The sequence below is a fragment of the Ambystoma mexicanum genome, chromosome 3p (assembly GCF_040938575.1).
Source record: "Ambystoma mexicanum isolate Mex_15411 chromosome 3p, UKY_AmexF1_1, whole genome shotgun sequence".
Classification (NCBI taxonomy): Eukaryota; Metazoa; Chordata; class Amphibia; order Caudata; family Ambystomatidae; genus Ambystoma; species Ambystoma mexicanum.
In genome coordinates, this window is record NC_090925.1 from 849,179,135 (window position 1) to 849,251,223 (window position 72,089).

Consider the following 72,089-nt stretch of genomic DNA (forward strand, 5'->3'; position numbering starts at 1 on the left):
AATATTATCAAGATAGGAGTCAGTTTGGCTGGTGGTTTCAAACAGTTTGGCTAGTACAGAGGGGCTGTCTGGATAGAGTTCCTGTCCTCCCTCCAAGCAGAATGAGACGGGCCCGCTTTTTCCTCCACCTGGCTGGGTTGCAGGAAAAATAGGAGCTGTTCCAACTTTTCCGCATGAATTGCTACTTCCGTACATAGTTGTGCATGCGAGAGAATATGACATGTAGTAGGCGGTCTTGGGGCAGCCAGGGTTTGTGCAAAGGATTGCGGGAATGCATAGGTGAGTGTAGGGGCATTCCTAGTAGAAGATTAATTAACTGTAATTTCTAACACATCTGTTTGGGTCGAGACCGAGCTGGTTAGCAGCTTGTCTTTTCTCTGTGGTGTATGTCCGTCACCACTCAGTCTGAGACTGTCTGCAAAAATGAAACCCTCTAGTTTATTTCTTTTTATTAGGATTTCTGTAAGTGCTGTTTTGCAATCCCACAATTCGTAGTGCGTGTACTCATGGCCGCGATCCAACAAGTTAAGTATTCTTGTTAGTACCGGATAAGATGCTTCCAGAGATTGCATGTCAGCTGTGGGTTCCAGCATGTCAAAGCCCAATGGATGATTCGATGCCTTTTTGGGGGGGAAAAACAGGGGATCCGTTACTGAGATATTAATACCAGGTACAGCCCGGGTGAGGGAAGGCGGCCGAGCAGGTGAAGACGGACACGAACTAGAGGCAGGAGAGGGGAAAGACTGGCGTACATTGGAAAGAGGTGTTGGCGAGCTATTTACGCCCTCCATATGTATGGGGTCTTTGCAGTGAATGTGAACATCAGCTCTTTTGGAACTTGGAAAGGTAACTGGTGTTGAAGGACCCACCGATAACCTCACTCGTTTCTCCAGGGCAGCAAGTACCACCGGCGCTAATATGGAGTTGTCAGAGGGGGAGGAAGGGGTAGCGTCAATGGAATGCACAGGCTCAGAGACTACAGTGTCCATGCGCATACTCAAGAAGCTTTTACGGTCAGGTTTGGGTAAGGGCTTCCTAGGCGGGAGTTTGAAATCAGCTGGGGGAGACCCATCTGGTGCTGCTGCGAATGCCTGTGCACGCGCATAAGAGAATGCCACCTCATGTTTTATTAGGTCCTGATCGGTAATTGGACCCCAAAGTGCCGCTAAAGCAGTGCACGCACTCGTTCCAGGAACATCACTTTTCACAACCTCTTTAGGCAGTGACATTTTTTTTTTTATTAATTCAACTTTTTTTCAACAACATCCTGTTGTGTGAGTGTCTGTTTTTTTAGCCGGAGACGATTTCATGGGGCGCCCACTGCGCAAACTTGATACCATTCAAACCAGACGTGCAAAATTGAGATACCAATTTCATAAAAGAAAGTAAGAACTCACTTTTCCCGCGCTCCCAGCCTCACTGCCTAACAGCCCAACAGAACACTTGGAGCCCACTTCGATGCACACGCGCGATGCGCTAGTGCACAAGCTAAGTAGGGAAGTTGGCAGCTGGCAGGGGGCCGGGCGCTGCGAGCGGGGGGCAGAGCTACCAGACTAGTAACTGGTGTCCTGTCGAGTTCGGCGTTTCGCACACACTGAGCTTCCTCTTGCACACGGCGTTTCAAGAGAAAGAGAAGGCCGATCCACACAGCAATTCCGGACAGCCCAACAGTCCACTTGGAGCCCACTTCAATGCGCCAATCACCTTTAAAGGAGTCAATGTAAGGTGATTGCAGAGAACCCCCAGTGCATGCATGCGTTTCTTGCTTTGCGTGAGTGACAGTTCTGAACAGATACATTCAGGAAGTTCAGGAGGCAGGGTCAGGATGTGACAATCAGAAAGAGGAGGGACTAGCAAACCCCAAGTCCCAGATCAGAACTGGAAGTCATCCTCAGGGGTGCTCTTGTCCAGCTTCTTCATCCATCTGGGAACATTCATCACCCCTTTAGGCACCACTCTCTTCCCTTTACTTTTCAGTTCAATGGTCTCTAGGTATATCCCATCTGCTCAATGAACCTGGGCAGATCTATGAGCATTCTTCTGATTTGTTTTCCAAATGGCAATTTCGACAAATTATTTTTGCCCGATTGTACTGCTTTTTCTAACGACAAAAAGTGGGGTTAAACACCACACACACCTTTTCGACAGGTTCCATTATTTCTCTGCATCCTGGATCTCTTCTTCCGTCACCTGGGAGTTCCTCAATCTCTTGCTCTCTCCTCCAACTTTCTCCAAACAAACTCCTGTCTCTACACTCTGGTCTGCAGCTCTTTCTCTGAACACCTCACTGCCATACTGAGATTGTGGTATTTTACAGTGCTTTGTCCCCACTCTCCAGCCTTTATGTGATAAAAGGGGGGATTAGCTGACAGGATCCGCCCATGGGGATGGATTATAGCCATGATGTGGGATTGGTTCATCCCTCCACCAGGTCAGTCCTCTATCTGTCTCATACATTCTGGCCCAACTGTCCAGCCTCTCTATGGGGCAAGAAAGCTCAAGTGCGTCTCTTCAATTAGCCGGTGTAGGAATTAACTTGTGGACCAGTTCCTCCACCTTCTGCTGTATTTTGACATTCTCATTGTCCTCCTCAATCCACAACAGAGATTTTGTTAATTCCTTTTTTCTTTTTCCAACCACTGCTTGGTGTTCTCTGATCTGCTGCTGATTTTCTCCTGCCACATCTATCTCCCACCCTTGTCTCCAACCTCCTCCCTAAACCCTCTTGACTGATACTAGCAAGGATGTCCACCTTCCACCTAATACATCTCCTCCATTTTCCTGATGTTTCCCCCCGCCCATTCTCTTATACACAACCTTGCTGGACAAGACTTAGAAATGTATGAGAGTGAATAAAGGAAGATGGGTAGGGATCAGCAGAGTGAATAGGAGGCCCATAGGGGTGAGGAAGAGGAGAGAGGGATGGAGACTATTAAGTCTGAAAATAGAAAGTGACAATATGGTGCTCAGATGACTGACAAAAGTACCAAAAGGGGGGGGAGAAGGTGGGAGAGAAAAGTAAGACTTACAGAATAGTGAAGGTAAAGCAAAGACTGGTTATCCTAAGGAGGAAGTAGTTGCCAGTACAGAGGAGGTTAGTAATTGTTAGAAGATTGGTGACAACAAGAAGGGGGTTGGTAACAGTATAGAGAAGAGTGATGATCGTAAGAAAGAAGTTGGTGACAGTACAGGGGAAATCATTAAAAGTGATCAAGAAGGTGGTTGAGAGGGTGAGGAGATACACAGATAGTATCAAGTGATCGGGATTTGATTTCGAAGGTGATCTGCATCCTGTTGTGTGAGTGTCTATGTTATGTCAGTGCCTCCTTTGAAGTTCTGATTCCCATGGGACCTCTTGGGGAGGGTTCAAGTGCTCTGGGAGGAAGGGTGTCAAATTCTCTGGTTGTATAATTGTGTTATCCTAGTAGCCACCATGTCATAACGATGGATGCCTTATATTTACAGTTTGAAGTGCCACTGGGCTGACTAGGATACACAATTGTTATCTTTGGAATCAGAGGAGCAGATGATTAATGAGACACCCTAGCCAGTTGGCCTTTGTATCCCAGCAACTGTTAGGAATGTAGATGTGTCCTTTAAACCTGCTCTGTTGCCACTACAGCGCTGGTTCTGGGGTTGACAGGAGACTGCAAAGATACGTGAGCCAACTATAATGTTGGCATGGGGCATGATGAAAGAACAGCCCGATTAATAGGCCTCCTTTAAAGAAACAGAATTGCCCACATAATTGTTTTAATAGGGAAAGGCTATTCTGCCCTCACCAGATGGCATTCTGTCACATCCCAAATATATCTTCTGAGAGTAGAAAAGAAACAAAGTGACTACAAGTTGTGTGGTCATGCAAAGATGATGCAGATGTCCACTGGCCAGTCTTGAGAGAATGCGGAATGCCACGGAGCTGCGATGATTGAGAATCCAAGATTATGAAACCTTTCACTGTGCCTATGAAGTATCTTAAACACCAGGTGAGATGAATACTGCAATCAACCATTGTGGAGATGCACATTAACACACATTTGAAGACCTCTTAAGAGAAACCAGATGAAAAACAGTCCCCCAAACCTCTGATACAAAACCCTAGCATCCCAAGCCAATCAAAATGGCTGACACAAATCAAATCTCTTTGGCACTATTCAGTGAGACTTAGAGAGCCCTGAAAAACAGCGGCAGACCAGGAGCAGAAGGACATGTCCCTTGACAATTCCTGCCGAGGCCACTTGGTACAAGGTGAGTATTCTGCTGGAGAAGTTACTTGCTACTGATACACTGATACAAGGCTGTAAAGCCGGCTAGAGGTCTCGGAATGTCCTATATGCTGAATTGTGAGAAGCAAGGTTGTGAAGAGGCCAGATAAAGTGAATACCATTGGCAGCCTGCCACTATGGTCGTTTGGGGATGTGCCCCCAGCCAGAGTGCCCCTTTCTGTTTGTTGCAGAGCCCTTTCGTCTCTGGAACAAACGTAGTGCATCATAATGAGATGCTGCAAGGTTTACAAAGACTGGCCTTGGTGCCTCCCACTATTACACTAATCTTGTAGGCAAGCTAACAGGTAGGGAGGAGTTCTCTTCTGTCGGTAAATGTGTTTATGTTGAGGAAAGCAGGGGAGGGCCATCCGATCCACCTTGCATGTGTAGGCTGCAAGCAAGTAAGGTAAGTGCCATTTGTATGTAATGTGTGTGTGTGTATTTATGTATATGCACATATTGGTGTGTTTGTTTTTATGTAGGTGCGCATATAAGGAGTTCTTTGTGTGTGTAAATGCGTGTTGTAAGTTAGTCCCACCCCGCAATGTAGCCCCCGCCTGGGCGCTAAACCTAAGGACATGTTAACATTTCGGCGGGCCACATATTTGGACATTGTTTTGTATATTAGGTTTTGTATGGAGGGACAAGAACTTGTAAGACCAGGTTTGAACTTAATAATTGGGTAAAATGTCAGTGTAAGTGCTGGATATCCAAGAAATGTACCACTTTGTGTCTGTCCATCTCAGATATTCTTTTTGTTAGGAACTTGCTTGTTATTTGTATAATTTGCCTTATTTCAGATAGGCAGGTGGTCCAATCCTTCCTCCTACCTTAAACTAAATAAAACCTCTTGTTTGAACAGCATTTATCTAGCGCGTCAGTGTGTCATTGCTCGGCCGCCCGACACAACATAAAATTCAATAACAATCTCAATGACATGAAGCCTATAACAATAGATTTGTGGGTGATATAGATATAACATTCTGTAAAAACTATAACACGATAAGACAACTATGCTGGAAGAAGTTTGAGTTAAACTTGTTGAATAGATCTAGAGCCGGACAGTGCCACGCATAATAAGATTAGAAGATAATAGAGAGACACTATCACAGATGGCACTGAAAGAACTCTGTGTAGACAGTTCAAATGTTTAATTTGTCTTTGTGGGGGCTAAGGCTGTCCCTCTCTCTCATCTTGTTATGCCTCTCCTACCTAAATGAGGCTTTTGTAACTCCCAGTTTGTGTCACCGAATGTTGACCCTTACTGTATACTGTCAATCAAAAACGGTAACATCCTGAGAACCCTGAGGAAGAGAATACATTCTTGTAACATGTGTCAGCTCAGCTAGTTCACTCTGATATTATGGCTCATAAAGCTGACTTGGATGTCATAATACATTTGGTATCATTATCTGAGTTATGGATATTTGATTACATGTAACTCATACACAACCACGACAACAGGGATGTGCTGCATTAGAGACTTGAATGATTCTGAATGACCTTACTGTAAACTCACTGTCTTATACTCTGGGCGGCTACCTAAGTGCCAGCTATCTAAACTCCCTCAGGAACTTCCTAACTGTCCGTACTCTATCCAGAGCATAGTGTTCTGATGAGGAATATGGATAGTACCTTGAAAGTACTCATTAGGATTCAGGCGGTTTCACACATGCCCACGCTCACCTTTTCTCTCCTAATGGCCTACACCTTACTCATCACACCAATCTTCTCTCCCCCGATGTTTCATTCCTTCTAGTCCTTGCCTCCACTCTATAATGTTCCTTTTCCTCCCACTTTAATACAACACTCACCTTCTCTGCTACCTCTCCCCTCCTCCACACGAGTACCCTACTCCACCTGCTACTACTCACCTCCTTTCACTACTATCCTCCTCCGCCTATTACTACTTCCACCCTTCCACCACTACTCCCCTCCTCTCATTACTAGTCTCCTCCTCTTACTACTCTACTCCTCCCACCTGCTACTCAAACACCCTCCTTTCATTCTGTACAAATCAATTCATATTCAATCCTTACACTCAACCTTTTGCTCACTCGCCTGACAGACGTGCACACTCATACTGAAGAACAACTTTCCACCCCTGACCCAAAACTCCACTTGCTCCAGGAATCTCCCCATCAGGTTGCAGCTCCCTCCTTCCTACTGCTGGCCCCTTGGTCGCCCTCCACCTCAATGCCTGAAAGATATGTTCGGACTGGCCTATAGGGCAATAGGCCCATGGGCGAACCAAAAACACAAAATGCTGGTGTGGTTTTGGTCAAACTGGGCCACTTTTTTGGCCAATGTGGGCCAGTTTGATGAGTTACTTCACTATGCGGCTGGTAGTTTTGACCAGTGTTTCTGAATAAATATTCTTTAAAATGCACAATTTGCATCATATTTTATCAAAACAATCCCCCCATGGTTACTATACAAATAGTGTCACAAAAGGAATGAATAGCCATTTGCAACTGTGGGCCACTTTTTCATTGGTGACAGAGATAATTTTATGGCGCAGTCCGACTCTGCTGACAGACTTAATTCTTCCTGTCCCCTGCTTAAATCCCTCTCCCCTTGTGAGGACTGGCATCCTCTCGCTTGCCAATCTGTCCATATCGTCCCTACCTGGGGCTTGAATGCACCAGGGAAAATCTTGAAAAGCGCTGAACCCTGTCCAATTGCTCTGGGTGGTGGTTTGCCACATACCAAAGATGGTGGCATAGATTATCCAGTGTTGCAGCTTGTGTTCTGGGTCCCCATTTGGTGGGGATACCCAGTAATGTTCCCTGGGCAGCGTAGGTTGTGTTTAGGGGTGTACTGAAATTTGGCTTCGAGTAAGTATTCGGCCGAATTCCGGCTGAACAAAAGCTATTCGGCTTTGGCCAAATAGTTTCTTGCTATTTGCCTCTTGCCGAATACTTTGTCATTCTCATTTGAATACAATGCAAAAGAATTCAGAAAGGCAAATATAGACTTCAGTTTGCAAAACTGAATAGAATTAGACCAGACACTTAGTCACAAGAACCAGACAAATTGCTATCACACAGCTGTAAAATATATTTTTTATAATTTATTTTATTTATTGTGCATTAGCCAAGACAAATCTTGACTTTTTACACACATATCAACAGTAAACCACTTCATGAATAGGCAATGTAACATTAAGTATTCAAATTATTTAAAAGGAAGTCAATTCATATTAAACATAATTAAACATGCACAGCATTCACATAAAATGAAACAACTGATCATTGCAATAGCAAGCAATCTACCTAAATGACCCAAAGGATTCAAATCAAAGGACTTTCTTCATCGCCTCTTGTCACGATCATTAAACTCTTGTTCGTCTAATGAGATTCCACTCTTATTAGTGAGTTTTTGGACCCTCAAGATGTTTACGACTTCTGCAGTTAGAAACACTTAATTCCCTGAAATGAGTCTTTCCCAGAACATGGGGGATGTCAAGGAGTTTATAGCATGAACATACCGATAGCATGAACAAATTTTCTCAGTCTGAGGACCCTTAGAGCCCAGGTCCCAGGGCTACCAATCACCACATGTTGGATTGAGTGCTTTAATTCCAGCTCACATTCCTGACAGGTATGATATGATATGATATGGCATTTATAACGTGCCTATACACAAGTGTTTCAAGGCGTGATGAGGCAAGGGAGGGGGAACAAAGGGAAGACAGACAACGATCCTACTAGGTCAGGTGTCAATCAGATCACGCAAGTGCATGGGAAGGTGAAAGGGAAAAGTGCATGGGGAAGGGAAAGGGGAAAGTGCAGTACATGGGAGAGTAGAATAGATAAGTAAAAACGGCCAGCTGGTGGCAAGTGCAAGGTAAGTGCAGACATAAGTGCTGGTAGGGGGACTGTAGGGATACAGAAACCAGTCCCCTGGTGCAGGGGTTGCCAGGGACGGCAGTGCAGGTGGGCAACTGGCGCGGCATGGGCCCAAGATGAGAAAGGGTGGTCAGGTATCCAGTGCAATTTTTGCCAGGAATTCTGCAGGGGAGAGGGGGAGAGAAAGCAGAAGCAAAGAGGAAGGTTTTGAAGTGCTTCCGGAACCTGAGATGGTTCTCCTCAAGTTTCAGGGAAGCAGGAAGGCTATTCCAGAGGGAGGCCCCTGCCGAAGAGAGATCTACCATCAACTCGTTGCTTGGAGAAGCGACTGACCCTGAGGGAGTTGGAGGCGGATGAGCGAAGAGATCGAGAAGGAAGATATTTAGGAAGAGAGAGTTGAAGGTATTGCGGCCCCAGAAGGCCTTGTGGACAATGCTCAGGGTTTTGAACTTAATCCTCGCAGCCACTGGGAGCCAGGAGAGGAACGAGCCCTGAGCTTGAAGCCAAGGACAAGTCTTGCAGTCCTGTTCTGGATAAGTTGCAGAGGGTGGAGAGTAACCTTGGGAAGAACTTCCCTATCTCTCGCGTGCTGGATTTCTAAACTTGGGAGGATGTTCAATCTCAATCTGAGGAAGTCAGCCCTCACACTAGGATCCAGGGATCTCCTCAGATAGGTAGCCATAAAGGATCTGGGTTTGTCAAACTCTGATAGGGAGGAAGAAAATGTTAATGCTCTCATTCGCTCTATCGTTCTGATCCAATCTCCTTTTTCAAACTCTCTTTAGATTTTAGCAGGTTATGCACCAAGGTATCTACATCAGAATCCACTTTAGATAGAATCTCAGTAGATCTATCCCTTAATGCATTTAAAAATCCATTATCTCCCTTCGGAAACTGGGTTACTATGTCTTCGTAAAGAGATTGAGGTGGGGGCTCAATGATTAGTCTGTATGTGGAGATCCATCTCCATTCCATCCAGGCCAAGAGGGAAGTCAAACCCAATTAATATCAGATGGAGACTATAGGGACCGAATTAGGGAGATTAAGTGTTCTCTTCCACAACTTGGATTCCAGTTTGTCCCAATTAATGGCAAAGCTCTGGGTACTGCATTCCAAACCAAATAAGAGTGAAGGGACTACTTTTCTTACATAATATTTTGTGGGTGGAATAATTGAGAACCTACAGAATTTGTTATAAATGTTGATCATCTGAGACCCTAGGTTCAGAATCTTAATGTCCAAATTGTGAAGCAAGGACCTTTTAGTGGGATACGCACTAATACTTGAGCCCAGATACATAATCTCATTTATTATCGGCACAGCTTGGTTGTCCAACTGCCAAGTAAATGGTTTAATCCTCTTCTGGGGTCTTTTACAGATTACAACACTGGATTTATGTGGATTTATCGTTAGTTTGTTTAATTTTGCAGGGTCTACAAGAGCCTTAAGGAGACGGTGTAGACCAATTTGCATATGATCCAGAATGGCAATATCATCTGCGTATGCTAGCCACGATATTTTTGTCATACCCAATTTAGGACTTGCCCGAAGTAAAGTTTGCAGCTAGTCAAAAGGTCCACCAGGAACAAGTTAAAGAGAAAAGGGGGGACAGGGCAGCCCTGATGAACACCTCTATTTATCTCGATTTTTTTTATAAATCCCCAGATTTAGATAATCTGATGCGAAGAGTAGAGTTATGGTGGAGTTCAATCAGGATTTCCAACAAATTGTCAGGCAAACCCCAGCTTTGCAACTTGCCCCAAAGCCAATCTCTGCTGATGGTGTCAAAAGCCTGGTATTAGTCCAACCCAGGCTCCGAACAATGGTTTCCCATCCTTCACAAAGCATTCTTCAGTGACACAGTTCAGAACCAAACCGTTGAGAGAGGTGGAAAGACCCTTCCTAAATCCCGTTTGAAATTTTGCGATAATCCCGTTTTCTTTAGCCCAGCTTTCTAGATCTCTCAAAACAAGACCTGCAAATATTTAATGTCCGCATCCAGTAAAGAAATTGGACGGTAATTAGATGCGGCTAAGCGATCAGTTCGCTTGTATATAGGTACGATGATCAAGCTTTTCCAAGAATCCGAGATTCTCCTAGTCTTAACTATTTGGTCGAAGAGGCCTTTCAGCATTCTCGACCAAATTGTGGGATTTGATTTTAATATGGCGTTCGTACGACCATTGGGTTGTGCAGCACGTGACGCAGAAGATTTCATAATTTAATGTATAATCTCCTCCATGGAAGAACTGAGAACCCATGGTATTACCAAATCATTCCTCGATTCTCTATATTTAGAATGAGGATACACTTTGGCGAAATGGTCAATCCAGGCCTGTTCTTGAATTATCGCGTCCTTCGGTTTATTGACCTTTGGGTTTATTAATGCCCAAAAATGTCATGAATTTTTTAGGCAAACTGCCTTTAGCATTTTCTCCCCATCTTTCTGTAACCTCATGGCCCTATGTGATCTCATCCAATTCCTATATGAGTTGTTGATCTCTCTGGCCTGATCCCTTTGTTGGATTTCATTGCTCTCCCAATTTCTTTTTACAATTCTCAACAGTTTGCTACTCTCTCTATTTTTTGTCAAGGTTTGTAGATCAAAATGATGTCTGTGGGGGGGCAACTTCTGAGAACAAGTACTGGGAGGATTAAAGTAATTCCACACAATTTTCAGGACCACATTGTAAGGACAACTCTGGGTCAGAAAGACTTTTGGCATAATTCACTAAGTTATTATTCAGAGTTTGTACCCCTTTACTGAATCTTACAAGTCTGTTACTTGCCGAGTTGAGGGATAACCTCTGGGGCGAGCCATGGGTCCCATACTTCAGTGCTACCCCAAAAGATGCCTCCAACATATCATGATCACTAAGACCACCATCTGTGATTTTGAAATTGTTACAGCTCTCAAACAAACCCCTAGAGACAAAAACGTAATCGATAACTGAGTGAAGGGTTCCCCTTCTCCAAGTTGGAGCCACGGGGATATCACTGCACACATTTCCATTGAGTGCCCTGAGATCTCATTCCTCCATGAACTCGCTCCAAACGTTACCATCCAGTATCTTTCGATTACACTTTCCTCTTATCATGGGAAGAGTTCCAAGACAGTGCGAATTAAAGTCACCCATGATAATTATGTCATCTATTTGTAAAACCAGCTGTAGCCAAGATTGCTAAATCCAGTACGTTCTGAATAAATGCAATAAGAGACACTAGGGCAGGATTCCAGTAAATATTTACTAGGAGCCATCCCTCAGTGCTAAGTACGCGCTTCAACCTGGCTCTAACAATCATAATACCCAGAACCTCCTCAGAAATTAGGACTGAATCATCAAAGATCGAATTTCTGCATAAGATACATAGTCCACCAAAAGGTTGCCCCATCCCTGATCCACTAGCTAACTGGTGATAAGAAGAAAACCCAGCTACATCAAAACCCAATCTCACCCAGGATTCCTGGAAAAAAATGCAATCGAAAGATCCAAACACCTAACATTTCATAGGTTCATTACAAAAGGAGTTAAAGCCCCTCGAATTCCAGAACAGAGTTCGTATGGGCAGGTTAGTTAGAGGTTCTTTTCAGCAAGCCCAAGTTTAAGAACAATCTGAGACAAAGGCCCTCATTACAACTCAGGCGTTAAGGGTTAACGCCACCATTAACCCTTAACGCCTGATTCCCACCTTAACGCCTGCTTTTTGCAGGCGTTAAGTTCCATGGTGCTAAGGCACCTTGGTGCTAATTACGGCACCGTAATTTACGGTGCCGTAATTAGCGCCTTCCCCACTCCCATTATGCCCTATGGGGCAAAAATGGGAATGGGGAAGGGAAAATGGGAAATGGGGATTTACCGCCCCACTCACCTTGTAATGGGGCGGTAAATCCGCCATCCACCATGGTGTAAACGTAGTTTACACCATGGTGGTAAAGTTGGTGCACTTAGCACCTCAGTTGTAATGAGGGCCAATATCTCTGGTACCAAGTCAAGTAGTGTTGGGGATGCTGACAGGCCTTTAGCTTTCACTTGGGATGAAGCTAGAAGAATTGTAGCAAGCGTGGAAACCGGGGTTAGTTCTTCAAAGTCTCTGAGGTCTTTAGTTATCATCAGGCCCCTCAGACACCACTCTGACTTGGCCCCTAGTATGGACTCCGAACCCATTCTAGATCTCAACACCAATTCTGCGTTATCAGTGTTCGGTGAATGCGGGAAACCAACCTGCTCAATGTCTGCATTAGTGATATATTTTAAACTGGGGATGGTTTTAATTTCAGAAAGAATTACAGAGTGATTCAGAGGGAGTTTGGTTCCGTCATTCAAGGTAGCATGTGACAAAAAAAGAGTTAAACCTTGGGATAGCTCCTTCGGTTTATCGGGAGTCCGAGACCATTTTTGGTTCTTCCAGACGGCTCTAATAGTAGAGACCTCCCTTCTCAATACATTGCTTTGGCAGTCTCCAGAGTTCAAGCATGGTTCACCAACTGGTTTATTAAGAATAGAATGAGCCGTGGTCACTGTGGAACTATGTAGCTGGTGGTCATGGTCCGTTGGTGGGACTTTTAGGCCCCAAGGCAGATTAGAGCTGGTTGTGTTGTTGCATTGCTCTTCAGTTTTGGATTTAAAAAAAAATAGGAGCAAACTTTAATGGATGTTTATTGGGAACTGCTTTGATCCCTTTTAGAAAGATGGGAGCAATCTTTAGGGGCGGTTTAATTGGCTTTGTTTGGCTCCCCACTGTGATTTTCACAATATCCAGCTCTTGGTGCTATTATCAAGAGAGCTTAGGGCGGAAGGAGCTCTTTTTTGATGAGGACTTCCTCCCATCACCTGTAGGTTCTTTCTTTTTACTTTTGGTGCCATTCTTCATCTGAAGTCCTTGTAGGTTACAAAGAAAGTGGTTCGTACTACCTGGAAGGTTGGTCTTCTTTGCCTTGGGACCACATTTGGCGTTCTCTTTAGAGGCCTCTACGTGATGGGAGTCATTTTGGGGTAGTGAGAGTTGTTTTCTCTGTTTCTTTTTCTTTTCTGACTTCCCATTGGACATCTTGCTTGAATCGTGTTCTTGTTGATATTTCGGAGGTTTCAAAGCTTGATCTAAACTCGCCTAGGGGACCTCTCGCGACTCTTGAGCGACAATTTCTATCTCCGCCATTTCGGCTAAGCGCATAAATTCTTCCAATGTAGACCCAGACAACAGAGTGTCATCAATGTCAACACTACCTGGCACATCCATGGGTACCGGTGAACATCTACAGCATGGCCCATAAACATGTGCACTTGAAACTTCAGAGAGTTTAGGACTATTACCTCAGTATGGCGAGTTCCATTTTCGCTCCCTCCCACTGAGCAGCCAATAAGTACATTTTTTTACCATGATTTTTCAACAGGAGGCGAAATTCCACCAAAGTTTCTCTTATAGAGTCATTTACCGCAGACTTCAGGGCCACCAGCGAGATTTAATTCAGTTCTAAATCTTTGGTAATCTGCAACAGGGAACCCAAATGGAGATGAACTTCAGCTTTTAAATTCTCAAAAACTTTAACAAGCGAACTAAGCACGTAGTTTAAGGCAACAATTGATGCCGAGTTTTAGACTTGATCCCGGGACTCAGCCCTCCTCATCTCTTCCAATGTGGGTTTAGACGGCAACAGTGTTATACTTTGCAGAGAAGCCTCTTCATCTCTTGACACTTCCAATAAGGCAGAGATCGCGTTCAACTCGAAGGAAGCATCAGAATTAGGGAGGATATTTGTGTTATCGCTAACCTCCTCCATCAAATTCATGTTCAATTCTTCCTGGACAGAATTTAGCCCTGGAGCTTTAGATAAATCACTGTTGAATAAGTCTGCTCCAAGCATACTCCCCTTCCTCTCTGTGGCCGTTATGAAGGCCCTACCTTCCACAGGGAAGTAATTTAGGATTGTATTTTTGATGGATGTAGCGGTTAGGGTGTAATCCAAATTAGATGTCAAACAGTTTTTTAATTGGGGAGCATTGGGCGTAGAAACGCCAGAGTCTTTATGATCCGCTGTTAGCAGAAAAGTTAGACCAGAACTCGATGCCTGCTGACCATCCCTAGAGAAAATGCTATCTTTCCCATGAAAACAGCCCTTATCCGCCGGGAGAGATTTGAATATTGATCTCTCCACTCGTAAAGAAGTCAGAACTCGCTCCTGTGATGCCTACCATTCCGGGACGTGATTTTCAACACCAGCGGAGGCACTACGAAGGTTGTAGGTTTTTAATTTGCTCATGCCGATGTTTTCTTTTGACAAAAATAGGCTTACCAAGATCCTGCACCCTGACTCCTCCAAGGTGTGCCACCAGAGATTGTTACAAAGCGCTATTAGAGTAAAATATCTTATATTGTACTCTGCTTTTAAGGGCATGTTTTGTTGCAGATTATTAGACATAAAAGGTGCTATTCTTTTATACTTAGCCACCAACAATATAGGAAAATCTTACCTTTTGGCGAATATTTATATTCAGTGTGCACTTTCTTCAGTTGGAAAAGACAAACTGAAAGAAATGTGCATATTTCACTTCAGGATACATTCAGTTCCTGTCATGTCACTTCCCATTGCTTATGTCATAGTCCCCCCTTCTCTTTTTTTAAGGACTTGAGTCCATATATTTAACATTATCTGATATATTATCAGGAATGATAAGGTGCATATGTTTGTGTATTGGCGAGAAGGAGTGGCGAGGATAAGTGAAAAATTAGCAGCATTTGTTCCAATGGGACATGCCCATGGAGAAACATTAGGAATTCACAATAGGTAGTGGAAACTAGCAGGGCTTGGTTATTTAAGGCAGAGTAATATGCCCCCACCTAACAGGCCTCTCAGAGGAATTTCTGTTGGGTAACCTCTCCAGTTCCAAAGTGGCCTAGTGTGTCACAGCGGGTAAAGATAGGTGTGAGGACTCTGTATGAGACAGACAGCTATGCTCTGTTGGTGGAATTTGTAGGATGTATAGTTGGGACGTACAGAGAATTCTGGGAAGGGCCAAGACAGGGCCAAGCCTTAAAGTCCAGCTTGACTCCAAGTGGAAAACATGGGCTGAACCGGCAAAATGAGCATGTAAGTCTTGGAACCAAAGACACCATTGCTGATACTCTGCTGGCATACAGTGCAAGCCGCCATTGCTGGCATCCTGCCTCCCCAACACTCCCACAAACTCCCTACTTGGGGCTTACCACCCCTAACACAAATACCATACATGGCATTCCACCTCCCACTGCAAAAAAACAAATCCCATTCCTGGCATTCTGCTTGCCCATCCCTACTAAACATAAATCCCTGCATGGCCTCCCACCTCCCAAGACCATGCAGAGAGATACCACCCTACACCTACTCAGAGCAATCAGACAATGAAGGCACCAGAGCCCGAAAAAGATTCTTCTTTAACGAGGAATAAAAAAAGAAACTATCAGGTAGCAGTGATTAAATTGCCTTTTTGTTCTGCAAAACATAGGACTATTCCTCTGAAATGTTTCCTTTAAAAGAATGTTTTATTTAGTTGGGCTATTGGCAGTGGATTCAACTCTGACATAAAGCAATTCTCTAATCAGAATGTGCATCTAGGCCTTTTCTGTCTAGTTAATATATGAAAGGGCACTGGATATGTGCTTTGGCTCTCCTAAATGTTAAGCCCCTTCACACGCTTGTTTCTCAAAATGAGCATTTTGCTCTTTTGACCAACATATTAACAGCTGGTCTCGGCACTGCCAAGGTGACAAAGGAACAGACCATGCTGAGACACAACACCTTTCCATCAGCACGAGTGATTGCGGACGATTGTTTACTCAGAAATGGCTGCAGGTCATAATTGCTGTGTAATCACTTCTAGCATCATTTGAATGCAGGGGCAAGAGGGATACCGGCAGCGCTCGAGAGAAGGGGCCAGGACAGACTAGTCTTTTTTAAAGAAATGGCTGTAAACTCTACAGGGGAGCCTTCAGCACGAACACAACTAGACGAGGGAGTGGAGTCAGGACCATCTGGCAAAGCTCACTCGCACAGTCACCAGAGGGCTGCACTTGTACGTTTGCACACCTGTCTATGTTTTATATATATTGCTTTGTAGTATAAATGTGATGCGTGTGAAATTACCCTTTGAAGAATGAAAGGCTGAATCGTGTGAAACCTGCAAGCCACTCAGATTAATTCAGGGTCGCCGCTGCTTTAACACACCAGACTACCCAAGCAGCTTTCTTTATTGCCCAGAGAAATCAAAACAAAACAAAAACAGCACTACACAGGCAAAAAGACGAAAGTGACAAAAGCAACAGCAAATTTGGTGGAAAACTGCAGCAAATGTATTAGTTAGAATAGGACTATATTTCAATCAAGTATCAAGTAAATGTTAAAGTATGTTTTACTGCTGCTATAATTTGTTTAATTGTTTTGGTGGCCACCAGAGCTACATAAACAAACTTCCCCTATGTATAATCCAGAATTGTTATTTTTTATGTTTTTTTTTTAATGCATTGAATAGTTAGACCTGGTGTACAAAATCAATTGCAATAAATAAACGGGTGCTTACCCATTCACCAAACACCAACAGCCTCTCTGGGAGAGTCCTCTCCTTTGTTTGGCCAATGAGGGGGTGGGGGTGAATAGTTGTGAGATGGAGTTCACGCATTTCAGATTTCCTTTTGACTTGTGTCCTGCATGATTCGATATTGACCATTTTCTACATTTCTATGTGACCTACAAAGATGTTTCGAAACTCAACCACAGCAACTTTGCAACTGCATGCGTCTGATTCACAAAGGCAGTTGCGAATTGAAATATCCATTTTGTTCATTGCAACCTAGTCCTTTTGCATTTGTGGAGACTCCTACTTTGACTGGCACTGGTTTTGAATATGCAACAACCTTCTGTACATTTTGTCCCTTCATTTTGGTTAAATCTGCTTTTTTTCTGGATTTTATATTTTAAATAAAGATGCTGCATTAATTAAAATGAAGAGAAATAAAAGTATAGAATGCATTTAAAATGGTGCTTTATTTGTTTTTTTAATAAGTGTGTTCTTTCAGGTTTGGAACATGATTTATTAAATTAAGCTACTATTTGGCTTCATATTCGGCTTCGGCCGAATATTTGACAAACTATTTGGTATTCGGCCGAATACTGAATATGCTATTCGGCACATCCCTAGTTGTGTTTCCTTTTTGTTCCCCTGTGGTGTAGGGGGTTTTTGTGTCGATATATGGGTTCCCAGCACCCATCCTCTGCAAGAGCTTACTGCCTGCTGCGTATATGGCCATTGCTTCTCTCTCTCTGGGTCACATAGTGCCTGTGCCTCTGGTGTTTGTTGATGGCTGTTATTTGCACCTCACAGGCATCAATCTCTTGTTCTTTCACTGGCTTCGTTCCATGGATGATGCCACCGTCTTTTTGGGAAATTCGGTTTCGGCTTTGGATGCCAGTATTCTAGAAAGGATAGGAAGACACTGGTGAGTATCTAATAAATGAGGTAAGGCTTGTATGCAGGCAAGGTTCTGCATACAAACAGCTGCCACATGGGGGCGGGTAAGAGGAATGTGTGCCCATGTAGCTGAACCAGCCCTCAAGACTAGGGCTGGCTTTGGATTCCTCCCTACTTCCCCAACCTCATGAAAAAATAACTCTCCTCTCCCTTTGACAAGGCCAGATTACAGGCCTTGTCAACCACCTCTCCCTTTCCTTTGAGTTCTCCTCCTTTTGCTGGATGCTGGCTGCTTGATTACCCCCACCCAGAACCGACACTTTGTGTCCTTGAACATGAGACACTTGCCAAATAATAGGAAATCTGTGCCAATAAAGGCATATTCAGGGAGTCTGGGCATCAGGATCATTGGCCTGTGGAATTCATGACCAAGTATTTATAGAATTTATAGAATCACAACAGCTGGTGGGTAAAGATTGACATCTTCATGGACACAGATGATCTGAACGGTACTCTTGTGGTTCAGTTCCTCCAGCATGATTAGGTTGGATTGTACAGCAGTCTTCTTGCTCCCAGAGTACAGGAGGGCTTTAGCCAGGAGATCTTTGGGAAGGTTGATTTTTTTGGGGGAGTTTCCACCATAGTGAACACTGTTCAGGCTCCTGTTTCCAACTCCCACTCTTCCTCTTGGAATATATCTGTGAGATACTGTGGCTCTGGTTCTGTATCGATGCACTGAGCTGAGTCTGCTGCTGTTTGCTCAAAGTATTCTCTTGGTTGGAAGAGATCAATCTCCCTCAGCTCCTTCTTTGGTTTTTCTGAATAGAATTGTGCTAGGTTTCCTGGTTACCCACAGGCATAACATGGGATGACCTAAGGTAGAATTGGAGGTCCAGGTTTCTGGCTCTTTTTGAGAATTGGTGCCCTGCCTCTACCCTCAGCTAGATCTGGAGCGCTAGATGCAGGCCAGCGGTCAGTTAGACTCTCCTCTCTTGATCTCCCTGACCATTTTACATCCACCATTTTTGTGGTCCTCCACTGATCTCCCAGGCATACATGGACTGATGGCTAGTGTTAGTGGTTTGAATGGCCTCTTCTAGGGGGGGTGTGTGCAATTTCCAGATGACCTTTTGGAGATACAGGGCAAGATCGTCTATGAATTGTTCCAAGATGAACATCTCTTTTACTTCTTCATAGCTTTTGTTTTTTAGCCATTTATTAAGTAGGTCTCACACTTGATATGGTGGAAATTTGGGAGGTTCGGCTTGATGGAGGCGAAGTTGTCAGAGATTAAACCGATAATGCTATTGGTCTTGTAATAGACGTTCCAAAACATCTTCATACAGGGTCTTTCTGTCTGGATTTAGGGCTTGGAATGCTTGCTATGCTTCTGCTATCAATAAGGGAGAGATGTACTTAGTCCAGAGGTCGCCATGATAACCTGCTGTCTTGACAACCCTTTTAATGTTGATGAAGAAGGTGGAGGAATCTCCTCTGGTGTTGAACTTTTGTAGGATAGTCAGAGGTACTGCAGGGTATTCACATCTCAGCCCTATCACACTTTGTAAATCTGCCAAAGTTTCCTGGTTTGATGGCTGATGTTTAGTTGGGCTTTGAGGAGGGCCTGTAACAGGTCTTCCACATTTGTCTGGTCAGGATCTCAGACAGTAGTGGGTTAGGCCCCAACTACTGGAGTAGAAAGTGGTATTTTGTCTTCTTCATCTGAGCTAGTGGGATCACTCCACTGTTTGAAGGTACCATCTACTTAAAGATCTAGTAGCCCGCTTGCACTGGCTTGGGTTCTTCTCCTCTGGCTGGTCTTCTCCCTGGCCGCTCGTATTTGTCATAATAGGATCCTGTTGGATGCTATAGCCAGAATTGTCAACTTCTCGGCCAGGGTGAACAGGGCTGGTTGGATATCTGTCTATATATTCTCTGTCAGATCCTTCACCTCTTCAGGTAACTTGTTCAAGAATTCTAATTTCACCCTTATCTCCTAGATTTCTCTTTCTCAAGGCTTGGTTCTTGCAGTTACCCAGGATCCTCCTTCAGATACTTGTCTGTGTCCCCTGGGATCGGCCGTCCTCTGTTTCAGCGTCTGGATAAAATCCTACTGGAGCTCATTTTGCTCATTATTAACATAATTTGATGGCAGTTAACCATTACGTTTACACTGTAATGTAAGCTACTCCGTGCTGCCAAATTTTTGTCACTTGTACAGCTGGGTGCAAATGCAAAAGGCAGAAGGCGGCGTACACGCACGTATACCACCTTTTGCCCTTCACATTTTCACTTTGCAGTGTAAAGTCAGTAAATGTTGCCTGACATATCAGCATGCCAGCATGCCAGGCAGCGTTTACTTTTGTTTGTGAGCACAACTTGCCATGACAGCAAGATGTTGCAGGTGCGAACAGCAGTTTTTTTCAGGTTATACAAAAATTATAATAGTTAGGAATGTTAAGGCTTCTACCCAGATATCTAATTTAATAAGCCACCAGCTCCCCAACATTTGGTTTCATCACATTTTTGGGGATGCTACAAACACATTTTCAATTGTTACACAATATGCAAAAATCAAATTTAGATTAGATTTAGATAAATGACATCACCATAATGGGCTCGTAATAAACTTTGAAATGACACTAGAATGGCCTTGGAGCAACTTATTATTGCTGAGAAAGTGAAAAACTATGATAGTCTATAATAAGAATGAAAATGTTCAAACATATGTGCAAATCCTAACTTCCATTTCACAATATAGGCTTCAGTTCTTTTGAAATACTATCCCAGGCTCTGCAACCCCATTGATGGTTTAAGCCTGGAGTAAACGCATCAGCCTTTGTTCATCCTGCTGTTTATCTCAGAGAACAGTCCCCCCCAATATAATTCCTTGATCACTGCTTGAGTGTTCTGCATAGCAGGTGGCTCCGTCTCAGGAACTGTTATATTGTTGAAGGTTATATTTCCTTGTGTACATAAGGGGGCCTCATTACGACCCAGGCGGTAAGGGGTTAACGGCAGCGTTAACAGCGCCGACCCTTACCGCCTGAGTACGAGGTCCCTTAGCGCCATGGCGCTTTTAACACCTGCTTTTAGCAGGTGTTAAAATCCATGGCGCTAAGGGACCATGGAGTTAATTACGCCACCGTAATTTACGGTGGCGTAATTAACGCCTTCCCCACTCCCATTATGCCCTATGGGGCAAAAATGGGAATGGGGAAGGGTAAATGGGGATTGGGGACTTACCGCCCCGCCAAGGTCGGAATGGGGCGGTAAGTCCGCCAACCACCATGGCGTAAACGTAGTTTACGCCATGGTGCTAAAGTCACGGCCCAGGCGGTAACTTACCGCCTGGGTCGTAATGAGGCAAGGCCTTTTAAATGTATATGAAAGAAAATATTGCCTTTTCAATCTGTTGCATTTATTTTTCATGTAAAGCCTTTTATTTATTTTTAATAAGTTGCATCTTGCCATGACTGTTCAAGGACCTTCTCATGATATGTTCCTTTTGGCAAGGGAACATTTTTCTCCATGCCTTTATTTCCAGACCTTGCCGTTTCAGTGTTTGCAACACCCTGCTTTCCATGTGGGATCATCCTCTAATTTTTCTTGGCCTTCAATTTTGCATGCAAGGCCTATTTGGTAAGTAAATGTTGGAGTCCACTAAGCACCTTAACAGTGTTGAAGTTTTGAGGATGGCTTTTCATGCTGCCAGTGTACCTTTCCATGAGAAAATGTATTTCACATTAGAGGCCTAACTTGGCCCTTCTGTTAATTTTCCAGGGATGAAAGTATCCCACAAGTGCCCCCCTCCCCCTGCTCTTGTCCATTGATTTTTGTCTGAGACAGAACAGGGAAGAGTGGGATTTTTTTTTCAGTTCACATTATCAATGGAGCACATACTGCTCCTTTCCTTCCTTAGGGAATGGGTTCTCTGACCTCCATCTCTTTATTTTTGATTTCTGGGGTATGGTAATAGAACCCCTCTGTTTTCCTTGGTCCCTTTCCTGAGTTCCTGGGGTCCTCCCCAGACTCACATACTTCTGTTCCCCAGGCTGGAAGGGAAGGAGATTAATCCTTCTACAGATAGGAGTATAAAAAGAGGTGAAGTATTTCATAAAGAACTTTTTCCACCGGAAAACCTTACATATAATTTGAGAAACAAAATGTAATAGAACTATGGGAAACATTGAATAGAACTATGATGCATTTATCACATTTCAATGAGGCAATGACAAGACCATATTTTATTAAATTACTCCCTCTATGTATTTTAGTTTCCATCCATGGATTTCATTCTTACCTTTCAATCCTCCGATGGTTCCTCGGCTCGAACTTCATTGGGCTCCTCAATCAGTCGTAAAGCTTGTCTGGCATGACAGCTTTTCAACTGATTGATATGCACCCATTCCTCTTCCGTCCGTTCTCCTTTCGGGATGCAGATTTAATATGCAATAGGTGAGATTTTGTCTATAATTTAAAATCTGCCATGCCAAGACGCAAGACATTTTCGTTCCTTGGTCTGATTACTCTAAAACTGTACTGGTAAACCGGGCCACCCACCTCATGCTTTTTTTTCGTAGTGTTTTGGTCGTACTATGATTTCATTCCTTCAGCCCACTTCTCTAAATTGTGCTGGGCATAAAAGAAAGCATGCTGGAGGTACTTCCTTACATTTTCAATGCACTCATGAGTGGTGGGCACATTTATAAGTGTCTGCTCCTGAGTTCTATAGAGCAGATGCTGAGGTAACACCATTTTTCATCCAGTCATAAGTGCAAATTCAGACATTTTAGTTGCAGAAGATGGTGTAGACCTAATAGCCATCAGGACAAGCAGTAATCGAATGTCCCAACTGGGCCCAGAGTCTGCCATGAACGTCTTCAAGATGTTCACAATTGTCTTGTTGTATCTCTGAACCCCCCATTCGAAGCTGGGTGGTAGGCAATGTGGAGTTTTCTTTTTACCCTTAGAATCTCTTACATTTTCGTCATCACCTCACTGATAAAATTACTTCCTCGGTCTGACTCAATCCTTTGCGGGAGGACGAAACGAGAGAAGATGTGGTTGATCATTAGCACAGCAGCTGTCTCCGCCTTACAATTTGGGACAGCAAGACATGCTACCCATTTTGCAAACAAGCATGTTACAGTCAACATGTACTTGCTTCCTCTAGAGGAGCGAATCACTGACCTGATGAAAATGACTTGAAAATCTGATCAAGGCAGTGTCATTCTCCTTTTCTGTAGGGGAGCTCGGTGTGTGAGTGAACTGGGTTGAAATTGAGCACACACAAGACACCCCTTTAAATAGATGCCTGACCAATATGCAAACTCACTCAAGATTTCCAATGTCGTATAAAACCCCTATGACCTGTAGTGGCTGCGACATGGGTGTGGTTCAATATCAGGCTCTGGAATGAGTTAGGTACCAACCACTGGTCACATCCCATGGGGATCTCCGTACCAACAAATCGTCTTGGATCCGGAACATTTTGGAAAACTTCATCAACACCCGGAGATCCTTTTTATCAGTGTAATCCGATTCTGTTAAAGGAAACTCACAGAGTGTTCAATGTGTTGATGGAATTTTCCAATAATCTTTTTGTGCAGTGATCAAATCTGCATCCGGGATATCTTTATTCCACTGGGCAGTCAAGAGTTCACTGCTGGCACATGTTTGTGATCTGGTGACAGCAGTGACTTGGATTTCACCCAGCAGGCATTCTGTATCTATGAAACCCCCCTGCAGAGATCTGGTTTTATCCAGCTGGTCAGTCAGGTCATTCCCAGTCTTATCTGCCCCCTCTATTTTGGAATTACCTCTTTTCTTCCAATAGATGGTCATCTCATTTGAGGTCACCAGATCATCAATCGACTGGATCAGTTTCCAATGCTTTAATGCGTGCCTTGATTCTTCCAGTTAATCAGGTGTTCCACAATCCCATTCCTGACATAATCATAGTCGGTTATTATGACCAGTTCTTTGAGTTGGTGGTGTACTGTAGTAAGGATGGCTTGATGTATGTCCATAAACTTTGCCACCTGACTACCTCATGGTACTATTTTGTAACTGCCAGAGGGCTCCAGGGTATCATTCACCAGGCATTCCAAATGCCAGCCACTAGTTCTATTTCCCCGTCATTACCAAAATGATAGGAGAACCCATTCACATAAACTGTGGGCATTCCCTGGCACATGTCCTCTTCATAGACCTTGTACAGGGACGGTAAATACGCCTCCATATTGTTTTTGATCTTTAGACTTTCGTCCTTGAGACTGTTGTCTTGAGCACAACCATGCACGTCTGTTAATCCTTGCACTAGAGGACTCTTCTTGTTTTGGCCATATCTGACCTCCATAGGAAAGCCTTGCATGGACAGAATCCAGAAAGTAATTCAGGAATTACTTAGATTCCCCACCCAGTTTCTGTCACTTTGTAAGTATTGCATGGGTTGGTAAACTGTCTCTACAATGTGCTTCCCCTGGATGAACGGCTGTAGTTTTTCAATGCTCACACCGTGGACAGGAGTGACTTTTCGCAGTCATTGAATGTTTCCTCCACAGAGGACAAAGTTTTGCTTGCATGCGAGATAACTTTGTTAACCATGTTGTGCTTTTGGTACAATACCGCTGTTAGGCAAGTATCTGAAAACACTGTCTCCAAGAAGAACTCCTTATTCTTGATAGGGAAAGCCAAACAAGGATCTTGGGAAAGGCTTCTTTTCAGTTGTTTAACTGCCTCAGATTGTTCTGGACCCCACTCCCACTTGACTCTGCCTTTCATAAATGGACCAAGGACAATGTGACCTCTGCATAGTCTTCAATGAACTTACAATTATAATTAGTGAGTCCAAGAAGGCCTCTCAATTCTCACAGAGTAGTAGGGTCTTTTAATTTCAATAAGGCTTCTACCTTTTTTGCATAGGGGTTGAGACCCTTATGGGTAATTTCATGCCCTAAGAAGTTCACTCTGGTCTTACACCACTGTGCCTTCTGAAAAGACAGATTTGCTCTCGCTTTGTGCAACATGGTCAGAACATAGCAGATTTCCGCTGTATGTTCCTTTGCAGTTGAACCTTTGATCAGAACATCATGTACATAGGCCAGGTTTCCCCTTTCGCCCATATCGGGCACAACCTTATTCAGAAAGATGTTGAACTCATTGCTGGAGTTTATGTATCCAAAGGGAGTTTGGGTCCACGAATATTGCTGCCCCAAAGGTAAAGGCAAGCTTGTATTGGTCTTGCCTACTCACGGGTACCGTCCAGTCATTGTTTGTCAAGTCAATGGCTGTGTACAGTTTTGACCCTTAGATCTATGCCAGCCCTTGTTCGATTTAGGGAAGTGTCCATCTTGACATGTAAATCTGTTTGTTAAACTCCCTCATTACTGCAAATAGTCTCCATTGGCCATTTGGTTTTAGAATCCCCAGTACCAGGTTGTTAAAGGTACTGTGGATCAGACAAAGAATCCAACAGGATTCTAAGTTCTTAATATTCTCTGTGAGTGACCCCATGGACACGAGAGGTAACCAGTATTGTTTCACAAATACTCGAACCATCTCTGGGTCCGTGGGTATGGTGGTTGAATGAATAGATGTGCTTCCACAGCCATATGAATATCCTGGAAGTCCAGGAATACCTGTTTCCCTTTCTGTCTTTGCTCCTCAGTCTCACAAGCATCAGCAAGACTGATTCATTCTTCAACAATCTGCTTGAAACCTGGAAAGACCCCGAACTTAGCAATTTCAGTGGTTTCCTCCAGTTGGCTGGAGAGATCTCTTTTTATGGTGTTAACCTGGACAGGAGATCCCATGGATTTGAGGTAGTTGTTATTGACTCTAAATGCTACCTCATCACTCCTGATGTCACAGGTCAGCTATTCCACCCCATAAGGGCATGAAGAGTACACCAAGAAATCCCCTCCACCCTGATGGGTACAAATCTATTCTGGAAGAATACCATTGCGGATGTCAAAACATTTGTTTGGAATTGGTCCAGTGATTTCATTACCTAAATCAATAGAATAATGTTGGGCATCAACCGCCATTCCAGTAAAGGTGTCTGTGCCAAAATTGATACATTGAGGGTAGCTGTTATCCACCAATATTTGAACGGTGTCGTGCTCTAGATCTACTAGAGGTGTCAGATGTAAATACAAACCTTGTTTTTGGAGATGGAAATTCAAATTTATATAGGCATCCTGGTCTTTGAGGTTCTTTCCTCGCTTAATTTTCAGAGGAATCATGAATTTCTGCACGTGTTCTGGGATGGTAACTTCTTTTCGCACTTGAACTTCAACCACATAATGCAGCAACTGAGAAGACTGAAATGCTTTTTCTGTGTTGTCAAAGCCCACGGGGTAACCCTCCAGTCAGGACCAGAATTTATAATTAATTAGATCCAAATTGATTGCAAAGCGGTTGAGGATGTCACTACCTAAATTAAAGGCAGAAAGGAACATCTCTCATGACCCACATACATGTTCTATACTTTTGTTGCCAATGGACAGTTTGTGCATATACCTGCTAGGCAGGAAATGTTTGGAATTTGGGGTTTACACCCATTTATCTATCAATTTAAAGGTGGGAATGGTCTAATCTTTTGGGAGTTTCCTGAATAAACCTTCAATGATTAAATTCTTAAAGATTATTCAGGTATAATCTAGCAAGCACAGCCCCCCCCCTCATTTATCTGAATGGGGAAAAACAACTGTTAGCATTCTTCCTGAATTTTGGTCAGACTTTGAGCTGGCTCTTCATTGTATTTTTTCATGGGACTCAGTGTTTCTTCTGACTTTGGATTCACGTGCCTTCCAGTGTGGAATGCCACTTAAAACTGGGAGGAAGGTTGATTTTCAAGAATGGAGGAGTGTTCCCATCACCAGTTTGTTCTTCTACAGAGATGAAGGTGATGTCTGGGACCTGGTTATTCTGGAAATGAAATTCAACTTTCTCTGACAGTTGTTCGATTAAATGACAGGTACCATTCAAGCTTGCATAATTGCTACTCATTTTTTGTTTTATAGGCTGATAGGTCTGGGTCCAGAGGACCTTGTTCACACAGTTGATCAGAGGTGATAACCTCAGAAGGAGATAGTTCCCCAGTAAACAAAGTGTGCCATTTGGAGTCATGACTATCACTAGATGTTTTAACTGATGTTGTCCAATTTTTATTTCCAAATCTGCAGTCCCTTCGAATGAAATGTTCTTCACATTGAAATTTTGGATTTGTCCGGGATGAGGTATGAGGGGAATTTGGTGACCTTCGGCCATTCATGAGTATAGTTGGTCAAAGGACTTTTTGGACAGGAGGGTGGCCTGGGATCCAGTATCCACCAGAGGTGATAATTCACACTGAACCAGCACCTTGACTGAGGCATAAAATCTGCCCTCTTTCTCCTCAGGCGTGCAAAGAATGTGGGAGTTACATGTCAGTTCAGCAGTCATTTTCTTGATATTGAACTCCGACACTGTGACCTTGGGCTATTTTCCGTGTCGGAGATCAGGAATCTGTAATTGACATCAGCAATTTTCGTTATTGGTGGATCCTCTTTCTCCCCAGATTCTTTGCTGTCTCCCTTTACCTGAAGACAATTCTAAGAACCTGTTTGTGGGGAGGGTAGCTCTTCAGTTTCTGCATTATCTGGTTTCTATTTTTTAGGTCTAAGAGTTTCTTGATCTGGGTCGATCTCCATATTTAACCTGTCAAACTAAGGGTCTTTTGGGACCCATTTTCCTTTGGGAGGGATCCCCCATTCCTGAAGATTTGCTTACCTGAATCCTCCAGGAATTCTTCTATTTCAAAGAGGATTATCTTGTGTTGCTCCACAAAGCTGGTTCTTCTTTGACTGCTCCTACTTACCCTTTGCTCTTTGGGTTCTAACTTCCCAGGGTAGAAGATTCACTTTCAGGCAGAGCGGTGTCCAGGGGTTCTGTCCAGGTGAGAAAGGAAGCTTCCTCTAGGGCTTTGCACCTCCCTTCCACACGGGACCCATACTAAGGAACATGTTGCTTGTCAAAACTTTCCTTCTGTCATCCCACCAGCCCCCCAGGACATCAGACCCGGGAGGTGGGGAATTCTGGGAAGCAGGCTTAGGTTGAGGGCTTGACTGTGCCCTCAGCATGTGCACCAGGTCATTGGCCAGTTGCTGGACCTGTCACTCCAGCTGTGAAGCATTTTCTCAGTTTTAGGGAGGTCTCTGTTCCTACCTCTGCTGCTCCCAAAAAGGCTAACTACCCGTCTCACTGAGTAGCTCGGCTATTGGAAATTTTCCCCATAATTTCCTGTCCTGATTCACCCTTCTCCCTGGTCCAGGTATCTATTGTCCTGGAACAGGGGAGAAAGAGCAGGATTATTCTGGAAGTTTTGATTCTGAGGGCACCTGTTGAAAATGATAAGGTTGGGAGGTGGAGTGATATATCTCTCCTGCGGGAAGTTTGGAGGGAAGTTTCCCGGGGAAGCTGCACCTCACTGATGAGGCCTAATGAGGCCGACACATGTCTGGGGTTGCTTGTGGTCTCCTGCAGAAGGGCTTGTTGTGTCCGGGCAGGACACAGTTAACGTTCAGAGGCAGAGCCAAAGAGGAGAGAGCTAGCATGCGTGCGCAGGACAGGAACTGCTGCATTACACAGCAGTATGTAAGAGGAAGCTAAATACAGAAGACGTGTTTCCATCATCCTGTGTATGCTTTATTGGCGTGCATTTCTCACGCTGCATGTGTGCAACTCCTAACCTCTGGTCCCAGCAAGCCAAGGGGACACGATAGGGCTATGACCCAGCAGTTCTGGCTGGGACACCATTTGTTTCATGGGGCCGTGCCTGAGTGACCAATTGTCTTTCCTCTTCTGTAATGGCAAGACAGGCTGATGGTCTGGAGGGTTGCCTTATTACCTAGAGCAATGCCAGTGGATTAGATTAATTCAAACCCTTCCAGCCATCCCCCTTCAGTGCTGCAAAAGTGCAGTGGGTCATAACATGTAACAGTTGAATAACATGATTGCTGCTAGGTTGAACACCAGCAACATGGAATAATTTCAGACCAAATCACTCCTTTCATTAAATGCTCAGGTGTGGTGGATGCACAAAGTATAAGATGCCACAGACAGAGCAATGAGGAGGGTGTAGGGGCAGCTGTCTAAAAACAGGCACTGGTGTTTTACTTCACCACACAGAATCTTCACTCCCTTCCATTTTCAACATATGTTCATCAGAGATTATGGTCCCAGCTGAATTAGGATTGCAACAGAGCTGCACACTATTTTTCCAAGACTGTTATTATCAATTATGATATTCCCGAGACATAAAAGGTACAATTAGGCCTCTCCACACAGGAGAGCAATAATCACTAGCTTCAACCATTGCTTGAACTATATAAAAATCAACATTGTGAATCAAACATTGGCTTGCCTACGCTGTGTTCTGGGTGCCAATTTACTCCACAAAGAGACCAATGTAGGTGAGGAGGACACCCCAACAGACTACCTCTGCTTCTTTTCCAGAGGAACCGGTATCAGGCACATGTTTAGACTGATAAGTATTGATTTGATGGAGGGAAATCCACACCAGCAGCACTATGATTCCTCTGCACAAGTTGGAGCCCTTGAAAAAAGTGCTGCTCAGGTCTTTGCTGCAGGTACTGCTGACCCTTCTGCTGTTCCCCTGCAGTGCTGGAATCCGTGCAGGTGGCAGTACTCTTCCCTCTCCATTGGCTGGTAGATGCACACTCTGCTTCCAGGAGAGATTCCTGTTCCTCTGGAGAGGTGTGCACTTTCCAATACAAACTGAATTCACACTGTGTGTCACGGGTGGCATTTATTTACAGTAAGTCATGTTTCTCAATGCATTTTGCTCTGAGTGTAAAGCAATAGCTCCTTTTCCTTTGATCGAATAGCCATTTTGTTTTTTTATAATTTTCCTGTTCTTGGTTCAATTTTTCATTGATAGAAAATAAACTTACATTTTACATTTCTTAGCAGTGATGAACCAAGCATAACATAGATGTGCTCATTACTTTACATTTTGCATCACAGCAGTGCATTTCTTAGCACCTTTTACAAATGGGCATAAAGTGCCCTGTACGCTTGGGTAAGCATATATTGACACAATTGAGGGGGCGTTAGAACATTGGCAGGATTTAGCCAATGGAGAGGTAGAATATTAAAATAGGATTTAGTTGATGGAGAGGTAGCACAATGAAAGAGGGTAGGCCATCGTGTTGTGACGATTCACTACCAAGGTTGGAGAGAATTCCCATGACCGATTTGTATAATAAAAACTCATATGACAATCCTTAACATGGTGACGAGTAGAACTTCCCAGATTTGTTAGGTGACAGGCAGGAGGTTACATTCAGCGACTATAACTGGGAATGCTATCTTTTTATAGACACAGTAGTAGTTGCTTCCATAGACAGAGGGCCTCATTATAAATTTGCCGGTCCAGAAACAAGGGTGCTGGTAAGCTCACCAGCACATTTGTTTCCAGACCGGCAACCTACAAGGTTGCCTGCTGGGGCCGCTACACCCCACAGGTCTGACACTGCCGGGCACAGAGGCCATGGTAGGCAGACTCTTCACGGAAGTGCCGGCACCTTTACCGACGGTGCCGCCGCTTCCGAGTCCTTTTGGGCTCTATGGGAATGGGGACTAACATTTTACCGTTGCCTGACTACCCAGGTCGCCAGACTTGTAATGTCCCGGTGGCACCAGGAAGTCAGGCACCAGTAAAATATTACGAGTCTAGTGGCAACCCACCAGAAGCACTGGCAGGGTTAGAGCCAGACTTGTAATGAGGCCCAAAGTATTACAATTCTTGGGAGGTAGGAAGAGATTGCAGTCAGCAGATGTAAATCATTGCACCTTCTTTCTGTGGCGAGACAAAATACAAAATACTTGTTGCTTGCAAATTTGCAAATAAAAAAATCTAAGATTTCTTTTCAGGTGTCAGAGTGCATTCAGTGGCTGTGATCAAGAGTATCACCTTTTCATGATGACACAATATATAAGTTGAGTGATAAAGTCTAATAATTCTTTGGAGGCAAGATGAGTTTATATTCAGAAACTGTAACTCAGTGTGCAGTGTTTGGTGAAATATAATATGTGTTGCTTGTGTAGAAAATGTCTTACAATTCTTTATAGGAGATTAAATCCACCTGCTGTAACGGAGTGTGCCATCCAAGTTCTAGCGAGAGAGAGAATACCAGTGATCACTTTGCAGGACAAAGTCATGTGACATTTCTTGTCGGAGTGATAAGAACACCCCAGATGTTTTTATGGGCAGACAGGAGATTCCACCCAAAGGCTATAACTGAGTATGCTATCATTTTGTGAGGAGGCAACATGGTAGAGCCTTATGCAGAAAATGGTTTAGAAAAATGTGGAGGACGGAGAGGTCATTTAGTATCTGCAACATTATCGTGAGATCACACTAGTCACTACCGTTTTTGTATTCAGATGAGCTCTGGTGACCAAAGATGCCCACCTGCTATGCCATTGGCACACTGAAGGTGCTGTAAGGAATTCTTCCCCCAGCCCCTCCACCAGTCCCAGATCCTACCCGTGGCATAAATCCAAAGCTAGATGTGGTGCCAAACTCCCCCGTGCATTGGGATCCTCCCAGGAAAGCACACTCTTTCCTGCACTCTTTCTATGCACATGAGAATAGCTGTAAAGGAATGTCTAAAACGTAGTTAGGCTGTAGGGGAACTCCCGCCCCACACATCCAATATCCAACATGGTCCCACACAATTGCTTCCAATGAAGCTCCCACTCCCGGTTCCATGGAACAAGGGTCAAGAATCACCCAGAATAGTCTCTGGCTAAAGGAATCCTGGCCCCCTCTCACACACCAACAATTCTTCCCACTTATTCACCCAGAACAGCAGAGCGGAAACGATCCCACCCCCATTCTGCAGTAGGTCAAATACTTATCTGGCCATAAAACCACACTGGAAACCCCATCTCGAAATGTACAGGGTAAATAGCAGGAAGCAGGGCCCAGGTTTTGTAAACTCTCCAGGGTGAAATTCCTTTACCTCCAAAGAAGGCAGCAAGAGGGAGAGGGATGTAAACAGTGTTCAACATACAAATGGCAAAGGTATATTGTTTGAATTGAAAATGTCCATCAGAACATTTAAAGCCCCAACCCCCCCGAGTTGTGAACCACAAAGCCTCATTCCCAATCAGATCCCTGCAGAAACTAACTTCCCACCTCGGCCAATCAGGGTGGCGGCACTTGGCTCTGTTTCCTTGGTCTTGGAGAATAGGCGTAGAAGTCCAGACTTTGGTTGAAGAGCTGCAAGACCTGAACAGCTGGGAGAGACCGGGCCTTGTTGAGAAAGAGAGCTGAAAGCCTACTGAGGCCTTAATGTCAGACACTGATACAGCAGAGATCCATGGAAGGAGAGAGGAGCAAAGGTCTGCAGAGGGCTATATCCCAGACACCGGCAGAGCACATAGAAGGGGAGAGAGAGGAAACGCTGCAGCTGGCTATATCTCAGACACTGGCAGAGGCCTGTCACAGAGAAGGAGAAACCGGAGACCTGATGAAGATTATAACTCAGCTCCTGGCAGTTATGCATATGACAAGAAAGACCAGATCATGATATCTTGGCCTAGAGGCGTGACCTGCAGTTAGAGATTGAGATTATCTGAGCATGACATGTACCTAAATCATGGGGGTGAGGGGTACTTGCTGGTAGATAATGCCAAGACGCGAGCTGGCTGCTATAACCCAGAGAAAGTGAAGCAAATAAGTGGATGGGTGCTATCTGGGTGAGGTTCTGTTGTGCCTTAGAGATGATGGGGAGACCAGTGTCCCTGGCATATTAATACCACTTCCACTGCATTGCTTGATCCATAGTGACACTTTTGAGAGATGCCAATGTTGTACAGAAACCCCTAGGCCCACTTGGCATTTATTGCAACCGCTTCCTATTTGGGAATTGAAGACATGTATGTGCTGTATCCCATAGACTGGCCAATAGACTAGAGAACCTTGAAGGAGGCGAGTGTCTCTATTAGATTAGGAACCCCAACACGTTATACTTTATTCCATCCTGACATGGTGCCTAGATTGTTCTCAGAGAATAATATGCTGTGTTGGTATGAAAATACCTCTTCTCCTTATAGAGATTTAGCCCTAACCCATTGGGTCACTTGTGAATAAAGGTATTTACCTATATTAGTTGCTCTTGTCTGTTCAGTTGGTATTTTTGCCACACATCTTTTTGTGGACAGAAAAAATACTTGTAACTTGTAAAAATGCGTGATTAACAAGTAACATATTTAAGGTTCGAATTACAAGGACTAAGAGTCCAGTTTGTGTTTAGGACCTGGAGTGCATTGTTGCTTAATAAAAACACTTCTTTAATCATTTGGATAAGCGCGATCCTTACTGCTGCACAACATTTAATTTGTGTATAGTGAGTGGTAGGCAGGAGCAGAGCCTTAGCACACCAGTTGTTGCAGCTTTCCCACCCAATTTTTATTTCATTTATATAGCACACCAAAAGACACAGAGGCATACGGGTGCAGGAACATGCGGACAGAACAAAGACAGACACAATTAAAGCCGTCCCACACCGGCTAAACACACAGGATTAGAGGATATGAGTTGCAGGTCAAGGGAAGGGTTATCTGAAAAGCAGAGTTTTTATTTTCTTTTTAAACAGGTCTGTGGATTGCATTACTCTCGGATGCGGGGTCTAGATTTCCAAGCTTGTGGTGCTGCTACAAAGGGAGACCCTTTGATCAACTGTGTCACTTTGCATCTAGGCACCTTCAACAAGTTCAGATTATTGGATCTGAGAGAATGAACCAGCGGCTTCTTCTTAAGAGCCTCGGCTAAATATGCCGGGATGGTGCCTGTATCGTTTGGTATACATTATTGACGCTCTTAGTATCTTCCTCAAGAATGCCAGATAGCGGGATGACACGTTGTGTGCCATCTGCATAATTCATCAGCCAAATGCCTTTGCTTTCCAATAGATCAAAGAGAGGGACTGTAAAAATATTGTACAATGAGGGAGAGAGGCACACGCCCTGAGGTACTCCAAAATACAGGGGGGCGTGCACGGCCTCCGCCTCTGCGATGCTGACCCTGACCAATCTGTTGCTCAGAAAGGACTCAATCCAAGCAGCTGCATTATCCTAAAAGGCAGCCACCTCCTTCAGCCTGGTGAATTCTAGAGGGTGGTCCACCAGGTCAAAAGCCGTAGACAGGTCCAACAACATAAGCAGTGAAGCGTGTCCCTTGTCCATCACTTGGAGTAATCTAGATTTTAAGTCCAGTAGGGCTGTTTCAGTGCCACGCCCTTGCCTAATGCTGGACTGCCATTAATTCAAAGTATTATTAGTGTTCAGGTACCCCAAAATCTGAATGTATGCAACACAATCTAAAATATTTAATAAAAACGGTGTGTTAGTAATAATATAATTAGCAGGCACCAATGGTTGTAAGCCTGTTCTTTTTGAAAAGCGGTATAACCGAGGCATTGTTCATCTTGTCAGGCACATGACTCTCTTGAAAAGAAGCATTAACACATTTGGACAAAACCCGTATCAGTGCAGGAGCGCAGTCTTTAATGGTGATGGCTGGACAGGTATCACCCTCCTTACATTTTATTGGCTTGAGTTATAATGTTGGACATCTCAATTTCAGACACTCACCTAAAATTTAATTAATATTCTAGAATGTTCTTGGTCGCTGTGGTAGAAGCGGCCTCTTCTTGTTCCGCCAACTTCCTGCTGACCTCAATATTCTTTTTGATCAGGTCTAGTTTGCCCACCATTGCCTCTTGTATGGACCTACACCATACTACATCTTTATTGAGAGCATCCTGTTTAATCGGGCAGGGATTTCTAATTCTTTTAGCACTTTAAAAAGTTATTTTGACGGATGCTGAGCGTTAGAAACTCTAGTGTCATACATTGTTTTTTTTGCTAAAACAGCAGCCACTTAAAATTCCTCAGATGCCCTATTATAGGCATCCTTTGGGGGTTTTTACGCGTTGAGTTTCTGGAGTTTTAATTGTTTTAGTTTATTAATACCTGCGAGTGGTTTCTAAGTGTAGGATTGGGATTCGAACCTGTGCTGCACCGTGTTTTCTTGAATCCAAGTCAAACGTGTTGCCCCTGAGCTTCAGAGGAGAACCATGCATTCAAATTTTAGTTCTGTACCAACCTTGTTTTAAGGGGAGAAATAGCATTAGTTGCTTTTGAGAGGGTCTCCTGATATGCTTTAGCGAGCCCATCTCCTGATTCCATTCTGTTCACTTCACTAACTAGGGGGGGAGATCCAAGCTGGCATGGCTGCTGCTTTCTGATATTTCTCCATGTTATGAGAAATCTTTCTTTCATTCTAATCTTTATCCTTTTGTCACATAGCTTGACCCACTGGATAAAGAAATGATCAGACCATGGGCAGGGGTGGATAGAAAGGTCATTGACTGCGATGTTATGAGTGGCCTCCCAGTCAAGGGTATTCCCCTTGATGTGGATGGCATCAATAATTATGCAGGAGAGACCTAAGTTGCTAAGTGAGCTTGCAAGGCTTTTAGCTCAGTGATCTGTATCTGTTCCTAACATAAATTGAAATCCCCCAGTAGCATAGCCTTAGTGATGGGCTTTAACACTGGTAATAGTTCAGTTGCAAATTCTTGCATCAGGGTGGGTGGCCTATAAATCAGAATCAGGTTGAATGCAGTTTCTGCATCGGTCCTGACTTTGACCGGGAGTGTTTCACAGCCATCTGGACCGGATACATCTACCTCCCAGACTGTTAGGTCAGTTTAAAAATAAAAGCAACTCCTCCCCCTCTTCCCTCTTGTCTATCCCTATGTATCAGGCTATACCCTGAGGGCACTGCAGGGGATATGGTGGGTCAGGCAACCTTATATAACCAGGTTTCAGTTATTGTCATAATACCTAGAGAGAGGGAGAGACACACTCTCTCTCTCTCTCTCTCTCTCTCTCTCTCTCTCTCTCTCTCTCTCTCTCTCTTCTTTCTCTCTCTCTCTCTCTCTCTCTCTCTCTCTCTCTCTCTCTCTCTCTCTCTCTCTCTCTCTCTCTATGCTGTGTAGAGAAGAATGAAGATCCAGTGTAAACTGTACATAGTGTAAAGGAGCTTGATGAGCCGGGAGAAAACATTCAACAGCAATGGCAGCACCATGACTTTAATCTCTCTCTCTCTCCAAAAACAGGTTACGCAGAGAAAATATGAATTCAAGTTGAATGAAGGTAATACATTCTTAATTTGAAATTTTGCTTAACTTATATCCAGTTAGATTTAATACCCACAACATGTAGTGTTCCTTTAGCAAGTGGCCTAAAATACCCAAAATACACAGGGCCCGATTCATGGAATTATTTGCACGGGAAATAGGGCACTTGTGTGTCAAACTGCGTGCAAACTTCCATTCGTCGATTCAAATGCCAGGACTTTACCAGGACTTGCATGGAGTTCGTGCAGGCTTGGCACGTCTCTGCGAGCCATCGTGTGCCTTGCACGTGACACCATGTGGAGCATGGGCGTGGCTTGCTCAAAGGGCTGGGAAGGGGACGGAACACAGAAAATGGGGAAGAACATGCAAAAAAGTGGGTGTTAGGAGGGACGGCCCGTAAACCATCGCTCGCACGCCCCAAATTGCGCCACATGACCCATATTCATGGAACACCCGGTGCAGCCTCTCGGCATAGAAATTGCCACGCAAATCCCTCGATCTCTAAGCCACCTGAAGGCAGGCGTAAATACACTTGTGCAAAGTATTCACAGCGCAGAGGAGGGTTTGCATGTCGGATTTAGGGGTGCGTGTATGCAACCAGGGTTCGGATCTAACTTAAGGGTGTGCGTACACAGTGTAGCAGGATGCAGGACCAGTTTACGGGGGTTCACACACAGATTTTCCGAGTTTATCCCGAGTTACGAAGTATCACACGCATGTTGTCGGGGGGCCGGCACCAGTTAAAGGGGACCCTGCGCAGGGTACTCGAGATGCAGACCTGCTTGCAGGGGACCCCACGCACTGTTTGAAGGGTGAGTGTATTTGCGCCCAGGGGTGCATGCAAAGGTAGCTGTTCTGGCTGTTTATGGTTTGCATGGGGGCCTGTCTGGGGCGTTCCGGGCACGACTTGCGAATACGGTTACTTTGTGCAGTAAATTCCATGAATACGTGGTGTGTGCATTTTCAAATCTGCGCGCAGGCTCGCCGAGTATCTTTCTCGGCGCAAGGCAATTCTGGAAGAAATGCTCACTTTTCCATGAATCGCGTCCACAGTGTTCAAATTACTCCAAAAGAAATCGCTTTTACCGTAAAATGGCATGTTCTCTAGGACATGCCATTTTAACACTTGTCGCTTGGCCCACCTGCACAGATTATCACTATGGGATCACAAGTACCAGAATCCAATTTGATATGAGGCTAAGCCAAGATGTTTCAACATGTCATGCTTCGCTCAACTTGCGATCCTGCCCAATGCATTGTGCAGCTTTGCAAGTTCAGATACTGCCCGTTAGCCTGTGCGATAAAGTCACATGTTTAAAGTATTTTTTTTGCGATAGACATGCCGCTTTTTAAACATTTCTAATGGCATAGCATTTGCAGTTTCACCAATATGCTTACACTGTTTTTGGTGGATCATACAAACAAACAGGCACCCTCATCAGCTGTCCGAAAGCACTCTGAACACACCTGAGCTGTGTTGGCAAAATGGCATGTCAGGCCCCGAGGGCAATGATGTGGACCATGACCCCGTGCCACATACTTTTGCAGTGTTGCTTCTGATGTTGGATTTATGTTTGTTGACTCATCCACGAATGGAACAAGTTGTCTCTCCCATAATGTATTCGACAGGGACATTTAAATAGCTATATGGTGAAAGAACTAAAAGATCTGGCCCATCATTTAAGTTGGATGCTTTTTCCGCTTCTTAGGTGAGGCGAACACTTGTCCTTTTTTCATGCTGCTACAATTGGAAAAGGTAAGACGTGTGAACTATTTAAAATGAAGTAGACGAGTAGGTTCTGGTTTGTGTACATTTTGCTAAACTCCCTTTCTATTGGTCACATCATATCTCGTTTATTCGTTTTTTACTATCTATGTTATCAGGCTAAATGTTACATGTTATTTGTAAAGAAAGGGATGTTTGAAATATATTTCATGAAAAATAATTCATACATTCTAACTGGTTTAGAAGGGATGACTTCCAGGATCTGAAACTTCTTCTGTGAAAATTGATGATCTTGTTCCAAAAAATGTCCCGTCACGGGAGATTTTAGATTCTTGGTCTGCAAATTTTAACAGTGCTTATTCCATCTGAGTTTGGCTTTCCACGTGGACTGACCCATGCAATGCTTCCCACAAGGGCTTGTTATGTTGTGTATTATGTTGTGGCTATCACAAGAAGTGACATTCTTAAGGTATTTTTTTTGCCAGAATCTGGGTGGTTAACCACATTTCCTATCAACACAAAACTGCAGTTTGTACATTGTATGCACAGGAAGGCACCGCATCTATTAGGATGTGTTTCTTTGCGTTTCCTGTCACTTCTAACTAGCATGTCTTTGATGTTCCTACTTCTTGTGTATGCAAAAAGTCGGGGTGTCCTGATGAAGATATCCCAGTGTGATATCCTGTGAGTGGAAATGCCAGAGTTTGTGAATAACCTTTTTAACTCTTTGTCTATGCGTCGAGTATTTAGATACATATACCTAAACTGGTTGTATATCTATGTACCAGCAGATGGGGACAGAGTTACTTCGGTTCTCACTCTCAAATCCCTGTCACTGATGAGGTTTGAGTGTCTAATTTCTTAATTTCTTAATACCGCTTTTCCATTCGGCAAGACACTTTAAGTAAGCAAATAATAACATGTCATGTGGAAGCGAGTTTACATTTGTTTGACATCATCAAAATAATTACCAGCAAATGAAAGGATGGACACAGATGTAAAGGATTCTCTACCTTCCAGTCATTGATCTTTGTTAGGGGCTGGCAAGGACCATTTTTTAAGCTATATTCCGAAGCCAAACCCACCACTGTCTTTTCAATGTCGCCAAAATATCTAAATAAATCAACGAAGTAGCGAGTATCGAGCGTTGATTTTCATGCTATTGTTTACTTTGTGAACTTCTTTTTTATTTAAATTTACAATCTATTTCAATGCCTCAAAAACATAACCTATGTTACGATGTATAGATTATAACGAAGTTTGTTCCCTTGTCTGCAAAAAAGAAAATATGTTATTGTAGTTGATTTTCAACATTCAGTTGGAACTGTTAAAAGAGTTGGGGCTGTGGGATGACCTGGAGCTTGAATGGGATGTTCTGCCTGTGGCGGCGGCCCCTCCGTCTAGTGTGCACAGCTTGGCTGTAGAATCTGCGATTGATGGGGGATCAGCCGGCACAGCCCACTGTCAATGGGGTGAATGTGAATTCTCTCATCGACTACATTTTTACTACTGTAAAAGATTGGAGTAGAATCATTGAAGTTGAGATGCATTGGAGATCGGAGAGTGATCACTTCCAGCTCTCAGTTTGTGTCTCGGAATCTGCGCTAGGCTGTACAAAATCTTGTGACATCTCACATGGCCAAGTATTAGCAATTGAAGGTCACGCTCGTAAATCATTAAAATGGGTGGCCATCAATGATAACATGACTGAATCTCGAATGTATGATTCAATTATTCGAAAAGGCATTGTTAACAGAATATGAACGTATGAAGGCCAAAATCCTTCCATATGTCTCTGCGTCTGTAAAAACAATAAGGAAGAAAACATTTACTTAACATGATTGTTATGATGGAGAGTGGAGAGGGTCAGATAGCAAAAAGGGAAGTTGAAAATTGCCTCAGGTCAGAACATGGAGTGCATAGGGGTAAGCTACTTATACTAAGAGGTCATTATAAAGGTTTGACTATGTGTAAAAAGAAAGAACCTATTGTAGATAAATGGAGAACTTTACAAAATGCCCTTAGCTCTGGGAATACTGGTTCATGACACAGGTCCAAACGACAAAGAGTCCGTTCAATTATGCATCAGGAGCTAAACCTGGAAGTTACATTTTGAAAAAGTGTACTATGACTCTTCTCTCCATTCTCCTCCCTGTTTGTTAGCAACGGTTTCGACTGCTGACTTTAGGTGTATTTCGGTGAAAGAAGTGGAAATTGCCATGTGCTCCTTTAATAGGGGCAAGGCTGCCGGACTCGATTTAGTACCATTTGATCTTTTTATGGATGAGGTGGCTGTCTGGGCCCCAGTTCTCTTTAAGAACTTTAATGCCATCTTAGTGCAGGAAACTATTCCAAATTCTTGGTGTAGTGCTGTGATTGGCCCTATTTACAAAAAGGTGGGTCAGAACAATCCCTCAAATATCCACCCAATTTCTCTTTTGGATGGATTAGGCAAGTTTTTTTGGGAGATTATACTTTGCTATTCCCAGGAATGGGTGGTCAGCAACAATATAACAAGCGATGTGCAGACCGGATTCAGAAAGAATAGAGGCGCATTGGATCAATGCTTAATATTCTATTTGTTAATTTTAAACTACACTGTCTTGTGGAAGATAAATTTACATGTGATGTTTTCAGATTTAAAAACTGCCTTTGACTCAATTTTCAAAGGCGTCTTTATGGCAGATTTTATTAACTCGCAATGCTCCTCCAAGCCTGATATCTATAATAATTCAATTATACTCTGAAACTAATGCTTGTGTACATTATAGACCGGGAGGCAAATCAACTTCACAGTTTTCTGTAAATACAGGTGCAAAACAAGGGTGCGTCTTGGCCTCCCTTCTTTTTAATATTTATATCCAAGAAATTATTGATGTTTTATTAGAGGGGTGCCAAGAATGTTCGAAACTGTCAGCTGATAAATATCCAGCACTTTTCGATGCGGATGACGCTGTTTTGATATCCACCATTCCCAAGGGCCTAAAGAAATCTCTACCTATTTTTGTAGCTAAATGTAAGGAGCTCCAATGGAATCTAAATATTGGCAAGACCATTGTAGAGGAGGTCCCAAATAAAGCCGGCACTCCAACCGCCCATTTCGAAGTACCAGAAACGTTCACACCGAAATATGTGACGTATGATGAGCAAATAAACCAGCAGAGAGCCGCAGTGGGGCTCTGTCCAGTACCTATCAGAAGAACAGCACCTATTGAAGTACCAGTACCAAGAAAACCATGGACAGTGAGGTATCCATTGAGGAAATCCTATCAACAACTGAAACGAAATGAAGATCATCTAAGTACAGTCCCTGAAGAGACCAAAAAGGTCTTAATGGAAGATGAATGGTGACGTCACGAGAACTCGGACCGACTCACACATAGAAGAAATGATGACCAGAGAATGACGCAAATAGACGAAAAACACCATGAACAAGGATATTGTGAACTTAAAGTTTAAGGGTGATGTCAAATGTAAGAAGCTTAATATATTTGACCAGTTTACACCTGTACATATACTTGGAACAGCAAGATAGCTAAGAATATCATGCAGCTTGCTATGCTTAGTAGAAAGATAGTGAGCAAGCGCCACTATCCATAATCTACCTCAAACGAAGCACATTATATAAGTGTATTTCCACTTTGCACGAGAAGCAGAATCAACCCAGGTTACTAAAGGCCACATGAGAAAAAGCTTCATATTTAGCAAAATCGAGAAGAGACGGCTAAAACGAACTCAGTTGAGGCAACTTGTGCCAGGAAAGCCAAGTTCGTACCAATAGAAGAGATGAACAGTAGCTACATTTAATTTGATTTATTATTTGTACCGCGCACAGGATACCCGAAGGCTTATAGCCCAACAAAAAACACAACAATATTACATGATACATACGGATAGACATACTGGCATAAGATCCAAACAGCATGACGATTAACAAGAAACACAGAACAAGAGCATGAAAATACAGGAGCAATCAGCGTACCAGGAAAGAACAAGGTCAACGGGTTCCATCTGGGGAAAGGCCAAACACTATGGCAGTAAAAAGCAGATTCTTTACAAGGATGACTGTGAAACATACATTAGACAGCAGAATAACAATAAAAGGGAGGACTATAGAATTTTGAGAATCAAATTACATTTCGTGGCACCTTTGGGCAGATATTTACAGCGTTTAAGAAAGGTAGGTAGGGTGCTATCCCCACAGCCAACTAAGATACAGTCACTATTAGATTATGAGCACCAATCGCTCTGATCTATCCTGCGTGTGATGATTAAGTCCAAGCGTCTAACCACCCCTGGTCCTGTTCTCTGACGTAACCAGGCTAAAACCTTGTTACGCAGAGCTTCTTTGGATTCTTTACATTCAATCTTCTGGACTTTGGTTATAATAAAGTTTCTTTGATCCATTACAAAATCATATAAATTTGAGTCTTTTATTTTTGGCATTTGTAACTTATTCTGTTGTAGATTCCGAGAAAGAGTTCTCTTCAATTTAGAGTTCAGGTTTAATGGCTGACTTTCCTCTTTGTGTGCAGTGTTCGACTCACTTCGTCGCACCAGGGGAAAACTTTCCAATGGACCAACTATATTGGGAATAGTGGCCTTTTCCTTACAGTCAACAATTGATCCAATAAGTTTGGGTGTGTCCATACTGCCCCAATCAGTTTGGGTCCCTTGGTCTACTGTTTCCTTTAGAATAATGGCTTGGCAGGAGGCATTCAAGAAAGAAGACTGTGGCAGAACGCCTGTGCAGGTGGGCCAGTGTGTCCGGGAGGCTGTATTCACCATAGGTAGCCCTGGGCATGAGGCCCAGTTATTCAGAGCCTCTGCCAGTATGCCGAGGTCGAATGGGTCTTTACATGCAAGAAGTTCTTTGGCAATGTTAGCCATATGCTCAGACCATTGGGAAGGACCAGTGGAAGGGCCTATGGGTTCCGATTGAGGTGGGCTAGACATAGCTCTCTGTTGAAGAGTGGAGAATTGTGTGATTACAGGTTTCTCCACTGTTGCGAAGAGTGGACAATGGTGGCGTCAGATGGACTTTAAAGCTATTTTTTTGCATATTGGCTTGGGGTACATATACTGTTTTTTTATCCGGGGTTTTGCTCTGCTTGCTAAGCACTCGCAATCTCCTGCGCTCACTGAGAGCTGCGACCTCCAACACCCGATCCCTATTAATAATTGGGGATAAGGCCATTGTGTCTGCTGAGCCCCTCAGGGCTTGTTTGGATATGAAGTTAGCCCCCATGTTCTTGGGGTCTGTCATCCTGACACTCGTGTTAGGCTAAAATGCAAGTTTGGAGGTAATCGGCAAAAGGACAATAATCGACCCTCATTGAGGGAAGAACTATCGCCCAGCTGGTATCAAAACATCAGAAGAGTCATGACTCTTACCGCATAAAGAGGTGCCCTGCAACCTCTTGTTCCTGGTCCGCACTCTAACATGTCCTCTCTGGCAGTGCAAGGATCTGCTGTAGCCGGCCAACAGACCTGCCCACAATGCCGGAGATGTGAAGGTGGGAAGACTGAGTGAAACTAAGAACAGAATATCCTGCCTCTGAAAGGTCAAGATAAGAAGACGAAGGCAGGTGGTGGGTGAAACGAGAATCAAATACACAAATTGATAGAAAAGAGGGAAATTCACGGTGCCCGAATCACGTGACCAGCCGAGCAAGAAGAAGCGGGGACTCACAACTACGCATGCACCAGGCCAGGCAAAGATATCAGAACTTTTCCAGACAGAAGATGCAGTCTCGAGGTCAGCCACAGTGAAATATTGGACACATGGCTACTAAAGAGAATATTGATTGTAACAATAATTGGAGGAAGGCCGGGTAACTAAGGGCACCCTGCACCTGGCCGATTCTGCGTGCTGCTAAGCAAAGTGGAAAAGTATGCATGGGGTTGGCGCCAACCCAATCACAATGGACCAAATCATTTAGGGTCCTATAATTAGCAGAACCAATAGGACGTTGTACTTTTAGTGACGTTTGCAGTAGTCATTTTTGAAGGAAGGGCTTAGATGCCCACCTGACAGTGTTTACCCAATCACCTCACTCCATTACCATATACAGATATAGTACCTATATTAAAGTTACCTTTCTCAAACCAATAGAATTGCATGTCAACTTTTGAGTGTTACACGTCAATGATGACGAGTTTTCAGTATAAATGTTACGATTTTTATGAGGTTCATAGGAGTTGAAGCGAGAAGGAAGATCGTGCCATTGCTGATATTCATAAATCTCCGTTTTTTGTACTTGTCAGTAAACGGACTCCCTTTGCCAAACCGTTGAGTTGTCCTTATTGATTCATGTTGAAGTATAAATCTACACCCCCATCCATCTCACTGGTGCAGCTATCTTGTCTTAAAGTGCTTCTGAGCAAACTCCAACTCTATGGGCCGGTTAGGGGTCTCTGAGCACACTTGGTAGCAGAGATCAGATGGTTATCGATTATTGATTAGACAAAGACACCCATTGACCTTCGACATAAAGTAACTCTAGGTCCTTGGTAATATCACAAGTCCTTTGCTATTCGGCTGAGTAGACGGTGAAGCTCTCTGTCGACAGTGCTAGAGTAAAAATTAAATCTGCAGAACGATGTCTGAAGGGACCTGTGCTTCCCCACATATCCCCTTCCCACTCCTAGGGGCAGCTGAGTGGGAGAAAAGCCGGAGAAGGCGGTGACGAAGGCAGTGATCCCGAGGATCCAGAGAGGAAACATGTGAACGGTGAGTGAAAAAGACTAATGCTTTGGCAAAAAGTATATATCTTAGAACAAGTAAGGGAAAAGGTAACAGAGGGAGGCGGGAAAACAAAATATAGTCAGAAGTAGATACGAATGTATATATATATATATATATATATATATATATATATATATATATATATATATATGGGAAAGGAAATAATGACTCAAGAATAATTAAGTAGACAGAGGGAGGATACCGGGTAAGACACCCGAGAAGAGAAAGGATACTGGGGAAGACACCCAAGAAGTGAGAGGATTCGTCTATTTTATTTCCTACGCTTTTAATATAATCGGCCAGAAGAAACCTGCATCCAGAGTCCCAAATAAAGGGGAACGAATAGGCCACCACAGCGATTAAAGGCACTTTTTGTGAAAGGGATGGGTTTAAACTCCATGTCGGGTTAAGAATATTAGAGGAAGAGGTATATGTGGCAGCTGGAGTTCGTCTAGTCTGTTAACGTCTGTCTTATGTGTTGTTTGTTGTGACATCATAAGTCAAAAAAATGTCCTTAGAGGAACTGACGCAAGATTTACGTGATTAAATAACTGAGATATTGTAGTATACAAATTGATGTTTATTGAATAAAATAGAAGATATAAAATTTTATGGGAAAAATGGGATTGGAGCTTGCAGTGATTGGTGCTCGCTCATATTGTTGGAATTGTTTAAGTCACGTAAAGCGTTAACAAGTGTTATATAAAGGGAAAGGAAACAGATTTAAGCATGGAAGACATAACTCCATTAGCACACCTGTGCAAACAGTTGCCGAAACATGCACCAAAGCTGAAAATGTACAGTGCAGAATGGGTTAAAGGAATCGGCCACAAGATGTTAATGCCTTGGCCACAGGGCGGGTCATTATCTAAAGCTGTTTTGCAACACATGACAACATACTTGCACGCCACATACACGGGCAAAAGGTTAGACCAACGCCTAGCTAGTCTAGAGTTGTGGAAAATGTGTCAAAAAGAAAAGGAAGAGGAACGGCTATCAGACTGGATACTTAATATATGCACAGAGGGGGATGAGACGCCCTCAGCGCCAACCGCTCTGTCTGAAACAAACATTGAAAATGATAAGGAGGAAGGGTTATACCCACTCAGGGAACTTAGAGCAGCTATGGGGTATGGCAACCCAGCGTATGAGTCACCTACGCAAAGTAGTGACGAAAATCTAGATAAAGAAAGAGATAGAGATATTACCTCCAAAGTTCTGAAGGATAAGGAGAGATGCAAGGACGAGAGAAGAGACCAGACACAGACAAATACATCTCTCGATACAGAGAGAGAAGCCAAAAGGTGGAAAGGAAGCGAGGATAGAACTGATGAGATAGCATTCGCAAAGAACGAATGGATGGGAGGTCAGATTTTATCGAAACTCGATGGCAAAGGCATTGATGACGCGAAACAAAAGGAGACGTTAGACGATGTACAGAGAAAGGAAAAGGAAAAAGAAAAAGAATTGAGAGACGAAAGAATAAGGAAAAAAGATAGACATAGACGAGAACAGTTATATCGTGAAGAGCTAGAAATGCAGCACAATCGTAAACAGAGAGCAGCCAATGATGAAAACAGACAAGAGCAGCGAAGGTTAGAGGAAGAGGAAAGTATACGGGAGACAAGAATAAAGAGACGAAGGGATGAGGAAATCTGAAGGGAAAATGAACGTAGAGACGCAAAGACAGAGGAAGAAGATAGGGTCAGAGAAGAAGCGAGGAAGCTCAGGGAGATCGATGACGATGCAGAACGTAAGAGAAGACAGAGAGCACTCCATCTCGAATGTCTGGAAAGAGAGGTTAAAAAACCTGAGTCAGTAGTAGATTGGGAAGATATAGAAGAATTTTTTCCTGAGTACAATTCGGTACCAGGCACATCTAGGGCGAATATCGAGGATGACTTCGACACCAGAAGCATCAGTGAGACGATCGATATGATATATGATGAAATGGGGCTAAAACAAGTACCCCAAGGGGAGAGGGAAGACGAGCACCTGGAGAGCACTCAGCTTTACAACACTGAGGATGTCTCGCGAAGTAGTGGGAATAGAAACCTATCCCTAGATAGATTGGAAATAAGCAGGAACAAAGAGGATGCAAGAAGTTGCACGAGTTGGGGGCAGACAATGTCTGACATCGAAAGAGAGGAGCGTGAGGAAAAGGAGGAAGAGAGGAGATGCGAAAAACGATTGTCAAGGGGAAAAGGGATAAAATGGTCAGACACTAGTGAGCCTGCACCGAGGGCATCAGAGTTAGCCGAACAGTCAGACCGACACGAAGAAGTCTCTCACGGTCAGAGGGGGGGTGTCTCCATTTTATGTGAGTCGGCTATGGACATTGCCAGGTAGACGGCGATGCAGGAATATTAGTCCTGCAATAGATAGAAGAACAATGAGAGAAGAGAGAGAGGGCTATGCATCCCAATTTCCGTTGCTTGAGAAAGAAGGGGCGAGACCACAATATATTCCATGGCCACACATGGATCAGGAAAACCTGAAAAATAAGCTTCCATTTCTAACATCAGGAGCCAGAAAATTGATACACGAGCTAGAGAAAATGATGGGAGGGAGCACGTTAGCTATCGGGGATATATAAGGTCTCTTAATCGCCATACTTGGTGATAAAGCAGACGATGTGTGGACACGGGTAGGTTACCCTGGTGTTACCACAGTTTATACCGCGCATGACGGAGCTCCATTTAACAATTGCAGAACCGCGGTATGGAAAGCACTACGAGTGCTATACCCAGATACTTCCGACATGGGAGCTATTATGACACGTAAAATGAAGGAGTCAGAAGATCCATTGATTTACATACAGAATTTTCAAGACGCATGGGTACTCGAGACTCTGGAATCTTGGGGGAAATCTATACCTGTGTTCTACCATATATTGTGCCAAGGGCTGCGAGAACTGGTACAGAAACAGCTCAAGAAATTGGCAGGAATCAAGGCCAAGCCATGGTCAGAAATACAGCTGACCATTACACACTATTGCGGGCTGCTGCAAGAAAAAAAACACAAAAAGGAAGCTGCACGAAAGGGTGAAGAGGCTAAATTAGTGCAGAAGAAATTGTCAAAATATGCTCTTGAAAGAGCAATGATAACTAGCACAGCTGAATCGAGCATGCCATAAGTCAATAATCCACAGCAGAATAATCAGGGCAATACTGGGTTTCACCCCAGGGGGAGAGGATTTAGAGGGAGAGGATGGCAGAGTAATCAGGGAGGTTTTCAGAGTAATTAAGGAGGTTTTCAAAATATGCAAAATGGCAACCAAGATATGCCAAATGGGCAAGTGGTCAGACCACCGCCAGTATTTTGGTTGTGTGGGATGACAGGGCATTTAACGCGCACATGCAGAAATCAAGGCATGATGCAAAACGGCCAAGGACTAGGAGCAAGCATGGTGAATCCACCTGTGTTTCTACAGCAGGGAGTTGCACAAAATCACACAGTGCAACGACAAACACAGGAGCGCAACAAGGCTTGCAACCTCAGAATTTGGTGAGTTTTCCACAAGGACAGTCCCAACAGTCACCAATGCAACTGTCACAGACAGTGAGCACAGGACAGACCGTGAACCCTGGAATGAGGAGTAATACTGGTGATGGGGGAAGTCCATTTGCACAAGGTGCAACAAAATTATATATGGACAAGGCAGCTCACGGGAAACCCTGATGTGTTCTATCCTATCAGTGACACCAGACCCTCACCGGGAACCAAGAGTGGATGTCGTTATAGGGGATAAAGAATATTCCTTCCTCGTTGACACGGGTGCAACACGTTCGTGAATACATGAAGGCAAGTTTTCCTTGTCCGGCGACAAGTCGTGTTCCCTTTACAAACACCCTTCCAGTCTCTATAGGAGAATGTGAAATGAATGTGCCTCTATTATATTATATTCACGACAAACCCCAGTAAACATTTTGGGTTGAGCTCTAATGACGAAGATAAATATGACAATCTCGTTCATGGAGGAGGGCATAGTATGTTCAACTCCAGGAATGCACTATTCAAATGTATGCGAAATGATTAGAGCATACGCAGGACACACAGCCATGCGGGCTGTACCATTGGAGCCCGACATATTTGCGTATGAAGTACGTATACTAATGGCAGGGCTGCCAGGCCTTGCAGACAAGATCATGAGGACTCCAGATGAATTTCTATTCAGACCAAGAATACCTATGCATGAGGAAAGGGATCAAGTATTTCCCTTAATAATACACACAGCCGCGATGCAAGGAAAAATGGTTTTGATCGATGGTTATGATGATGAAGGCCGACAATGGTGCACAGTAATCACCATCGAAGAGGGGTACCGATTGACTGACGTCACTGATGACGATCTGTTTGACGAGCAAGCAGATATGGAAGAAACAACAGTTGGGGCAAACTTCACTTTTTTGGCTGAGAATGATCAAATGAGAAGTGCCTCAGAGAATGATGTTGGCACAGAACCGTCCTGAATATTTTGATGACACCATGGCCCAGGTGCCTGTCTCAGTATGGACTACAGGCCCTTATGATGTAGGCTTATTGAAAGGAGTCGGTGAAGTGAAGATTAAACTGAAGCCAGGAGCCTCTCTTCCAAAAGCACGACAATACCCCATGCCCAGGGAGGCAGATGAAGGAATTTTTTAGACAATTTCAGCTATGATGGAGCAGGGCATCTTAGTGACGCCAGAGTCGTCATGCAATACTGCAGTTTACTCTATCAAAACATCAAAATGAGGGTCTTGGAGGCTAATTCAAGATCTGAGGCCGATAAATGATATTTTTGTAGCCGAGTTCCCTTTAGTCCCTAACCCGGCTGCAATCCTATGTAATATACCTGTTGATACAAAATATTTCATGGTGATTGACTTGAAAAATGCATTTTTCTCAATCCTGTTGCACCGTGACTCACAAGATCTGATGTCATTCATGTTCAGACAGATGCGCCTGAAAAGCACAAGGCTACCCCAGGGGTACTGTGAGTCTCCTTCTATCTTTAATAGAGTCCTGCATATGGACCTAAGCAATATTGCATTAGAAAGTGTTGTCTTGCAATATGTAGATGACATCTTAATTTGCAGCGCGACAGGGGAGCAATGCAGACACGATTCTGATCAGCTATTGATTATATTGGCTGAGAAGGAATATAAGGTTGAAAAAGAGAAGTTACAGTATTGTCAGTGAGAAGTACTCTACATAGGTCAGCTGATTTCACACAAGGGAAAAAGAGTTACCCCAGCAAGAGCTGAAGCCATACTAAACACAGCCAAGCCACACACGGTAAAGCAGATGCAGAGTTTCTTAAGCCTGTGCAATTATGCCAGGGCATGGGTCTTCATCTACAGCTTTTACACCAAGCCTTTGTTTCAGGCCCTAAAGAAAGCCCAAGTGATGAAAGAAAAAATTGAATGGTCTCAGACCATGGAGGAAGGATTTTCTGAACTCAAAAGAGCAATTTGCACAGCACCAGTTTTAGGAATCCCCAATTATGCCGGAGAATTTTACCTGTTCTCACACACGAATGGCAACATTATGACAGCAGTGCTCACACAGCAAACCCATTGGGGTACAAGCCCCTAGCATATTATAGTGGAAATTTAGACCCAGTGATGAGGGGCCATTTCCCATGCGAACAAAGGTTAGCTGCCGCAGCGTTTACCATCGAGAAGGCTACTACCATTGTAATTGGATGCTCAATGACACTGTACGTAGAGTACTCGCTATTTGCTATTCTAGAGAAACCGAAGGGCACACTAACATCTCATATCGAATCCTTCGATAAAAATTGTCCGATGCAAGATAGTGAACCCAGCTATGTTCTTAGCCAAGCCAGTCACTGAAGGAGAGCCAATACATGACTGTGCGAAATATGAAGAATTCTATGATGAAATCCCCAGAGGGAAAGAAAATGCATTGGCAGAAGGAGAAATTGTCTACATTGACGGTTCTTTGAGAATCGATCAAAGTGATGGACAAAAATATACAGACATTGCTTTGGTGAAGCACACAGCAAATGGAGAATTTCCAGTACTCCTTAGTGCACTAATACCATCTCATTATTCAGCACAGGCTGCAGAATAATTGGCGTTGATAGTCGCGATTGAGAATCACGCAGACCAGGAAGTAACTGTGTACAGTGACTCCGCCTATGTGACGTCAACAGTGCACGCAGACTTAGCGCGCTGGAAAAGGAGGGGCTACCTCCAAGCAGACAGCATGCCAGTACAGCACACAGCATTATTGGACAGACTGATTAAGGCACTACAGCTCCCAGTGGGCATAGCGGTCATGAAATGCGCCGCCCACATGAAGGGGACAGATATTATCTCACGAGGAAATCAAGCAGCAGACACGGAAGCTAAGCGTATGGCATCCAAGAGTGAGACGATCATGGAAGTGGAAGTCGCTCACACAAATGAGAAAATGATTGTTACATGGATAACACCTGAAAACTACAATAATCTAGGACAAACACAGTTGATGGAACTCCAGGGGGAGGCACCACAGGAGGAAAAAACGTATTGAAACAGCAAGGGTGTTCTTTAAACCCCTCCGAAAGCTTGTGGTGACAAGACAGCACTGGTAAACCAGTGATGCCTATATCCCTGTTAAAATTAGCGCTGGAGCAGTTACACTATCCGGCACACATGTCAAAAGAGAATCTAGCGGCAACGCTCGTGCAAGACTGGTTCATACCGAACTTAACCGAGCACGTTGCTTTTTTTATAGTGAACTGTGTAATCTGCCAACAGTTCACAGCTGGGCACACATTAAAAGTAATGAGAGGAGTCATCCGAAGGCCAAATGGGCCTTTACAGCACTTGCATTATGATTACGTCGACATGATTCAAGTATGTAACGGGTACAGATACCTAATTGTTGTGGTGTGTCCATTCTCTAGATAGATAGAGGCCGGTCCATGAACACACCCAGACTCTACCTGTGTGGCCACATTTTTAGTGAGGGAGGTATTCCCCAGGTGGGGGGTATGCAAAGTCATGAGATCAGGACTCACTTTGTAAATGACGTTTTTGAGCAGATTAGTTTGTTGCTTGGTATAAAGCACTAGTTCTCATCGGCGTATCATCCACAAGGTAACAGGATATGTGAGAAGCTCCACGGCCTATTAAAGGAAAGGATAGCCAAGTTGAAGCTTACTCTAAGAAAGGGATGGTTGCACTGCCTTCCTTTGGCACTGTATGCACTCAGGAATCAACCCGGTTCCGACCGCCATTTTATGCCGCACAAAATAGCCACAGGATGAAAACTGTGCACTCCCCTAACACCCCAGGACAGAGCTAGATGTGATGCCCAGTCAACAGGAGAAATCTTAGGGTCTGAAATGCAAAATTACTTGAATTGCACGACATCCTGCCTTACTGTAATTTCAGACCAGCTGCAGCGACGACGAAAAGGGTGCAGGGCACCACGGAACACAGAAGGAGATACTACTACAGGCACAGCTCAAGGACGTTGTGTTCCATCCGTTTTCCCTAGAGACACCGTCTTGGTAAAGAACCATACGAGGAAAAGGTGGGACAAGCCAAGGTTTAACAGTCCCTTTCAAGTGGAAGACTGCACTCCCTCTGTGAAGCTACAAGGAAGAAGAGCTTGAATCTTTTTTGGTGACATCAAGCCATACATCGGAGAAGGGCCCCTGCCTGCACCACAGCACTAAGAGATTACAGACAACGGGGAAGGACAACAGCACGTGCAGACGAGATCCATGACGAGGAAGAAGGACGCATGATCAGCAGCAAAGTAAAGACAAAGAACATTTGTGCAATAGTTGTGGTTTCACTTTGGACATTCCTTTGAGCAAAAAAGAGTATAAGGACATTAAACAAAACTGACACTCTGTGCATTCTAGTTGCAGGGTGAAGAAGAAAATTGCATTTATAAACCACAACATAGTCTGAGGACACATAAATTGGAAGAAAGCACAGTATCCAGATTCCTTCCACACAGAGACCTTGTTCAGAATCACTTATGGTGTCCCACAGTAGCGACATCACCGAAGATGTGGTGACATACTTCGATCTAGTGCTAAGATCGTACCGTCATTGGTGGGGAGACTCACCAGTGTCACTGACTTTCTTCAAGATCCTGAAAACAAAAAGACAGTAAGGAGATTGCTTAATGTGATTGCCAAGCAGTTCCTCCTACTTCCTGAGTACAGCGAGGAAAAACCAAATGTTCCAAGCGGAGAAGGAAGCAGAAAAGCTTATCAACGTATTGTTCTTTAGCTTAATCGAAGACTGCCCAGAACTTGTCGGGAGAACGACAGATGTATTAACTTTTCTTTGAGATCCAGCAAATACAGAATGTCTGAGCATAATCCTGAACAGCATAGTAATCCAAGTGGCTCTCCTCACAAAGGGAAAGTGCAGACACTGTTCACACTGAAATCAAAGCCTACGATCCTGAAACTCAGCAAGACAGGACAAATGTCCCTATCACCAGAAGACAGCAGGTTGGTGAGTAACGTGTTCTTCCGCCTAATCAAGGATTTTCCAGAGCTAGTGGGGAGACCTGTAGATGTTGACATCCTCACATTCATCAGAGACCCAGCAAATTCTACACAGATGGGCATGGTCTGCATGGCATCGTGATGCAAGTGGAACTTTCTAACCACCAACAGAACTTTTTGAGAATATTTTAAACTTTCCGCCAAGGGACAGATCGAGGGAGTAGCGCCAGAGATCTCATTTTTTATTTTTCATATGGACAAGGATACAACATGTCTTTGGGAATGAAGCAGATCAGGGGCACAGACTGGGAATTAGTATATTGTGAACATGCACAATAGAGGGACTTGTTGGATTATTGCCTGTTTTGATACACAAATAGAAAAAGAGAACTATATCTAGAAATAGTAGACAATCTAGTGTCCAAACAAAGAGAGACAATTGTATAAATACTTGCAGCCCGCAAACCGAACCAAACAGAATCCAGAGACAATATTGTTTAAAATTTGTATTAAAAGTTAGCACATTTGATGGATGATCGAGATGGGGGTCCAGAGCAGTACTCTAGTCCTCCCGCAGGAGGAAAGATGTTCACCTTTCTCTGGAACTAAATTCTGCCACCTGACCTACAGGGGCATAATGTATTTGTGTATTATATTCATCATTGTTTTACTGTCGTTAACGATGAGAACTGCATTTTTTATTGGTGCATAAAGCGCTCCAATTCCTGTGCACCCACCTAATTGTGCACGCATGAAGCCTACGAAGGCACCCAGACCTCACATAGTCATTTCAGTCCCTAGAAGATCTGATGGTGGAATAAATGAACTTGAGATGGATGTGATTAGCAATGACACACAAACATTTGTGGTAACAAGCAAATCGAAAAGCCAGAGACAGGGTCGGCAGAGCATGAATTTAAAAAGGTTACTGACAACCACACGCATGCAAACAATGAATGCACATACACCAGGCCTAGTGTCAATGACTGCAGAACCACAATCCAAAGCATGGGAGAAGAAAAGACTGCCTACTATGAGAAATCCCACTATAAGCAAAGTAAAGAGCCAAATGAAGAGAGCGGATGTCATGGAAAGACAAGAAGAGTTGGAAAGAAAGCCAACAGAAACAGCAGTATCATAAACGCCTGATCCAACACCAAGAGAGGCAAAAGCAAACTCGGAGAAGATCTCTGCATGAGCACAACTGATAGTAGATACATTAGGGCCATTCATAGCCAGAGCAAGGAAAAGACAAGAAGAGTGGAAGAACAATCCCACAGAGACAACATTGCCAAGCGTATATGTTCCAGTGAAAGGGACAAGTAGAAGTTCTCCAGTACAACCATATACTGAACCAATGCCAGAGTGGATGCAGACATTTCTAACCAGAAAGGAAAAGCTATATGAGGACAAGGAAAGGACTGCCAGACTTTTGTCTACTCAAATGGCACAGATGAGGAGGCTTGCACCATGGACCGGGATACCTGAGAGTCCTCCAGCAAGAAGGAGCCATACAGATGCATTCAGGGATGCAGTTATAACGAACTATATGAAGACCTTAAGAATCAAGAGAAGCATGCACAGAGATGACAAGGAACTAAACGATTACTTGGACAGTACAGCACATTTGGGAAACAACATTTGGTACCAGCACATGATAGAAGTTGGAAGACTAAGTTCAGAAGGGGAATGATTTGTTTGTGCACTCCTACCGTACAGCATGGGGAAGTCAAAGATCTTCGTAGCCGTAGAAATTGATGTCCAGACAGCACACTGTCTTTCGCACATAGCAATGTGCAAGACCAGAGGCCAGTTCATGGGTAGTGATGCCTCACTGAAATGGGCAACTCAAGCAATTGATCCAGATGAAAATGATTATGTTCAAGACATAAAGGCAAGAAACAGAGCTTATACTAAGAATCATGTAATCAGGTACGAGAAACCTGGAGTAAAAGGAGCTGAAATCAGATGGGAAGTGAACAAGAAACTGGAGAGTCCAGGAAAATCTGCAGAAGAAATTTGAAGTTGGAAAAACAGAGGCCAAATGCAAATCTGGGGAACAGTGCTTTCACCAGATGGATGGGAAAAAGGGGTAGTGATTTGCAGGGCATGGATTGTCCTTGGAGCCTGCAAAGAAGCGATTGAGAATTCACAAAGACTATGCAAGCCATTATGGCCAAGACTTGCAAAATTATTGACATAGGTCGAAGACAGAGGAGGACCCTTGCAGATAGTGCCACTGGAAATCCCAAAACTGTGCTTCAGAAATAATGCCACTAGAAAGATGGGAGGGAATCAGAACTGTGGACGGGTCTTTGATATAAGGTACTGCAGTAATTATGGATCATTATTGGGCATGTGTATCCAAAGTATACATCAGTCTGCCAAGAAACTGGGGAGTTATATGCACAATAGTGAATGTCCACGTTCCAGCGTTGGTAATCCCGAAAAGTGACTTGAATATTGACAGTTTCCTGAAAGCAGATGCTCACCTAAGGAAGAAGAGATCTGTGGAACTGTTGACTCGAATGAAAACGGAAAATTACTTTTCTGCCAAATCTTAAGAAGCTTTTCATGCTATCCCATATGAACATAGGCTGTTTAGCCTCACCTCATCAGTGTCCACCACAATCTTCATGCAAAGATTCCAAGTTGGAGCCAATACTAAATGGTTGCAGGTAACCAGATGGGAGTTACTGCAGACCATCAACACAACCATAATGGGATTCAACGCAATCAAGGAGGAGTTAAGAGCAATCCGATTGATGACTTTCCAGAACAGATATGTACTTAACATGATCACAGCCATGGATGGTGGTGTTTGTGCAAATATCGGAGAATCATGTTGCACATTTATACCTTCTCACGATGAGGAAAATGGAACTGTAACAGAAGCCATAGGTATGCTGACAAAACTGCAGAACCAGATGATTGATGAAACGGATGAAGTGATGATGACAGTTGGTTTGGATCACTATTCTCATGGGTTCCATAATGGATGGCAGAAGCATTCAAGTTCCTGGGAGCCCTGCTAGTGATGATATTGCTAGGATTATGTGTTATCAAGATAATAATCTCTCAGTGCCAGAAAACTGCAAAAAAAAGCCATAGGGATGAAGATAATGATTGATGTTAAGCCAGGACGGAAGCCCAAAGACCTGACTGAAGAGGAAATAAGAGATTTTGTGAAGACCAGCATTCACGCACCAGTAGGAGCAAACTTTCTCCATCCCAGGAAGCACAGAAATTATGTGGGAAGATGGGTTTATTGCATCCCAAATGGACATTGTCAACTGATGACATGGAACAAAGACGAACAGGTAAGGACAGCAGGAAGTTTAAAAGGAGTTATAAAAATATGGACTCCAAAGAGACATTTCTTCAGACCCTCATGTATAGACCCAGAAGATGAAGAAGGAATGAACCCAGGCGATGAAATAAAAGTGAATCCAGGGGAACAAAAGAAGACAGATCCAAAGAAGGAGGTGAAAGTGGTTGATGAATCGCCCAGAGGGGGGTGTGTAAAGGAGGTCCCAAATAAAGCTTGCACTCCAACCGCCCATTTTGAAGTACTATAAACGTTCACACCGAAATATGTGACGTATGATGAGCAAATAAACCAGTAGAGAGCCGCAGTGGAGCTCTGTCCAGTACCTATCAGAAGAACAGCACCTATTGAAGTACCAGTACCAAGAAAACCATGGACAGTAAGGTATCTATTGAGGAAACCCTATCAACAACTGAAATGAAATGAAGATCGCCTAAGTACAGTCCCTGAAGAGACCAAAAGGGTCTTAATGGAAGACAAACGGTGACGTCACGAGAACCCGGACCGACTCTCACATGGAAGAAATGATGACCAGAGAATGACACAAATGGACGAAATACCATGAACAAGGATATCGGGAACTTAAAGTTTAAGGGCAATGTCAAATATAAGAAGCTTAAGCTGTAAGCATGGCAAAGATATTTGACCAGTTTACACCTGTACATATGCTTGGAACAGCAAGAAAGCTAAGAAGATTGTGCGGCTTGCTATGCTTAGTAGAAAGATAGTGCGGCAAGCGCCACTATACATAATCTACCTCAAACGAAGCACGTTATATAAGTGTATTTCCACTTTGCACGAGAAGCAGAGTCAACCCAGGTTACTAAAGGCCACATGAGAAAAAGCTTCAGATTTAGCAAACTCGAGAAGAAACGGCTAAAACAAAACTCGGCAGAGGCAACTCGTGCCAGGAAAGCCAAGGTCGTACCAATAGAAGAGACGAGCAGTAGCTACATTTAATTGATACTAAGAACAGAATATCCTGCCTCTGAAAGGTCGAGATAAGAAGACAAAGGCAGGTGGTGGGTGAAACAAAAATAAAATACACAAATTGATGGAAAAGAGGCAAATTCACGGTCCCGAATCACGTGGCCAGCCGAGCAAGAAGAAGCCAGGACTCACACCCACGCATTGGCACCAGGCCATGCGAAGATATCAGAACTTTTCCAGACATAAGATGCCGTCTCGAGGCCAGCCACAGTGAAATAATTGACACATGGCTACTAAAGTGATGATTGATTGTAACAATAATTGAAGGAAGGCCAGGTAACTAAGGGGCACCCCACACCTGGCTGACCATTCTGCGTGCTGCTAAGCAAAGTGGAAAAGTATGCATGGGGTTGGTGCCAACCCAATCACAATGGACCAAATAATGTAGGGTCCTATAGTTAGCAGAACCAATAGGACATTGTACTTTTAGTGACGTTTGCAGTAGTCATTTTTGAAGGAAGGGCTTAGATGCGCACCTGACAGTGTTTACCCAATCCCCTCACTCCGTTACCATATACAGATATAGTACCTATATTAAAGTGACCTTACCGAACCAATAGAATTGCATGTCAACTTTTGAGTGTTAAACGTCAATGATGACGAGTTTTCAGTATAAATGTTACTATTTTTATGAAGTTCATTGGAGTTAAAGCGAGAAGGAAGATCGCGCCATTGCTGATATTCATAACTCCCCGTTTTTTTACTGGTCATTAAACTGACTCCCTTTGCCAAACCGTTGAGTTGTCCTTATTGATTGGCGTTGAAGTATAAATCTGCACCCCCATCCATCTCACGGGTGCTGATATCTTGTCTTAAAGTGCTTCTGAGCACACTCGAACTCTATGGGCCGGTTGGGTGTCTCGGAGCACACCATCAATGGTGTTTAATCCTTGCCAACAAAAATATAAATCCATTTTGTTGAAAGTCAGTCAATGGCACTTTGATTGAGCAAGTCGATCATTTTGTTTATCTTGGCGTGGGATTTCAAGAGTATCCAGGTTGGGGGGCTCAAGTTAAAAAGCAGCGGCCAATCTTGACAAGCATACTGGGGCTATTCGGTCCTACTTTGTGCATCATGGAAGTGGTGCTGTATCCCCCGTTCTGGATCCATACGATGTGCAGGTTTTACCTGCTAGTCTGTATGGCTCTGAGGTTTGTGGGTTCTCAACGGCTGGTCATTGATTATCAAAGAAATTACATTCTTAAAACAACTGTTGCTTCGCCCTATAAGCGCTCCTTCTGCTCTCACCCATCTGGAACTTGGCACTGCTTCGATTTAGCTCTGTTTTTCCTTTGGTTTTGAGTATTGCACCAACCGGGTTTGAGCAAATGTAGAGATGCACTAGCGCACATACTGGGCCTCATTACACGGTAGGCAGAGGACCAAGGTGCTATTAGCACCTTGGTCCATGCTGGTAAAATACCGGCACCGCCTTGGAGGAAAGGGGAATTACCGCCCTATTCCAAAGTTGGCGGGGCGGTAATTCCCCCTTCCCCCATTGCCCTTCCCCATTCCCATTTTTGCCCCATAGGGCTCTATGGGAATGGGGAAGGCGCTAATTACGGTGCTGCAAATTGCGGTACCGTAATTAGCACCCTGGTTCCTTTGCGGGTTGGTTTTTAACGCCTGCTAAACAGCAGGCGTTAAAGTACCAACCTGCAAAGGGACCTCGTAGTAAGGCGTTAAGGGTTTACCGGTGCCGGTGCCCTTACCGGTACCGGTAAACCCTTACCGCCGTCCGTGTAATGAGGCCCACTGTCTTTAAATGGTGGGAAAAGCCTCAACTGGTTTGTGCATATAAAGAAAATGCTTAGTGCCCTGGATGCTTCTGAGCTGTGGGAAAACCCCATGGTGAGCAGTTGTGCCGTTGTAAGCAAATTATAAATGACAGCTAAGTTGCGAACCTGGGAGTACCTTTTATCTGACACCACCAAGTCCAAATTGGGTTTGGAGAACCTTGCTTACAACTTAGAGATTGGCTTTAAACGGATCTGCGTGATCTGCCCGCGGCTGCATTTCCTGCGACGGAAATGTTTACATGGGAAATGCACGAACACAAAATGTTCGTACATTTCCCATGCGAACATGCAGGGGGTTCACCGCAACCCCCTCCCACTATACTGTGTAGTATAGTGAGGGGGATGTTGCGGGGCCGCAGCCCCATTTTTTTATTATTTCTTTTTTCCTCTTCTGTTCGGAGAGCTCGGGGGTGTCCCCCGCACGCAACCCCAGTTCACTTTAGTGAGTGCAGTGTTGCAGGGGACCGCCCCCCCAGTCCCTGATAGCCTTTTTTCTTTTTTTTTCATACTGACCCCACCAAAACACCTAAACACATACCACGAAAAGTTCGAACTTTTGGTAGTTAGAACTTTTCGTGGCGTGTGTTTTAGGTCTTTTGGTGGGGTCGGTAATTTTTATTCAGACATTTTGTCCTATTCTGTTTTAAACACTACTTAGATTTTATTATTTTGCCTTTTGAAAGATCGTTGTACATGCACCTTAGACTGGGTATTCTTCCTGTCGCCGATTTAACGCACTCTTGGCGGGAATCAGTTTCAGACATTTGTCCGATGTGTGGGGTGACTAAAGAAACTGTTTTGCATTTTTTTACTGATTTGTGATAGGACTCTGAGGCTAAGGCGTGTATATCTGAGGCCAATTCTAAGAGATGCTGGTATTTGCTCACCTAACACCGCAATGTTTTTCTTTACCCAATGCTTCCTACTTCCCCAAGTAGTATTCGCAACTGCTCGATACAGTCATAAGGCATGGCTGTTAAGGAAAAAGGCATTGCTTTAGCTATGCTGTTTTAGCTTTCAAGGCGGCAATCATTGATTGCTCTTCTTGCTTCAGATGTTTGATGCCTAATTGGCTTGAAATGACTGTAATTTATTTAATTGCTGTGAATTTTGTTAAATGGCTTGCTTCCATTTTATTCAATTATTTTAATTTGTTAAACCATTTTAATCTCTGCAATGTTTTGTATTTTATGCCGAACAAAGCTCTGTTGATGATGATCTCTTTGTGCGGGCAGTTAACAACCTACGCTGGAGGCAGCTGTCCGGCGCATGGGCATCAAAGGTGCACAGCCATTCAAAAGGAGTAGCCTCACACCAGGGTGCTGTATCTCTAAAGGCATTTGTTCTTAGTGGGAAGGGAAGGGGGCGGGATTAAAGTAGGCAGGAGGCCCGGGTCAATGGAAGGAGACTTGCATCATCTTGTTTCTCTGTGTCTCTCTTTCTCCTTCCTGTTCCCTCCACTTCGTCCGGAACAAAGCACTTTGGGTCTGACATCAGAAGAGCAAAGTCCACTCTGTTCAAGCACAGAGATTGGACCACTAAGTCAGGCTAGCTTTATTCAAAACACCTGGGGATGTTTGCCTTTAAAAGAAGGGGTCTCCTACCCCTTCTTTAGATTTTCTCAGATCCTCTCAAGACACAAAGATTCACCTGAAAAGAACTTACTGAACTTCCTTTGAAAAAAAGTGGTGCTTTCCAAAGCCCTTAGCCTAAGGTGAAGAAGGAGCCATCCAACGCAGAAGGAAGTACTGCCTCCTACCCATTCCCAGGGTACATCGGGAGTGACCTTTGCAGTGGACCAGGACCAGGACCTACCAACCTGTGCCAGAATCTCCTTGAGCTGGGAGAGCAGACCCTGAATGGAACCATCCTGTCCTCACTTGCCCCTGGGCAGGATTCACAGCAGCTGGGCGATCAGGCCAGCCGATGCTCTCTGTTCTTACGAACCAATCGCTCTGTGTTTATTGCACTGTGAACGAGAGGGAAGGTGCAGCACTGGCTTTTTTGCTCTTTCATCAAGTCCAACTATTGCTTTCACTTTGAACCAGCTTAACGCTGCCTCATGCCCTTTCTAAGCCCATCACCTGCTAGGCCCAAATCGCCTGCTTATTGCCCGGATCCAAACTGAATCCCTGGTGAGTCACACTCAGGCTCTGACCAGTAGTTACAACCATGGCTCAGCCCAACTAGCCCTTGAATGGCTGCCTCATCGGCCTGCACATAGACACCCCCAACGTCACCACTTCAATGACTGTAGCCTGCCGACTTGAACTGCTGGAGCGTCACTCATCGATCCCTCCCAGTAGCTAAAGCCCGTCTCAACTGCATCACTGAGAGCACCCCTTCTGCTGCACAAAGCAACCACATTTGATACTACTTGGATTCCATCAAGAATTTAATCCAGGTACTGTTGACCATGAAATGCACCCCTCGGCCACTTGGGCCCTAGACACTGGTTAGGTCATGATTGTACCTGTTTTCAACATCAACACATTCTTTTTGTGGCTAGTAATTCTCCTACCACCCCTGGAACCACGCTCAGAGTGCTAGTTTCCTCTGACATCTTCTCTGTTCTTCCTTCAGGGTGGGTTTCTGTACAGTATTTTCCATTTGTTCTATTACAGGTAGTGTGTGTTATGTAGATATATTTTTATAGAACCTTGATTGGACATTCCCTTTATTTTGGACTGTCATCTTTTTAAAAAAAACATATTTTATTGATTTTACATTTTATTGATTTTACAGTTTAACATGAATATCAACAATGTCAACATCTCCCACCCAACTCCTTTGACCCTCCACACCCCCTCAGTGGGGTTGATAGGTTCTTCTACCGGTGTGTGGAGTGCTTTAAATAATGTCCAGAATTCTGATGTTGTGCGGGCATCACTGTAGCATATAGTCACTTTGTAAGTAGGTTAGGACGTGGCCCCAGTCTTTGCGAAAGGTTTCGGGTGATCCTTGAAGTTTATATGTCATCCATTCCAGTGAGACAAAATCACCATACTTTTTGCATCCAGTCATCGTGGGCGGGTTTTTTGTTTCCATTGTTGGGCTATCGTCAGCCATGCCGCTATCACCAAGGTCATCACTCCGCTCTTTTGAATTTTCATGTGGGAGCCCTGACCTGGTTCCCACATTCCTGCCATCCATACCCTGTCCCGAAGTTGGTCTGTTCCCTGCATCATTTTACCTCCCGGGATATCACTTCCCCCCAAAACTGCTGGAGGCTCGGGCAGCTCCACCATATATGCTTCCAGTTCCCTTTCGGGAGGCATCCGCGCCAGCATGAATCGTTGGTGGACGGGTACGTTACGTGGAGTCTCTCGGGGGTGTAATGTCATTGTGGTATAACTTTCTGCCACATTTCTCTCACCTGAATTGAGCGCATTAGTTTGGGGATTATGCCCCATACGTATTCACATTGTTTTCCCGTGATGAGTTTGCCCAAACCTCTTTCCAAACGTTTCATATAGTTCCATTGTATTTCTTCTCCTTGGTCGTTCAGGAGTTTGTAGAGATTATCTTCTTGGAACCTGTGTCTGTAGTCATGTAGGTATCGAACGGCGTCAGCTGTCTTGTGGCTGCTTCTTTAATGGGGGGCGGGGTGATCCAATGTTTTAGTTGGGTATATTAAAATTCTTCCTTGGCCGCTATTCCCAGTGTCTGTTTGCATTCTTGGTATGTCATTATAGATTGGCCCCTGTACATATCTCTTATCTTGCAACATCCTGCTTGCATCCAGTTGGTTTATGTGTCCCATTCCATCCGCGGTTGAAAGTCCGGGTTCCCGAACATCGGGTTAAAGGGTGATGGGAATTACGTCAGGGCCCCTCTTTTGACCGCTGAGTCCCAGGCCTTGATCCCCGCCTCCATGACCTCGCTTATCTTGGTATTGGGATGTCTGTACTATTTGTTTAGCCATAGTAGGTTTGAGAGGGGGGAACCCGCCACCGCCTTATCTTGTCTGGCCCAGATGTCTGGCCCAGATGTGTTGGGGAGATTGCGCCACCCATTCCTTTATTACTCTCAATTCTGCTGCCTTGTAATATCTCCGGAGGTGAGGGAAAGCTAGTCCACCTTGGCTTTTCTGTGCTGTTAATGTAGACATAGCAATTCAAGGGGGTTTGTGTTTCCATATGCAGGTGCTCACTAATTTGTTCAGTGACCTAAAGAACAATCTAGGGATCTTCACTGGCAGCGTTTGAAAATAGTAGAACAGTTTCGGTAAAACTGATATTTTTATAACGGCCAGTCTCCCCCACCAGATGATGCTGAGGGAATTCTACCTCTCTAGGTCTGCTTTTAGATTTGCCAGGAGATTCGGATAGTTGGCGTTATACATCTGTTCAACTGAGGATGTTAGTTTGATCCCTAGGTATGTAATCCCTTCTGGGGCATTGTTCAATTGGGTGGTTCGGGCAAGCCTGTCAACTATCGCAGGGTTCTCTGTTAGGTTTAATATGTGTGACTTTTGTTTATTTATTTTTAGTCTGGAGCTGGAGCCAAATTGGTGTAGTTTATTTATCAGCACCGGGAGTGAAAGTTCGGGGGTCGTCAATGCTATTAGCATTTCATCCGTGAACTCCATGGTTTTGTGTTTGCCCCAACCCATCACTATACCCTTCACTTGTCGGGCTTCACGAATCCGAATCAGGAGCGTCTCCAAGAATATGGCATATAGTAAGGTTAAGAGTGTGCATCTCTGTTTGGTGCCTCTGCTCTGGATTACTTGTCTCGTCAGGGTTCCATTCAGGGCTATCCACAACGAAGGTGTGTTGTAGTGGGCTTTGATCATTTGCAGATAATTCGCCCAGAATCCCATGTTTTTCATGGTGTGGAAGAGTTGTGTCCACTCCACCCTGTCAAAAGCTTTCTGCTCGTATAGGGACACACGTATGGCTGGGATGTGGGTTTGTTCTACTTTCTCTATTAGGTGGCTCAGCCTGCGAGTGTTGACCGCGGTTTGTCTTGTGGATATGAAACCCGATTGGTCTGGAACTATTAGCGTCAGGAGCAGCCGTGTAAGTCTCTCTGCCAGAATTTTCATGTATAGTTTTGCGTGTAAATTAATTATGGCTATCGGTCGGTGTGATCCCGGAAGTGATGGGTCTTTTCCCGGTTTGGGGGAAGACCACCAGTTTAGCTTCATTCATGGAACTGATTATATTGCCTTTGATCCTGAAGCTGTTGAACAGGTTTGTTAGTTTTGGGGCTAGCACATCTTGGCACATTTTATAGAAAACATCTGGGTATCCGTCTGGCCCGGTGCTTTGTTTGTTTTTTGATTGCACTGAGGGCTTCCTCAACCTGTTTGTCCCTGTCCAGTATCTTTTGATCTGCATTTGTGATCTGGGGGAGAGTGAGTTTTCCCCAAGTATTCCTTCCACCTATCTTATCTTGGTTCGTCTGATTTGTATAGGGTCTGGTAATAGTGCCTCAGTATTTCCCCCATCTCCTCATTAGATTTCTTTATTTGGCCATGTTTGTCTTTTTATTTTAGTATAGCTGTCTTCTGCCCCTTATTTATGTTTTAGTCGTAGGAGCGCTTTTTCTGCCTTTTCGCATTGCATCATTCCTAGCTGGCCTTGTATGTGTTTCAGGGCTAGTTTCCCTTTCCTACTGGGGTTATTTGTTACCTCGTTTTGTAGTCCTTTTAGTTTCACCTCTATTTCTTCCTCCCATCTGTTCCGCTGTTTGTCCCTTCGTGCTTGTATCACTATGAGGACACCCCGTAATACCGCTTTGAAAGCGTCCGATACATTATTCTGTGGGGTTGCGCCTTTGTCGTATTTGGAGAAGTGGTGTTCGATCATATCTTTTATTGTCTCCACTATAAGGCTGTCTTGTGGTATGTCTGTTGGGAATTTCCATGTCCAGATCCCTCCCTGTGTCCTGTGTATGTTAAATGTTGCCGTTATCGGGTCGTGATCGAAAGGGCGATTGGTGCTAATTCAATACTGCCCACCTTCCCCACCAGGCCCGTAGATGCCCAAAAGTAATCTATTCTTGATTGGGAGTTGTGAACATGTGAGAAGTGGGTGAAGCCCTGGGTTTCCCCTGCAAAAATGCACCATTTTAACACATTATTTTAAAAACATTTCTCACAGGAAACCCTCCCTTGGAATCGCTGTAAATTGGTTGGGCTCACTTGCTGCACTCGTTCATGCAAATTCAGAGAAAATATGTACGCCCATCTACTTTGACACTCCACTAGCCGCAACTGAATAATAATAATAACAAGCATTGGCCTTGCCAACAGTTCGGGCTTTTGTAGTAGGCATGGGAAGAGCACTTGCCAGTCACTGCCGTGGTTTTATTACCTGGCCATGTATGGTAGCAGGTGCAAAATGGCACCAGGGCATCTAATAGCAGTGCCTGGCAAATGCCTAATACTAACAGAAGCCAAAACCACTGGCTTTGCCAATGCTTGTTTTTAACAAAACTACAGTGAAGGACCTTATATTTAGTGCTTATAAATCGAGTGGCTGAGGGTAAACGTGGTTAAGAAATGTGTATTACACCAGTAGCACTTACAACTCTAATTAAGTCATCAACACTCAGAAGACTGCTTTGAAAAAACCCATAGCAGGCACTACCAGTGGAAAGTTTGATGGGAAGGCTTGATCAAAGCGAGCTCAAAGAGTTCCCATGAGGAAGTGTTTTGGGCGGGGAGGGGTAGGAACTGGGTGGGAATGGCCATAGGGATTGGCATAGCCATGGGCAGTCACTGGGTGGGCAAATAACCGAACAACACCTACATGCCATGTGCCCCTCCTCATATGTCATTTCTCCCTATCTGTACTCCGATGCAATAGTTTCGGCTTTATAACAGCCTACACTAAAAATGATGATAATAGTAAAATAATACTAACAATAATCATAATAATAGTATCAGGAATGTATATGCAGCTAAATGTGATAATTCTCCCGCTTCTGCTGCAGTGATGGCTGCGAGTGTGTTTGTGTGTTATATAGCTGTTTACGTTATGCCCTTTGACCGAACTTTCTGAAAAGCCTGTGATGCTATTGCTGCAAGGTCAGCAGGGATTTTTTAATGCTCATGTTTTCTTTGAGTTGTTTTTAGAGTTTCCTTAACCTTTGCTGCCAAATGACATTGTGAGGGAGTGTGAAATGTATGACCAGTAACATGAACGTGTAGGTGGCGAAAATATGAAGGAACACAGAGGACTTTCATAAGCATGTCATGGTGGGTCATTCATGCTTGTCCTGATGCAGCGTTTTTGCCACTGACGTATAAATAACAATAGCAAGCGATGTGAATTCATCTGATTGGAGGAGCGCGAGCGACGCCACGGGTGGTTTTCTCTGACTAAACAGGGGAAACCCAGATTCCCCCCAACACCGCATGCATGCATTTTCTCAAGGTCTTGCATAAGAAGCGTGCTTACACCATTGTAATCCTCTGAAGATACAAATGCACAAAAGCATTTTGTTTGGAAATATTTGTGTCATTTTTTCTCCTATGATAAGGAGAATTGGAATTCTTGTGCCTCCAGACCAGGGGTGGGCTGGCCTATGGGGGAACTCTGGAAATTTCCTGGTAGGCCTCTGCACTCTGGACCTTTTTTATGTGGTAACCTATTTTATTTTTGATTTTTCTTATAGGAAAAGGGTTAGGCTTGCTGAAAATGTGTAACATGGGGCCACTTTGAACATTATTTCCAGGGCCTATTTTGGTTCCCAGTCCACCCCTGAGCAAGATTGCGGTGGATGTCAGGTGTGAAAGATGAGAAAGATAGGAAGAGCTGGGTGTCGTCAGCAAAGAAATTGTGAGAGATACTGAAAGAAGAGATGATGGGGCAAGGAGGTCAGTGTAAAGAGAGAAAAGGAAAGGGCCTAGTACAGAACCTTGGGGGACACCAAAGTCCAAGGGGAGAGTAGGGGAGGTGCGACCAACCCAAAAGAGAGAGAATGAACGGTTGGAGAGGTAGGAAGAGAGCCAATCAAGAACAGAGCCTTTGAAACAAAAAGGAAGAACGAGTGTTGAGGAGTAAGGGGTGATCAACGGTACCAAAGGCAGCAGAGAGGTCAAGGAGGACGAGGACAGAGGATTGCTTAGAGTAGTGAGTGGTAAGGAGGGAGTTGAGAACAGAGGTGAGGGCAGTTTCAGAGAAGTGCTTAGGGCGGAACCCAGATTGAGAAGGGGGGAGAAGAGAGAGATTGGAGACAAAAGTTGACAGTTGAGAGTAGACCAAGCGTTCGAGGAGCTTAGAAAGGAATGGAAAAAGAGAGATAGGGTGAAAGTTGGAGTCAAGGAGGGGATTAGCAGAGGGTTTTTTTCAGAATAGGGATGATAGTAGCGTGTTTGAAAGCAGAAAGGAAGGAGGTAGAGGAGAGGCAGATGTTGAAAAAGGAGGTGAGGTAAGGAATAAGAAGAGGGTAGATTTTGGAAATAAGAGGGTGGGGAGTGGATCAGACGGGGCAGCAGTCTTGTTGCATATGGATCTAGTGTTCCAGGGGGCAATATTGATAAAGCTGGAGGGTTCAAGGATATGGGGGTAGATGAGGTTAGGAGGATGAGGAAGGGGGATGATGTGGGCGGGGGAAGGGTTGAGGAAGGGTGTGGCCATGAGGATGAAGGAGAGGGAGATGAGAAGGGGCAAGGAGCGCAGGTGGAAAGAGGGGGTGGAGAGAGGGGCGAGGGAGGTAGAGGAGAGTGAAGAGGGGGACCGCGCATGTCGGGGGGGAGGAGAAGGGGATGGATAGAGAGGAAAGGAGGGGGTAACAAATGGGGGAGTCTGATGAGTGAAGGAGAGAGTGGAGTGATGGAGCGACAAGGACAGGGTAGAGAGAAGAGCAGGGAAGATATTCACTGGGGAGTTGGGTGAGGTCAGGGAGGAGGCTGAGGGAGAGTTGGAGGTGGGAGCAAGACTAGGTGGGGGTCAGGGAAGGGGTGACAGTGCTGGCTGGTCAAAGGTGAAGGGCAGCCACAGAATAGAGAAGGCTGCAGGGGACAGGTCACTGGGGAAGACGGAGAAGTGCGCAGAGGCTGTGGGTGCTAGTAGTCAGAGAACACAGATGGGAACTCGCAGGAACCAGGTGTAGAGGGGACAGGTCACTGAGGAAGACGGAGAAGTGCCCAGAGGTAGTGGAGGCTAGTAGTCAGAGAATACAGATGGGGGCCAGCTGGAGCCAGGCAGAGGGGGCTGGAGTAGGCGGGAAGACTCCAGGTGGAGGGGTTCAAATGGGGACTAAATGCAGCAGGAGATTTCAGGAGAAAACTGTAGGAGAACACAGGCAGGAGAACGCAGCCAGGGTAAGGTCAGCTTCAGGAGAGTACAGTCAGAAGAACTCGGATAGGTGAACACAGGTGGCAGGTCAGCGGGTCCAAGGCAAGAGTAGAGGCAGGCAACAGGGGGTGAGCAGGCCCAGGGTGGGGAGGACTCAGGAAGGTTCAGATGCAAAGATGAGAGGCCAGCAAGAACCAGGCTGGTACAGAGGCAGTCTGCAGTAAGCGGGCTGGCCAGGGTGGAGAGGGCCCAAGGTGTCCAGATGCCAGCCAGGCAAGGCAAGTGCAGAGGGGGTAGCAGGAAGTGGGCAGGTCAGGTACAAAGGCAGTGTGCAGGTGGCGGGCTGCCCTGGGTGGAAAGGGCCCAAGGTGTACAGATGCCAGCCGGGCCAGGCAATGTAGAGGCAGATAGCAGAAGGCAGCCAGGCCAGGGTGGAGAAGGCACAGTGTGGTCAGATGCAGCAGGATTTGTCCTCTGCTTTTGCACCAGCAGCTGAGGGCAGTGAAGGCCAGAGAAGCTGCGCCACAGCCCAGGTCGACACGAGCACCCGTGAGGAAGCAGGTCGCAGGAGTCGGGTAAGCACAGTGAAAGGGGAAGCGGAGGTCCAGCCACTGGGGGTCAGGCCGCAGGATACGGTGGTGGAAGTCAAGAGCAGTTGGAGCAGCGCCGTGGTCAGAGGAGATCCAGGACGGAGTGGGTGCGCAGAGGCACAGGCACCATTGGGGAGGCAGAGGCAACAGCAAGGAGCATGCCACAGAGGAAACAGGAGCTGGAGGGCAGGAGCGTGACCCGGGTGAGAAAAGGGTGGCATGACCAGTCCAGAGGAGGAAGGCCACAGGAGACAAGAAGGAGTGGGCTACCCCACAGGAGAAACTGAGCTGGGCCAAGCAGGGTACCCTGTGGCAGAAGCAGAGCAGGAACAGACCCAGGGAGGGTCGCGCAGACAGTCCGGAGGAGGTGCAGTAGCAGTCCGCTGGAGGCAATGTGGGTCGGGCCGCCCATCAGGGGAGATGGAGCAGGTCCAAGCAGGGCCACCCCACAGCAGGGGCAGAGCTGGAGCAGACCCCGAGGGGACAGTCAATGCAGCCACGCATCCCCAAGGAAATAGGGGGTACCGGTGACACAGTGCTGGGCCACACAGCGTCCCGCACAAGTGAAGGAGGCAGCTGCATTGAGAATGGTCCGGAGATGGGATGAAGAGGGCTGGGGAAGCAGTCCAGGCGTCGCTGGAGGTGGTCAGACCTCTTCTGTCAAGGAAGCTGCTGAAGTGAGAACGGTCTGCTGAGAGGATGAAGCAGGTTGGAGAAACAGGTCAGGCCCCGCAGGAGGCGGTCAGACACGCCCACACCGGGGCCTAGGCAGATATGAGGCCCATCTGCCGCTGAAGCAGCAAGTGGCTACAGGCTGAGACCACGCTGAAGGTGGAGGCGAACCACGGGGAAACCAGAGCTGGAGCTGCCCCGGAGATAAGGAAAAAGGAACGTAGGATTGGGCTCTGGAAAATTATAATTTATATTGATTTAATAGGTTTGATTCGGCCTGATGGAGGGAGACGCTGGATCAGGTGACCGAGCTTCTGCGCCCCCTGGTGGATGTAAAAAAAATTATTAATTCAATTTCCATACATCACTTTTTGGTGTTAATAGTGATATGATATGATATTTTATTTATATCGCGCCCATACACAAGTGTTTCAGGGCATGATGAGGCAAGAGGAAAAAACAACAATCTTACTAGGCCCAATTATATTTAGAACGCGCAAGTACTGGGGAGATAGAAGGGGGGGAATGCAAGGGGCAGGGGCTGAGAGGAAAGTGCTGAACACGTAATCAAAACAAAACACAAAGAGGTAGTGCGGCCAGCAGGTGGCAAGTGCAAGAATTAAGCGCAGACAACGGGTGTCTAATAAGTGCACGTAAGGGGACTGTAGGGTTGCAGATACAGACCCAAGTGCAGGAGCTTCCAGGAGGAAGTGGTGGTATGCTGCTAGGTGGTCTGGGATCTGGGCCCTAATTCAGAGGGTAGCTAGGTGCCTAGTGCAGAAATAGACAGATCAGCAGGGGAGAGGAAGAGAAAAGGCAGAAGCAAAGAGGAAGGTCTTGAGGTGCTTCCGGAACCTAAGATGGTTCTCCTCAAGTTTTAGAGAGGCGGGGAGGCTGATCCAGAGTGAGGCCCTAGCCGAAGAAAGAAATCTACCACCAATGCGTTGCTTGGAGAAGCGACTGACCTTGTTGGAGTTGGAGGTGGAGGAGCGAAAGAACTCGAGTGGGAAGATATTTCCGAAAGGGAGAGTTGAAGGTATTGCGGACCCATGCCCCAGAAGTCCTTGTGGACAATGCAGAGGATTTTGAACTTAATCCTTGCAGCCACTGGGAGCCAATGGAGAGATGTCAGGGCTGGAGAGATACGATCCATGGGTTGGAGGCCAAGGACAAGTCTCGCAGTCCTGTTCTGGATGAGTTGCAGAGGGTGTAGAGTAGTAGCAGGCAGATTTAGAAAGAGGCTGTTACAGAAGTCTGGCCTAGAGAGAACCAGAGCTCTAGAGGTAGTGAGCTTCTGGGGGAAGGAGAGGAAGGGAAGAATACCTCTGAGGAGGTGCAGTTGGTAGTTTGACTTCTTAGAGACATCAGAGATGTGTGGAGAAAAGGAAAGCATGGAGTCGAAAATGACCCAGAGGTTCGTAGCCTCACCGGTGGGAGCAGGGAGAGGGGAAATGGAGACCACCCAGAGAGTGGTGGGAAAGGAGGGTGAAGGAGTGCTGATGAGGAGGATCTCTGTCTTACTGGCATTAAGGCAGAGGTCATTGGCGGCACACTACTCCTGGATTGCAGACAGACAGTCAGAGATGATAGAGGGAGAAGAGGTGGCAGGGGGGAACCTGAAAATGAGCCGAGTGTCATCCGCATAGCACTGGAAGTTTGAGCAGAGAGCAGCAATGCGGTGGGCGAGGGGTGCCAGGTATTGGTTGAAAGGCCAGGGAGAGAGGTTAGACCCCTGAGGAACACCACAGGTGGAGAGTGAGATAGAGGAAATGAAGGACCCAAGTTGGACCTGGGAGGGTCGGTTGGAGAGGAAAGAGGTCAGCCAGGCCAGGGCCAGATCAGTGATACCCAAGTTATCATGGAGGCGGTTGAGCAGGATGGAATGGTTGACCGTGTAAAAGGCAGAAGAGAGATCGAGTAGGATGAGGACATAGGGGAGATTAGAATCAAGGTTGGAGAGCAGGTCTTCACGGATGTTCAGGAGAGCAGTTTCCTTGCTTCTGGCTGCTCTGAAGCCAGTCTGATGGTCATGGAGACAACCAATATAGTCAGTGTGCCGGTTAAGCTGGGAGTTGGCCAGCTTTTCCAGGAGTTTGCCCAAGAAAGGAGTGATAGAAATTGGGTGATAGCTGGGCAGGAGGGATCGGCAGTGGGTTTCTTGAGAAAAGGGTGAATAAGACAGGGCTTCAGATGGGAGGGGGAGGTTCCAGTGGTGAAGGAGTGGTAGCAGAAGTCATCCAGGGCAAGAGCAAGGGTGTCAATATGGTCCTTGATGGTTTTGGATGAACAGGGAAGGACCTGTTTTGATGAGACTTTCATGGATCGGACTTGTCTAGAAATCTTATCTGGGAGAACAGAGGAAAGGAAGAGAAAGAGGGAGGAGAGACATGTGCAGGGGGTCAGCAGGTGGTGTAGAGAGAAGAGGGAAGAGGAGGAGAAGACCAGAGGGTGGACAGGATGTCGTGGGTTTCAGAGATGAAATGGGAAGCAAAGGCTGTGCAGAGGGCCTGAGAGGGGACAGGAGAAGTGAAGACTGCAGCAGGATTGGCCAGCTCCTTGAAGGTTTTAATGAGTTTGGCCAAGTAGTTAGATGCTGCAGAGACGTGGGATTGAATGTGGGCTCTCTTTTTAGTGCAGACAGAGAGACGGTATTGCCTTTGGAGCGGGCAGCAGGCCAGTTTGTCAGAGGATGCACAAGATGTCTGCCATTTCTCTCAGCCACCCTACAATT